This window comes from Solea senegalensis, linkage group LG20, assembly GCF_019176455.1.
Source record: "Solea senegalensis isolate Sse05_10M linkage group LG20, IFAPA_SoseM_1, whole genome shotgun sequence".
Lineage (NCBI taxonomy): Eukaryota > Metazoa > Chordata > Actinopteri > Pleuronectiformes > Soleidae > Solea > Solea senegalensis.
Window position 1 is genome coordinate 12,102,759 of NC_058039.1, and position 60,530 is coordinate 12,163,288.

General features: G+C 39.8%; 3 protein-coding genes across 4 annotated transcripts; all 3 read right to left on the reverse strand.

Moving 5' to 3' along the window:
• Positions 1-12,119: 12,119 nt before the first annotated feature.
• Positions 12,120-17,480, reverse strand: si:ch211-171h4.3 (serine/threonine-protein kinase SBK2). The gene is made up of 5 exons (XM_044052172.1): positions 17,344-17,480; positions 13,979-14,123; positions 13,681-13,883; positions 13,376-13,537; positions 12,120-13,010 (listed from the first exon to the last, which is right to left on the reverse strand). Exons 1-5 carry the CDS (start codon positions 17,347-17,349, stop codon positions 12,384-12,386), a joined length of 1,143 nt encoding a protein of 380 aa, XP_043908107.1. The 5' UTR covers positions 17,350-17,480; the 3' UTR covers positions 12,120-12,383.
• A 2,774-nt stretch (positions 17,481-20,254) lies between these two features.
• On the reverse strand, positions 20,255-22,473 carry LOC122786155 (the record flags this gene model as incomplete). The annotated part of the gene is made up of 4 exons (XM_044052214.1): positions 20,255-20,680; positions 21,147-21,314; positions 21,426-21,521; positions 22,267-22,473. Coding segments are annotated over 4 exons (642 nt in total), but the record flags the coding sequence as incomplete, so codon positions are not given.
• A 3,377-nt stretch (positions 22,474-25,850) lies between these two features.
• Positions 25,851-55,669, reverse strand: col11a2 (collagen, type XI, alpha 2). 2 transcript variants are annotated; one of them, XM_044052871.1, is made up of 63 exons: positions 55,613-55,669; positions 53,812-54,022; positions 53,511-53,673; positions 52,930-53,052; positions 46,630-46,749; positions 45,116-45,331; positions 43,959-44,012; positions 43,175-43,216; positions 42,901-42,963; positions 42,716-42,790; positions 42,396-42,482; positions 41,981-42,037; positions 41,768-41,821; positions 41,552-41,605; positions 41,245-41,298; positions 40,361-40,414; positions 40,213-40,266; positions 40,065-40,109; positions 39,338-39,391; positions 38,303-38,347; positions 38,145-38,198; positions 37,985-38,029; positions 37,294-37,347; positions 37,142-37,186; positions 36,902-36,955; positions 36,767-36,811; positions 36,189-36,242; positions 35,953-36,060; positions 35,541-35,594; positions 35,385-35,438; positions 35,206-35,250; positions 34,958-35,011; positions 34,694-34,738; positions 34,547-34,600; positions 34,404-34,457; positions 34,182-34,235; positions 33,861-34,058; positions 33,527-33,580; positions 33,269-33,376; positions 33,080-33,187; positions 32,947-33,000; positions 32,792-32,845; positions 32,595-32,702; positions 32,300-32,353; positions 32,156-32,209; positions 31,940-31,993; positions 31,791-31,844; positions 31,603-31,710; positions 31,448-31,501; positions 31,275-31,328; positions 31,137-31,190; positions 30,936-30,989; positions 30,608-30,715; positions 30,440-30,493; positions 30,136-30,297; positions 29,995-30,048; positions 29,819-29,854; positions 29,669-29,722; positions 29,299-29,584; positions 29,073-29,185; positions 28,749-28,817; positions 28,418-28,654; positions 25,851-28,175 (listed from the first exon to the last, which is right to left on the reverse strand). In XM_044052871.1, exons 2-63 carry the CDS (start codon positions 53,994-53,996, stop codon positions 28,029-28,031), a joined length of 5,016 nt encoding a protein of 1,671 aa, XP_043908806.1. In that variant the 5' UTR covers positions 53,997-54,022; positions 55,613-55,669; the 3' UTR covers positions 25,851-28,028. The 2 variants fall into 2 exon arrangements, with proteins under 2 accessions (XP_043908806.1, XP_043908807.1); XM_044052872.1 differs by lacking the exon at positions 46,630-46,749.
• Positions 55,670-60,530: the final 4,861 nt, after the last annotated feature.

Genomic DNA, 60,530 nt, shown 5'->3' on the forward strand with positions numbered 1-60,530 from the left:
TCACATGTGGATGTGCTATGTGATATGTAATACTTCTGAATTTTGAATCTGATTTGGGAAGACGTCGCCGGTAATCTGAACAGTGAATAGTCCTCTCATCAAAGGACGCGGCATCTGAAATCTGCACCGGTCACGTTGCACGACAGCCCTCCAAAGGCGGCTGACTGAAGCCCTCACGTCCTCTCCACGACTCCCACTAAATGAAGCTAAATGTTCGACTTCTATATCGATGAACATCCGTGGGCAGATGGTGAGCTGGCATCGTGCAGTTTGTGCTCACAGTGTCGGGACTGAGAAAACGAGCGCTTTGTGTTTAATCAATGTGGACCAACTTGGGAAGCTAAGTGTTGCTGGGAACTGCTGTGTCTCTTAGTAACAACGTTACCTCAGGCTGACGTTCAGCATAAGCATCCCCTCCACTCACAGATCCAGACACCTGCTTCTCCTCACAGTCCTCCCATTTCTATCTCCAGCTTCTCCTCCTCACTCACCCCACCTCCACCTCCTCCCATGTGCCTATTTCTGTCACCTTATTTAGAGTCATTGATAAGTCCCCTCGCTCTTGCCTCCATCCTCATCTCTGCCATGCTCTCTCCATGCCCCTGCAACACCCCCGCTGAGCTCAGGCGGTTAGTACAGTCTGCCTGTGCTCTCTCCTTATAAGGGCAAAATACATTGACAGAGGCAGCAGGGGGAGGTCTGTACCAGCACAGGCAGACAGGTAGAGGGACAGTGTCTCTGACAGGAGGAGAGAGTGAGATAGAGATGATGTAGAGACTGAGCAAGAATTAGGAAATAGTGAACAGGGAGGAGGAGGAGGGATGAAGATGGCCAGGGAGAGGAAGTGATGGAGATTGTGTGATAAGCATCGGAGCTTGTGGGCTTTTGAAAGCAAACGGCAACACCTATCAGTTGAGGGCTCATATTTTCTTGCCAATCAATGTTCAATCATGTGTGAAAGATGTATTTTATTTCATTGCAAAAGTCAATAAACCAACAATTTAAAGTCCCACTGTGTAAATGAATATAAAATGATTACTTAATTGAGTAAAGTGTACATTTTAGTTTGAGGCTAATATATTCATATCATCTATATAGACTGCCATTTTGCATCGCCATGCTTATACAATAGCATATAATTCAACCACTATAATAATATTACTAATAACTGTTTAGTTCATTTATAGTGTATGAGTGCTGCAACTGTTTCATTTACATTTTTACATTAAGAAAGGACATTGCAAGAGGGTTGGACATTTTTTATTCTGCAGCACTTTCTGCACTGAACATGCAGAAAGTGCTGTAATCAATATGTAATACTCTGTTTTCTCCGGCTTCCTCCCACAGTCCAAAAACATGCAACATGGGGACACTCTAGATTGACCCGTGAGAATGGTTGAATGGTTGTTTGTCTCTGTATCCAGGGTGTGCCCTGCCTATCGCCCTATGTCAGCTTAGATTGTCACAGCACCCCCCACGACCCTCCTGTGGAGGATAAAGCGGTAGAAAATGGATGGACGGATACATATACAGCGACAATGAAGTCATCCTAAATCTTGACTCTTGAATACAGCAGCCTTGCCATATAACACACTCCTTGTGCTGAGGAAGCTTTGCCTCTAGAACTTGCACTCTACTCTGCAGCCATTTTCCTCATTGCTTATAACATTTAAACTGCATAAATGTTGTCCTCAGTGCACGATATTCATTATCCACAAAGGTCCTGTCAGCAAATCCCAGAATATGAGACAGGAAAATGCTCAATAGAATATTGATGATACAGACTGAGACATCATTTAATCATCGACATAATTTTCCTCCTCCTCGTGATCGTGATTGCGGCAATGGTTTGTCATCATATTCACATGAATACATATTCCCCCAGTGGCAGTGCAGATGTTTGATCACATGATGTTTTACAGTCATTTCAGGTTAAGTGCTGCTATGCTCAAAGCCAGTAAAATATCCATCAATATCCAGAATGTAACCAAAAAAATAAATAAATTGTTGAATTCGTTGATATCAACAAGTGCCAATCGCCACCAGTGTTTGACCCTCCAGACGTTAACTAGTGTTTGATTTAACAAAAAAAAAACAAAAAAAAAAAACTAACTCACTTCCTGTCTTACCTTCCTTTGTGGGATTTGAAGTCACCCGGTTGCCAGGTTTGTGCGCAAGACCGCAAAAGTGAACACCCAGTGTTTTCCGTGTTTCAAAAAATGTTTTATCGTTAACTTCCTCAATATTGGAGGAAGTCAAGTCATTTTATGCAAGTCTAAGTCGAGTCTGAAGTCATGAATGTCAAGTCTGAGTCGAGCCATTTACAGTTAGTCAAGCAAAACTCAAGTCCTCACATTTGCGAGTTATGTTCCTGACAGAACTTCTACTGCCAGCAGAGTTCTCCAACAATTTAATGTTAGAATGCAGCAGAACAAGAGATACAGCCCAAGTAAAATCCAATTAACACCATGATGTCACTTGAACACATGCATTAAGCCACTTTCACTCTAAACCTAGTGGCTACACACTTGATCTCTGACCCCGGGTGAAGCCACATAAAAAAAAAAAAAACACCTTATCAGCAATCCTTGTGGTTGGTCTGTCCGGTGGTGTTGTCTTTCACCCCTGCGTCACCCGTGCATAAATCATTACATCATGAAAGCAGTGGAAACAAAACAACTGGTACTTTTGTGTATCCTTGGTACTCAGTGTCTATAGTAAAGTGGTTACTGTTGTGTGTCCTTGGTACTCAGTGTCTATAGTAAAGTGGTTACTGTTGTGTATCCTTGTACTCAGTGTCTATAGTAAAGTGGTTGCTGTTGTGTATCCTTGGTACCAGCGTCTATAGTGCGGTTACTGTTGTGTGTCCTTGGTACCAGTGTCTATATAGCAGCGGCCACGCCAACCAGCGCCCGCGGTGCGCGGCTACCGCTAAAAATCCCGGTACCGGCGGCCCAGTGCGCGGGTTGTTGTCGTAACCCGGTATCCCAGTGCCTGCAGCGGCGCCACGTCAAATCTGTACTCAGTGTTCATAGTGAAAGTACGAAGGTTGTGTATCCCTTCGGTACCAGCCCATGAGGGCGTTACTTCGTTGTGTATCCTTGGTACTCAGTGTCTATAGTAAAGTGGTTACTGTTGTGTGTCCTTGGTACTCAGTGTCTATAGTAAAGTGGTTACTGTTGTGTATCCTTGGTACTCAGTGTCTATAGTAAAGTGGTTACTGTTGTGTATCCTTGCTACCTTTAATCTCATCTCCAATCCAGTTGATGAAATAAAAACCTATTGCTGTACCAACTTGTAAAATGTAAGATTTGGTACAAAATATCCGTGGTGAAGGGTTAGACTATGCCAACAACCAGAAAGTAAAGGTGCATCACAGAAATTTCCACTAGTAAAAACCTCATTCAATCCGGGTTTCAATAAGTTCTTTAGATTTATTGCAACTGCCTTTAGAGCCGCAGATGATTCATTACAGTTGTTTGAACCCACCTGGGGAACAATGTGAACACATGTCCCCAAAAGGTATGTGTGTGTGTGCATGTGTGTTGGTTCAGCTGGAGCACTCCTCAGCGTCACACCTCCTGTGTCGCTGGAGGCCTGCGAGGACTGGGCAGGTGCTAATTGGGCCTGAAGCCTGTGAATTGGGATGTCTGCCAATGTGGTCCATGTGTGTTTACGTAGTGCGTTTGTACAGTACATCAGCGCCAACGCGGCCACACGCCTCCTTGTCGGTGTGGCGGTAAATAGACCCCTGGTTTTGTTGCAGATGGAGTTATGACGGCCCGTTGGGAACGATGCAGGAAGAGACTTAGAGATGCCGATCCATTTAGTCGCAGGTCCCTGAGCGGAGTAAAAGGCCGACGCAGCAGGGGAAGAGAGGAGAATTAAAGCAAGTAATACCCGGCTGCTAAGTGTGTCAGGATCTATGGAAGGAGGCAGGCAGGGAGTTGTTTAATGACACAGAGTCTGTGTGTGTTTGTATCAGTATGAAACATCTGCTCTTGTTAATCTCTACCAACCTGTAGGCAGTAGTTCAGTTACTGTGAGTAATTCCCCCATGGGGCCAAAACTGAAACCCACTGTGAAACCCACACAGAAGAAAACAGACCGGATGAATAAATAGGATCTTGATTCAGAGGGGGTTTGAAGATAAGCCTTTGCTCAACATCTCTCTCCTCAGGATTCTGTACATCACTGCGAAATATCGCCTCCCGTTTCTCCATCACGTCTCCTAGTGAGCGTTCCCTTTGAAGGAAATCAGGGAATAAAAACTGACAGGGGTGGATGAGTATAGAAATCTCTTACTGGTGTGCTGCTTATGTAAAGAGGTGTTGATACAACTCAAATGATTGAGCTTGCGGGATGAGGAAGTTGAGGGACCTGCAAGAATAAGGTCAAAGGTGAAGATTTACTGACAGAATGACAGCATGCGTGCATATGTACAGTATGTACACGGAATAATCTTTTCAGGAGAGTGCGGTGGGTTTCATTTAAAACATGCTGTGTTGCTTTTAGGCAAAGCAGATGTTCCCAACCTTGGGGTTAGGACCCTTTTAATGGGTCGCAACTGAGACGTCATGAGATGAATAACGGCGCAGAATGGCAAACACATTTCTGCAGCGTAAAATGATGCTTTTGTTTATAGTTGTTTTTTTTTCCCTGGAAGTTCTGTCATAGTTGACTTTTACAGTTAAGGTTACAGAATGAAACATTCCTATTAGTCCAGAGGTTAGAGCGTAACTTTTAATTTAACACAAAGATAGTGAATGTCTCAGAATATGGAGTGCAGAATCATCTAAGGGTTGTATTGTTTGTTTCTATATTTTATTTGTATTATTTACGATACAGCTGTGGTTGTTTTTAAAGTGCTTTATAAATACAGTTGGATTGGATTGGAAGTATCTACTGAAATTCTAAATTAAGATTATTTTGTTATTTATGAAAAATTGGAAAGTAACATATTGTAACACCCCAGAACTTGGACTGTCAATGTGACAAATCTGGCAAATCAGCATTCATTGTAGAGCCATAGCCTCTCATCTGTCTCTTCCCCCTTTTACTTTATTATTATTCATCATAATTACAATAATTAAATGTCAGTAATGTCAGACAAAAGAAGAGAGGAAAGAGAAAAAGGTGACAACTGTATACTTTCTAGAAATTATTTTTTTTTTTAACCATATATGTGCAAATCTATTATAAGGGCTCCAGAAACGGGCATGGACAGTGATAGACAAGAACAAGGGGAGTGAGAGGGGATGCCAGGATGTCTGCCCCCCCTAAAAACCCCATGATCTTCTAAGTTGGCCCGCTGTTCCATTTCTGTGTGGACCCACTTAAACATTATCTGTAGAAAACAGATCCCGGATTATTGTATATTCCCTGATCTATAGGACGAGCAGCTCCTCCCTCTGTCTTTCTTATATCCATCCCACCATGTATTATCCATATGTGTCTAGACTTGAGTCCCCCCCCCACCCCCGAGGCTGAGCTGATTAACAGTAATAGGGAACAACAATGCATGATAATGCGAATTATAATGGGCCAATAGAAGCAGCTTTTGACCACATGCTTCCATATGTGGCCAAAGCCATGGTGACGCTGTACATTTTCCCTGCAGGAACAGGCCAGACAAAGACAAAATCATGTCAAAGTCAGACTGTAGGTCAATCTAAGTGGAAAGGACATGTGAAGCCTGGAGGGGATGTATATGGCACGAGTCCACAGACCCTTTCATTCTTCTGCCTGAACCCCTGACTGTAAACGCACATCCACTGTTTCCCCCACCCTTGGCTAAAGATTCACAACCCTCATTTTGACCGGTCTTCTGGTTCTCTCCTTAGTTGGAGTTTTCACTGCCATTCCCACTGTCTCAAAACTGCCCGTAATCCTCCCTCTCTCTCTGTCGATGCACCCTCTGAGCCCCCTGACCTTTCCTCTGTTCCTAGCTTTGCCAATTTCTACCGCAGGTTCATTAGACATGACAGTTAGATGACAGCACCATTGACTCAATGAACTCATGTCTCGCTCTCCTGTTGAAGCAGCATTTTCTACACTGAAACATCTCTTCACGTCAACTCTGGTCCGGGTTCATCCTGAGCCATCTCTGCAGTTCATCGTGGAGGTAGACGTCTCCCACTCGGGTATTGATTTTATCATAGATTGGATTATCTATGAGTTACGCTGGTGTAGTAACTCTAGTTGTTACCAGTCCTTTGACAAAGTGATTCTGCAGCACAAACAGGTAAACCGTAGTAACTGTTGTAGTAACTGTTGTAGTGCTTCTCTGAAGATATTATATGTGTGAGGCAACACCGCCATCTACTGGATGATGAGCATTCCACACAGTCATACCCTGACGTCAACTAAGCAGCATACGTTCAATTAAGATGCACGATTAAACAATGAGGTGAATAGATTATCAAAACTGACTCTATACTATGCCACAGGGTATAAGAGAAACACACAATGAAATGTCAAACCTGCAGCAGCAATACAGATTCTAACAATGCTACTGTTAGTTATAAAGAAAGAACTAAAGGCACATAATAAGCAAACTAATATGATAAGTGTTCACTCACTCAATCAAGAGCTCTAGCACTCAACTGGCTGCTCTCACAAAGTCTGTGTGGAGTGTAACTGAGTGCAGGTGCAAAAAAGAACAGCTGGCACACACACGATGAGTCACCACTAGAGGGGGCTATTTTCACAATGATAATCATAATCAATGTTATTTATAAGAGCCTTTCAAAACTCACCTTACATCACAAACAATATACTAAGTTAAATCAAACAGCGCTAAGATATGAGCAGACAAGATCTAAGTATTATATATATTTAGAAAATGTAAATATACAAGACAGTGGGCAACTGTGATGGTCTGTAAGTTTTATTTCACGCATATTTATTGCAACCACACCACCATCATTGCAAAAAACACAAAGTCTCCCTTTAAACCAACAAGAATTCACACACAGTCACGTCCACGAGTCCTGCTGACGTCCACAAATCATCCCCTTGAGGGGACAGTTCGGGTTACAGCGCTCACTTCAAAGCAAAATAAGTGCCCTTGAGTGACTCTAACCTGTGACCTTTGAACCCTTTTGAACCCGTCTGCGGCTCCCTGGTGTTTTTTTTTTTCCACCAGCACCTGAATCTTCTTCACATCCGTGAAAGATTGTGAAACATCTTTTTAAAATGAAGAGATCATCAGCGGCAGCAGCTCAGTCTGAGCCAAAGCACCGTGAATTAACCGGCTTGTTAAAGGCAGACAGTTTGATTAACTGTATCACACATGAGACGCCTGTGTGTGTGTGTGTGTGTGTATGAGAGAGGACTATTCTGATCCAAACTCTCCTCTCCTGACATTTCACCTGATATGTTGCATCAGGACGATGTGTGAAGTCTGCCAAAGCAGCGAAACACTGTCTGTGAGTATGTGTGAGAGAGTGAGCGAAGAAAAGCCGCTGGTCGACGGAAGGACACGTCATAAATATGTCACACACAACTTTACCACAGTCATTCCTCCCTCCCACTGGACACAAATCAGCTACAACCCCAGTTTAAACTGGTTTTAAATGGGGTTTTTGTAGCGTAGCTCACATATATAAAGTGGACACTCAATGTGAGTAAGAATATATTGATATTGACATAGTTAGCATAGCCATAGACAGTTTATAATAAGTGGACATTATTATAAACATCCGAAGATGCATTTAGAGTCATAATATTTTATTTTATATTCAACAGCCACCAGGGGGCGACCTGCCTGGTTGCAAAATGATCACCGTTTGAATGGAAGTCTATGGGAAAATAAGCTTCTACTTCGCACTCGATTTATAACATTAGTCAACCGTTCTAAATGCAAGTAAGAAGATATCGAATAGCCACCAGGGGGCATCTCCACTGGTTGCAAAAATAGTTCCGTTTGAGTGAAAGTTAATGGGAAAAATAAGCCTTGGAAATACATTAGCATCTTCTTCATCTGCTTAATTTTTGGTAGCGATGAAACATTTGGCATCATCGGCAGAAGCACATTAGCCATTAATATTTTTTAGCTTAGATTGTATATAAGTGGCTATAATTCTTGCAGTTAGTTAGAATATAAGTTAGAATATATTGAGCAGCCACCAGGGGGCGACTGTCCTGGTTGCAAAATGAACACAGTTTCTATCTTTGACCTCAATCACTAGTTTCAGAATAAGACTTCTATATTTATATTATTAAAACAGTATGGACAAACCTTTTGAGATTTGATATTAACTAAAAGGATGATAACAAAGGTTTTCTAACACATTAAAATTTAAATTAAATATTTCATTTAGACCAAAGGCATCAGACCAAACATCTTAAAGTGTGAGGAGCAAACAGACAGCAGCAACTCTGTTTCCTCTCTTCTCTGCAGCTTCCAGTGAAATGAAAGGTGAACTTGTCTGTTTGGTTTATGAAGTGCTGATAAATGAGCTTTAACGGCAACAATAAACTAAGATTAGACTCAGTGACCTACAAGTCGTCCAGCCAGGAGTGTGTTGTCCATCTGGTCCAGACTGAGTAGCCAGACAGACAGACCGACCGACCACTGCCATTCATTCCTCAGCCATCGGTGAGGAACAGCAAAATACATTCATATGTAAGTTCTTCCAGGGCTTTTCCAAGATTCAAGATTCAGGGTTTATCGTTTTCTCCAACCCGTTCAGTTCCACACAAAGACACAATTAAGAACCCACTAAAAAGATTATCTATTAAAGTCAATTAAATTTATTTTAAAAATGGTTTGATTTATCACCATTTATTCAAACCAACAAAGACGACGACCACTGAGACGTCTTAAACCTTGAAGCAGATGCTACTCCTGACACTTTAACAGGCGTCCCATGTTCTTAATAAATTGGCTGGAGATTGCCAGTCACGCACAGGACATTGTGAACTCAGAGCTGAGAAAATGTGAATATGACAGTGTGGAGTGTATGTGCTCTTCTCATAAACATCGTAAACAAGCTTATTTATATACAGGGTCCAACATTTCCTATAGGCCTTTGAATGCAACAGGCAGAAATCAAAAGTGACCTGCCGGTGAAAATAGCTCTGACATCAGTACATACAGGCTGAGGAAATAAATCCCACAGTATTTGCTTTGTTTTTGTTTTCACCTCGACTTGTTATTTATGCCTTCTCCTGGTTTTTATTACACTGGGCAGCGGTTCAACATTCTACTGCCTCCGTGGCTCCTGCTCTGACTCTGACCTCCTCCTCTCTCTGTGTGAGTGCTGCTGACTTTCTCTTTTCCACACAAGTGTCAAAGATCAAATGTTTTCTGAAAGCAAATAAATCAAAACAGTAGCTGGAAGTGTCCGTTTTCTCAGCCAGGGAAAACATCCACGAGCCACAGTCTGGAGCGTTTTTAGAGATAGCTAGAGCACCAAGACTCACAGACTGGAGATCAAGAAGTCGCTTAAAACATTTTTGTACAATTCACTGGGTGTGTTTACATGTATGCTGAAAGTCTGATTTTAGTCAGGCTAACACAATAATTACGTTTTCTTAATGTCCTTATTATAGCCCGAATAAAATTGATCTTGTCTTAGTCGGACTAACATACCTGGATAATGTGATTCATAGTCCGATTACTACTGCATGTATATGTTTAGTCAGACGAGTCGGATTTGGCATTCTGTACATGCATCAACAGCAAGGCAACCACAAGAGCCATGCTCCATCTAATTTGTGTCACATTAAAATGTATAGCAGGTAAGAAACATGCAGAACCACAGTACCATCCATCGTCCAGCTCACCGTTCACCATTCACAAACATGAGTGACCTCATGTTTGTAAAGCCCTGGACCTGATCTGGACATTTACTTAAAATTCTCCAGAGGAGCAGAAGTTTACATGAGTTCACTTTCTGAGAAGAGAATCACAATGCAGCCCATGAATACCTGTTATTCCTGGTTTCTCTCTGATCAGACAACTATAAATCCTCTCTCTATTATTCACCTCATGTTTCATTGCATCTGTGCTGAAATGTTCAAGCTGATTGTATTTGCATTGCAGACCGTATTCAGTATGAGACTTGGCTGGACGGTGTGTCTGAAGGGTCAGAGCACATGCACCGTGCTGAAAGATTGTCGTGTCAAATTTAAGACCCTGGGTCTATTTTTGAAAACATCTGGGGAAGCTGTCCAGATGGTCATCACCGTGTGTGTGTGTGTGTGTGTGTGTGTGTGTGTGTGTGTCCCTGCATGTGTGTGGTCATCACGGAATGTGATCTATTTTTATTACCATATAATTTTACAGGGACATTATCACAGTATGGGCAAACTGTAAGGTCGGCAACATTTGAAAATCCATTTGAAAGAACAACAGTTATAATATTATGTATAATAAAATAAAACATAATTATGAGTTTAGACCAAAAATTAGACTTGTTATAATGTGATTTAACTTGATATGTGTCCTTTAATGGAAAGGATTTTGACATGCAAATTAAGGGAAAAAAACAAACACATTTGACCTCTAACCAGGTAGCCTTTGTGCTAAAAACATAGCCACATGTTACTTTCTGGGCACAGTTGTTTAGGTGATGCTAGGATTAGCAAAACAATTGAGAACAAGTATTACAACATTTTACAATAATGTGTGTTAGCTTCTTCAAAGTGATGGTTAGCTTCTGTTAGCTAGCTAGCCACAGCAGAAACCAGGAAATGGTTAGCAGCAATGTAATGTGGTAACAACCTCATTTGTGACATGTAATTAAGAAAGCACTTTAGTTGCAAAATTCCTCAACATCTAATTCTGGTGCTAATACTACAGGCAATCTACTTTAGTTGTGTGGTAACATACAATTTAATTTTTTAAGTCTGTGTTACAGCAGCAAACAACAGTGCTAAAACATACTATTACAGTCGGTAAAATCTACTAGCGGTTAGCTAGTTTGACAAATGTATTAATAAATGAGAATAAATGAGAATACACTTTAGTTGCGTGGTCAAATCAAATCAACTTTATTTCTAGAGCACATTTAAAAACAACCAGGGTTGACCTTGCTTTTCAAAGTAAAAGGCATAACAACATACAAAACATAAAAGTAAAATAATAAAATTGTAAAAATCTAGATAGAAGTGGGGTTGACTATCCTCATTCTGAAATGAAGTCCAAAGAGAAGAGATGGGTCTATAAAAGTGATTTATAAAGTTCAATGAGGGGATTTTTGGGGGTAGAGGGCCCAATGCACCTACATCCACTCCATCAGTGTGACCAAACACTATAACTTCAGGTTTATCTTCATTTAGATTAAGGACATTTAGAGTCATCCATGTTCTAATGTCATTAATCAGGGCTGGAGAGAGTCCCTGTGTCAGGAGGCTGTATTTTAGCAGCTAAAACACAACATGAAATGGTAAAATGTTCTAGTGGCTATTTATTTCACGTGCTAATCTTACAGAGAATGCACTTAAGTTGCATGGGAACGTAATATCTTATGATTCTGTGTCGCAGCAGCAAACACCAATGCTTACGTTACCTAAAATCTGCTAGTAAGTATTTTGACACATGCTTGTCTTTTTTACTCGTCATTCGCCATTTTGTTTTATCATCTGGAGCCAAGTCAGTGAACTCATTCGAGCCATTTAAAGTGGACATGTTTATGGCTGCAGTCTATAAACAGGTCATAGCCTACTATGACATATTATACTTTAAGGCGAGTTGACCTAAATATAGATGCAGTGAGCTAAGGAGCTCTCTCTTCCAAGGACATGATGCTGTTACAGCGCCAACATCCTGAAATGCTACTGCTGCACTATTATTTTTCAACGTGACGTGTTGGACATAATTATACTACAGTAAATATTTGCAATTAACGTAAGAAATGTTGTTAACTTAATTTATATTCGCAGCCAAATATTAATAAGGTCCTGACTGAAATGGCTTACAGTGTTTCACAGTGTAAATATTTCTGTCCCATGAACCATGTTTCACTCAAGGAAGATGAGGAGATTAAATGTTAGCTTATGTCACGTTATTTTTTTTAAATGAATAAGTAACATATTAATGTGGATGTGATTTGACAATGGAGAAACAGGACAGTAGCAACGCTTTGATTAAAACATCATTTAATTGAATATAGAAAATAATTTTAGACCAATTTTGATTACATAAAAAGTTAATTACAATAGTGTTTATTGGTCACGTTTGACCAACAGTTATTAAAGTTATTAAAAAAAATACAGCTCATATTCAACTTATACATATTCAAACCACAGAATGTTTTTTTTATTACTGATTCATTGTACACTTTATATTACCGTTTCTTATAACCCCACTGGGTTTTTGGTGTACTAAAATAAACTTAATACACAGTAAATTGTCAGAGTATTATGTATTATGCTTATCGCTCTCCTCTGCCTTCGTTTTCCTTTGTGTGTCTGATCCCTCCCTTCTCTGTCCTCTTCTTCTTCCTCTCCTCTTCCAGCCTCGCCCTCTCCTTCTCCATCATCCAGTCTCCTCCGAGGAAACTCAGCGCGTCCTCGGGTTGTCCCCGAACGTTGGGTCTGGGGTCAAGGAGCGACTGGAAGAAGGACCGGGCCAGTGGAGTGAAGCACGCAAACTGTGGTGCAATGTTAGGTCTGACTGCTCCAACTGAATCAATGGAATCCTGAGCGTTCTTTCTTTGTAGCTCTGTCCACATGTCCAGTTTGTCTTCATGGGCTTCCACTGCACTGTCAAACCACTCCCGATATTTGAGGTATGAGCGGCAGTCGCTGGCTGTTTCAGCCCAGGGGTGACTGCCAGTGAGCATGGCGTAGGTTAGGATTCCCAGCGCCCAGCTGTCAGTGCTCGGCTCCACTGACACCCAAACTCTGGGCTTCTTCTCCTCTTTGTCCTCCTTAACACCATTGTTCTCATCACTGATGCTGTTCCAGCTGTCCTCATTTCCACGAGCAATCTCAGCCTCAGGGGGGCAGTAGGGAGAACTGTACCAGACCTCTGGGACCCTGGTGCCTCTGGCCTTCACCTGGGATAAAAGAAATACTGAGTACCTGAGAATGTGTTTGCTCCATCTTCGTCTTTGTTTTTTTCTGTGTCAAAGACTGAGTAAGAAATCTCACACCACAGTTGACAGGTCAATGCGAAGACACACAAATGGGGCTTTTCCATGATACAGTTCTAGCTAAGGTTGGCAGAAAGTAAATTAGGAAGTTGGACGATAACAATTTCTAAAAATATGTGTGTGTTCCTTTATTCAAGCTTTTGGTCACACTTTGGTTACCAGAAATGGAGTTAGCTCTAGCATTAGCCACAGGCAAGTATTGTGGAGTGTACTGCGTAATGCAGGTAACATTAACAGTGATAGTTGAATAACTACGTTCTCATACTGACCATGCCGAAATCTCCCAGTTTCACCCAGCGGCAGGTGGAGTCGCACAGGAAGACGTTCTCTGGTTTGAGGTCTCTGTGGACAAAGCCAAGCGAGTGCAGATGGGACAATGCGCCACATAGCTGGGACACCACACGCTGGCAACAGTCCTCCTCCATACCGACCTGGACAGGACGTTAGCAGGGAGACAATGGTGGATGAAAGTTGGTGAATGTCAATCGCTCACTCTCTCAATCAACATTTCTTTTGCTAACGGACCTCAACAGAGAAAACCCCCATGAAGTTGTATCATGAAATAACGATGTACCTCAGGCAGGATGATGTCGTAGAGGTCGCCAAAGAGGCTTGCTTGCTGAGCAAAGACGAAGTGTGAAGGTGTGGAGTAGGCGATTCCCAAAGCTCTGGTGAGGGATGGGTGTGTACAGAACGACAGAGAGAAGTTATACTCCCTCAGGAAAGAGAAGAGAGAGGTGGACACCCGAGGGAAGAACTTCAGAGCCATCGGAGTACCTGCATGACACCACGAATTGAACGTGGTCAGTGGGTCTAACTTTGTTGTCATGAGCTTGTAACAAACAAACATCACGTCTCACTCTGTCCCTTACCTCTCGTCCTGTGTACGGCCAGCATGACTTTCCCATACGAGCCTTCACCCAGGAGCTTCAGGACCTTGAAGTGCTCAGATGTGTCCATTGCTGTCAGAGTCTGAGCCGTCAGGTGGCACATCTCGTCCAGAAGCTTTGTGGCACCCTGGAAACACAAGAAGCTCAATAATCCACCATATCACCATTCTTTTCTGAAGGCGGGAACAGCCAAACCTATTATATTTCAACAAGTTTGATTATAAAGAGCCAGTGCAGATCTGGCCTCCAGAAAACCTCCAGCAGTTTTCAGTCTGTTCAGTTTTCAGTCTGTTCCTGACCACGTTATGAGCTCTCCTTGATACTAAGTCACATTCTAAAACACAATTGACTGTTTTGTAACCAAAAACCAGATGGTTTTTTTTGATTCAGTAAATTAAGCAAACACCTTTGAAGGAGTGAGTTGAACATTTAAGATCAATAAAATCAAAATTTGACAGTTAAGAGAGAGAGAGAAAAAAGTATGAGGATAGGAATGAAGGAGGACTTAAAGAGAATAAGAAGACGAGTTGGGTGGAGAACTTTGAGCTTTGTTGAAGAACTGAGAACTGCAATTAAGAACTATATACTGTAATCAAGAACTTTGGACTGTGATCAACAACTTTGGACTGTGATCAAGAACTTTGGACTGTGATCAAACTCTTTGGACTGTGATCAAGAACTTCGGACAGTGATCAAGAACTTTGGACTGTGATCAAGAACTTCGGACAGTGATCAAGAACTTTGGACTATGATCAAGAACTTCGGACAGTGATCAAGGACTTCGGACTGTGATCAAGACCTTTGGACTGTGATCATCACTTTGAACCATCATAAAGACTAAGGAGACGAGACAGCAAGCAGTTGGGTGAAGAACTTTGAGGTAGGTTGTAGAACTTCAAAAGAACTTTGAACTACAATTAAGAATTTCTAAAACTGTGAGTTTGGGCGGGCTGTGAAGAGCCACATTACCCCTCCCTGTGTACATCCTGCCTGAAATAATTTTTATACTTAGAAGAAAACTTCGACAGGTTAATTGCTTGTTTTCTCTGTGGAGTTCCACACCATCGTTGTCATGATGACAGTTGTCATGGAGATACTACAACATTGATCCACAGGTATTATAAATATGTCTGTTCATAGCCTCATGAAATCCTCTCACACTCTCAGAGATGTGTGTTTTGTCTGCTGGGAGGTTAATGTTTCCAGCACAGCTGGTTCCCTCAGGCCCAAGTCGGGATTTGTTGTGTCTATACACAGGTCGACTCATTACACGGTCATTACAGAGTAACACGGCACCATGAATGTACTGAACATAGATACTGTGAATAAGTCAAGGGGTGTTTGTCCACACCTGCAGTCACAGACACAAAGTAGGAGGGTTTGTTTTTGAAGACAGATTAATGGAGATTTAGCTACAACTGAATCATTCAATCCAATTCAAAGATTTCTCAGCAGAACACTTATAGAGTCATATGCGTGACACCATATTTTCAAAGTCTAATCCTTCTTCACAATGTGTGAATGTATTTTTAGTGTTCTAAGTATTGAGCTATTCAGGTCTGGAATCATTTTAATGCCAAAGCCACAAAGTTTGAAATCACCGAGCTAATCGAGGATTACTTTGGAATCACAAACTGACCACACGAGGCAGCAGCTCCTGTGTCCCTTTGAGCTAAAATCACTTATTTTCTATATGGACTTTGGTGCAGATGAGTGAGTGGTTTACAAACTTAAGTTTCTAGACAAACTTAAGTTTCTCAGTATAGCAGTGTTTAGATCTTGTGTTGCCTGCCGACATTCCCACACTGCACACAGGAAGTTGAGCTTGTAAAGTGAATCTACAAAGGGGTTGGAATTTGACTGAAAAGAGAAATTCAGAAATGAATTGTACCGCTCGCCTGGCAGTTTCACGATGTAAACTCTTCTTACATCGTGCTCTGCTGCTGTATACACACAACACAATAAATGAAAGTTTTCTGTGCTTTAAAGAGCATCAGTAGCATCAGCAGTAGTTGCAGTAGTAGCATTTGCATCAGTGTGTGGAGGATCAGGGATTAGATTGTTATTCAGTAAACAGCATAACTGACGCGCTCAGAGTCGCTCAGGTTTAAATGAGTGTAAGAGGAGGCGACGTCTCTGCAGAACAACTGCTGCTACGATGGGCCGAATGCCCAGGCTGTATAATACAGAGACATGCAGTGTGTGTGTGTGTGTGTGTGTCAGGAATAAATGTCGTGATGATGTATTTTACATGGAAATCGATCTGTGCCCACGACAAACTTCAACATGATGACTGACAAGATGTTTGTCTGTGGATCAGTGTGTTTGTGTGTGTGTGTGTGTGTGTGTGACATGCACATGTCTGTCATCACTGACACACATATGGCAAAGAGGTCAACATTCAAAATGTCCCCATTTAATGACACTAACATACCTTTTTAAACTTATGTATACATTACAGTCTATGCTGTTACAAATCATTCTCTCTCTTTATATATAATATGATTGAACTGTTTCCATTATTATTTGCATTTTACTGTATGTCCTCATTTCTGTGATGTAAACTGTCCTTCATAAGTCAAGTTTATTATGCTTTATAAAAAGTATTATTCAGCCAAATGTATTGATAAAACTAACAAAAAATCAACAGAATATTATTAATAATTCTAGATATTTCCAATCAAACAATATCAACAAAAGAGGCCTATATTAATAAATTAAATTTGTATTTATTGAATATTAGGTTGTGGAATTATTTGTAATTAACAGCTATCTTGTTATTTATATTATTTTGAGTATTGTGAGCTAAATCAGTTAAAGTCTGATGATTCATACTCATGAGGCAACACAAGCTCATCAGGCAAAGCATGTGTAAATTAATTAAGATTGAGATTGAGAAATTGGGAATAATTGTTTGTTATCTATTATTTCATCATATATGTTATATTAATTGTGTTTATATTATGAAGAAATAATAACATGTGTCTAAAAATGTTTACATCAGCTTGTTGATGCTCTGCAGGGAATTTTAGTGCAAATCCACATGCAAAGATACCTAATAATAGGGAATCTCTCATGTTTTAAGTCCACACATTTCCACATACAACAAATGTATCTGCATGCACATTTTAGTTTAATTATGACATATCAATGAATGACATTAGTTTTTGTTTTTATTTTGCCTCCCGTAACCTTCACTGTCACTGTTAAAGGTGTATACATAGCTATTCAGAGCTTTAAGAAGACAAGAATCTATATGAGTAGATGTGACTGCATTGAAGTGACCCTTTAACTTGAGATCATGTCTGTGGTGTTGGTCTCTATAGTAGCTCTCGGCTCACACTTACTGTCATGTTGCAGCTGTGATCCAGTGGAGTGTCGCTGATCTTCGCTCAGAAATGTGTCCGACATAAATTCACGTCCTGCTTTTCATCTCAGTGGGTTTGTGTTTTCTTTCACCTGCTGCTCAGACTCAGACTCTCAGTCTGTGTGAGATCTGACGTGTCTTCCTACTGCTGCTGCTGCCGCTGCTACTGCTGCTGCTGCTGCTGCTGCTGCTGATGCAGTGTCGGGTGGTCATGCATTTGTATGTCTGTGTGTTCACTTCCCTTTCGTCACAATGTGGCTTCAGTTACATGATTAAACAACCATGTTAGGAAGATGTGAGGTGGAAAAAAAGAAAATGGTTGATAAACACTTCATCTGGTAACATTACATTTAGTCAAACTAAAATGATCAAGTAAACTTCTTGCTGTTTAAAAATGTCATGCCAGGTGTTTGACATTGGCAGCTACAGGCTTTGGGCTATTGTAGCTGGACAGTTTTGTTTACTTGAGATAACATGAGTAAACCAATGGTTCAGTGACCCCAGTTGAAGACTTTATGAAGCCTCAACTGACAATCTTGTCAAATGTATGCAACAACATCTTTAAATCCTTGAATAAATCAGTGTAAAGTGTTGGGTATATTAAAACACACATGCAAAATTCATGTTATTTTAGTAATTATGAAGGTGTAACATGAATATGGACGTGGTGGACGTCGTTCTCAGCTGCTAGCTGCCGTTGACTGACCACAGTCCGTGGATGTCAGGCTTTCCTCTGGAGGCAGCGAGCATCAGTTACATGTCAACATGTGTGTGTTACCACAGTTCAGGCACAGCGTTCACAGCTGAGCAAGCAGGAGACGTGTCATTCACGGCAGTTTAACTTTACGAGTGTTTGCATTTCAGCAGCACTTGTGGTGTTTACGTAGCACGGACATGTTTCTGTGAAGGAACTGACACTTAAGAGGATTTTATTTATTTAAAATGGAAGAAAAAAAAAAATCAATGAAATTCAGAGAGGTCAGACAATCTGACCAGAAGAATCAAAGACTGAAAACACACAAAAGGCAAATGCTTTTTTTCAGTGCAGACATTTTGACTTGTTACAGCAGCAAGTGACGTAAATGATTAAATGAATGATGGCCACATTCCATTCAACTGCTTCTGGTTCAGGTTCCTGCTAGTGCACTGGCTCAGCCTTCATTTATATTTAGTGTCACTGCATGGGTAAAACAAACAAATTACAGCCACTTAACTAAATCAATTTCTCCTCAAGTCTAATATCTTAAGAATATGTTCATGTCTTTATCTCATTGTTAGACAGGAACAGAAAGTTTGTAAGCCACTCACTCTCCCATACAAAACTCCTTAGAGAAGATCAATGATTTTAGCTTGCAGGGACACAAGACAGATGGTCTACTGCTGCCTCGTGTGGTCAGTGTGTGTCACTGAGGTAAATCTGAACAAAGGATTTCAATCAGAATTTTGCAAAATAACATGTTTAAACTTACTGATGGAGGCAGCAGTGGATCAAAAACCCCTGTGTACTGTGATGTTAAAATGGTTTGGGAGAGTGAAGAACACAAATTTCAGTTTCTGTTTGGAAAAGGCTGCCTAGTGACGTACAACAAATAGTTTGAAACATCTCACTTATTACTTACATGCATGTCTACTATGTTTTCACCAAATTGATAAAGAATAAAACTATTATCCAAAATCCTGTAACCAGTGGTAACTTTTGTCTAAATAAATAAATATCATTATTAATCAGCAGGAGAGAGTCACATCTGTTTTAATCTTCATTTTTATTATAACATTTATCATAAATCATGGTAAAAAACAAACATAAACATACAAAATATATAAATAGTACTGTAAATGTCACTACAGCCTGACAATACTTTAATATTAATATTATTATTAAATATTACATAACACAATGAGATGCCTGCATCTCACACTAATATATAAAATGTAAAAAAAGCTCATAAATAGCATCTAAATAAGTACAAAAAAAGGTTCCAGGATATTTTGTTGCCATTTAGCTCATGAGGAGACAAACATTTCGCAGGCGCTGAGCGTGTAAACAGTCGTAAACGTAAAAGGTGACGCTACAGTAACTTCAGCTTTGAGCTTTCATTTTCACGTTGAGACCAGAGCCGTGCTGCTAGCAGAGCCGGATTAAACAAATGGACTATACTAGGCAAACTGTATTTTTTGGGCCCCCCTCCATCGATGTTATTTATGAATTGAAATCTGAAACTTACCAAAGTTACTAATAAAAGTTAATTCACATTTTACATAGCGTAGTCTTTGGTTACGAGTTGGTTCTTTGTTTGCCAAAATAAGTCATGTGTCGTAAATTAAACAGTCTATCAGACTATTTTTTTTATTTTTATTACTGAATTTATACGTTACTACAAGGCTCTATTAAATGCTATTAAATTATTCTTATCTTATCCATTGCGAGTGTCATTGTTAAGGCAGTAGTACCAGTAAATCACCAATAGGTGTCAGCATTGCTATGTAAACAGAGCAAATAAGATAAATGTGGTAAGCTACTGCATTTTGCAGAAAATCTTAATTAAATGTGTTGATTAAATTGAATAGTTTAATAAGTAGTCAAATATACAAAGACCAATACAATTTGCAGTAAGTTTCTCTGGATGGTGTACTGTGCAGTGTTGTTTTTGGAAGCCATTCTAGATTTAGTCTTAGTTTTGGTCTTTTGGACTAAAACGCTTATTAGTTTTAGTCATGTTTCAGTCATTTCTATAGTGCAGTGTCAAACATAAGTTTGACATGAAATTTCCTCCACCGGTGGTGCGCCGCGACCGACTCTAGATCGGCTTGGAAGGGCTCAGGGCGAAGGTGGTTTACAGCGAACCCCGCCCGGACCTCGCCACAGACATGTGCACTCGCTGCGGCTTCTCCCGCCCGCCTGCCCCCAGCGCGACTGTCGATCGGAGCAGACTGTCCTCAGAACGCCCTGACAGCTGAAACGTTTTAGGTTATGATTGTCCCTCTGTCTGGGCCCCCTGCCAATCGGGCCCTAGGCACGTGCCTAGTTTGCCTTTGCGTTAATCCGGCTCTGGTTGCTAGCATTGCTATGCTAATGCCTTGCTGGGTAAAAATCGCAAAAGTTAACAGTGGTTTTCTTTTTTTGCTCTACAGTGACGTCAAAGGTCTTAACGTCGAGGGCAGCGCGAGAGTTTCTGGAGATGCCGTAAAAGTCTCCTGGACCAGTTACAGAAGACGTGAAGCCGCTCAGAAATCTCCACAGAGAACTGGAGCACGTCAAAGGTGGAGGCGGCAACAGGTAGGGAGGGAGGCGGAGCCTGAGTAGACGTTTCGTGCATCTGAGGACAACGAGGAGAAAGTCAGCGTTAAAACCAGCCGTCAAATTAACATGTTTACACTTTAACACATGAACCTGATTCACACACATTTACATGTAGAGTTTAACAATCTCTGAATTATTCATCATTACACCTCAATGGACACATTTGTTGCACATTTACAAAAGTATAAATCTCTTAAAATAGTTTATTTTATATGATAAGAAATTTCAGGCTAAGAGAAGATTTAAGGTATTTTTTTAACTGGTCAAAATTTAAAAAGAAAAATCATGAATATTTGTTTTACTGGTTTAATTAATCTGAAAATGAGTATACATATATAAGTATATATATATATATATATATATATATATATATATATATATATATATATATATATATATATATATATATATATATATGTATACATATATACATATGTATAAATAAACTTAAATAAGACACAATGAGATGAAATTGGTCTCACCTGATGTAAAGATGTGTGGATGAGAGTGGACAGCTGCAGCAGGTGAGCACTGGCGCCCTCAGCTGGCTGCGTGGGCAAACTGAAGTTGAATTGAGCAGTTATCAGCCAGTCAATGTGCAGCTTAAAAGACTGAGTGTAGACGTGAAGCTGAGAGAGAGACTCATTCACCTGTGAACAATTGCAGGAGACATTTCGGTTTAAAAAAATCTGAATTCAATTGATCGATTGATTGGTTGATTGATTGATTGGTTGATTGATTGATCCAGACAGACATGTTACCTTCCGTGAAGTGAAATGAGCAGCAGTTTGCTGAATGTGAGGAAGATCATCAAGTCTGTTGTCAACAGCAGCGAGGTTCAGAAGTTCATCATCTGACTGTTGAAAACATGACGGGAAAACAAAGGTTATTCAAGAAAATGTTGGAAAACTAGTCAACATTTTTCAATACTTTACATTCCTAAATCTGTCTTTGCTTGAGTAATAATGTAAAAAAACAACTAAAACTAAAACTTTTTCTGATCATTTGACCAGAATGAGAAGTATTAACCAAAACATAATCTGCATAATGTGTCCTCTTTCAATAAAACATGACTCTACTGCATGTAAATGTACGAATTAATCACTTTTATGTTTATATTTAAAATATATGACACAGTTTTTATGACATACTGAAGATCAACACCCAAATTACAGTCTTACTGCGGATTTAAATCATTAGAATATATTATTTATCACTCATTAATCAACAATGTAAACATTTATTCCATGATACACCCAGTTGTATGGATGTATAAGCAGTAGATTAATTTTAAATGTGTTTTGTCTTTAATGAAACAACCTTACAGTAAAAACTGAATTAAGTACAACATTAAAACACTTGACTTAGAATTAATTGTCCATATTAGTCAACTTTAGTTATATACTGTTTTATTTTAATGTACCTAATTGTGTACCCAATTGTTATAGTATGTATGTATAAGCATATACTGAAAAATACAGTTTTATTGTATTCAAATATTCAAAAACAAAAAGTTTATAAATAAATACTTCAGTAAAAATCAGAATCCAGCTCATGTAGACTGTGTGTGTGTGTGTGTGTGTGTGTGTAGTTAATTTTTACCAGGCCATGGAGATTTTTGGATAACATCATGATTCTGTCCACCTGAGGGATCATTGACCCCAAAAAACCACAGATAGAGGAACTGTGGGTGGGACGGGACGACGTGCGGACAAACAGCTCAGCCAAAAGCAGCAGGTGGAGAATAAATGGGGCGGAGTCATGAATCACTGCAAAGACAAGGAAAAAAAAATTAAAAAACAGTTTTTTTTTCGCATTTTACTTTTGTTTTTGTAGCTCTCGCAGAACAAAGACTGACATTGGTCAGCAAATTTTATTTTTAAGTGTTTTCATAAAAGTTAACCGTGAAACAAGTTACAGCAGCAGGTTGAAATAGTTTCAGAGACATGAACATCAGCCGCAGCTGCACTAACACACAGATAATCCCATCACAGGTGGAGACTACACACACACACACACACACACACACACACACCTGCTGTGTGTGAATCACAGAAACAAGATCTTGACCATGTGATATACGACAAGTTCAAACCCGAGGATGTGTCTGTGAGAAGTGTTTTAATTACACAAAACCAGCATCTACAGAGAGATTTAACCACAAAAAAAGTATTTCACTTATCTGCAATATCTGGATATGTATTTTCTATTTAGCAAAAAAAGAAGGAAATTGGTTGAAATCAAATTTTTTCGTCGTTGTCATTTATTACAGCAAAAAGAACATTTCAGTTTTACACCTTCATCAGGTGAATGGGTCTTTCATTCAATTAAAAGTAATAAACTAAATCTGTACATCTTTAAATAAAATATAAAACTACAGCTAAACTAAACTAAATATTTATGTACACGTCACTTTAATATTCATATCAGAATATATATAACACATGTTTTATGACATACTGTAGATCTGGATGTAAATGGAACTAAAGTTCCGTCAATCTCGGTCATCGAAAATCTCAATTTCACCAACAAAACACATCAAAATGTATACCTGCAGAGCTGGGAATCAATGTGTCATCTTTTAATGTGTCATGTAAATATTTTCGTATACATCACATATTTATATTTAAAATATTTTATGAGCTGCTCATTTATGAGATTGATATTTTCTAGAAGACTGTATGGATGTATAATAGGGATCTAAAATATAAAGTTGGAGATTTATTTAAATATATTTAATTTTAAATGAAAGAACACAATAAATGATAAGAATACGATCACCTTAGAATTTACTCTCATTTTTTTACGTGCTGCGGCGGAAGAAAAAGTATTGGTAGATCTCTCATACGCAACATTTTCACAAGCTTCAGTATCTTTGGTTGTAAATCTGTGACAAAATCCTTCAATTTAAACCAGGTTTGTGGGGGTTGAGATTAAAGATGAAAGGTTTGTGGTTCGATTGAAGGTTTAAACAGGTCAGACACTGATTTACTGTCAGCCGAATGTGTGTGTGGGCGACACATTTCTGTGGACGAAAGGTGAACACGGAGTTATTGAACCAGTTCACATAAGCAGCAACAGCAATATGAAGATGCTGGTTCAAGCATAAACGATCTATGGAAGTAAACATCTACAGAAGAGGATTAGGGGTACATGCATTTTCATTCAAGTCACATACTATAGTATAACATTTTTGACTAATTTTGGACAATATACTATAGTATGACATTTTTGGCTGATTTTAGACGACCTACAATAGTATGACATTTTTGAGTGATTTTGGACGACATACTATAGTATGACATTTTTTAGTAATTTTGGACGACATACTATAGTATGACTTTTTTGAGTGATTTTGGACGACATGCTCTAGTAAGAATGACATTTTTTAGTAATTTTGGACGACATACTATAGTATGACATTTTTTATTAATTTTGGACGACATACTATAGTATGACATTTTTTATTAATTTTGGACACCATACTATAGTATGACATTTTTGAGTGATTTTGGACGACATACTATAGTAAGACATTTTTGAGTGATTTTGGACGACATACTATAGTAAGACATTTTTGGCTGATTTTGGACGACATACTATAGTATGACATTTTTGACTAATTTTGGACAATATACTATAGTATGACATTTTTGGTCGATTTTGGACGACATACTATATTGTATGACTTTTTTGAGTTATGTGTATATTCCAATATGTATATATTTTTATATATATATATACATATATATATATACATGCTTTTTTTCTGGGTCTTTGTTCATGATTACTGTTGATTGCATTTCATGAATTGGACTGTGTACTTGTCCTGAACAAGTGTAAATATGTTTTAATAAATACCTCAGGAATGATGTTAAGGGTTTTTATTTATTCCCTTATATATTCCCCTTTTTAGGACCTGTAACTTTGTTTGAAGGGCAGTTGTCTTTTAATCTGGCAAATCCAGTTTTACAGAGCAGATCTTTTCTCGAGTTTAAAGTTGTTGTTGCTGTCACTACACTGTCAAAACTCCTTACTTTTCATGTTTTTTCCTGAGCCTTTTGCGTTTGGTTTGCAGGCCATTTATGATCTTATCTCACATTTAAAAACAAATTTTTTAAACATCTGTATTCATGCGACCACGGGCTGCTACAGAGGCTTTAAAATTATTTGATTTGCAGAGCTTTCCATATGGCATAAGTTGTTCCTTTTTTTAATAAAGAAAAAAAAAAGGAAGGGCACTTCACTTGCATGAACTAACCTTGAAGTAAGAGCTGGCAAATGGTTCTGTTTGTCTGAGGACTGATGGACTAGATTGACAGGTTTTGGATTTTGTTCTGACAAGTTCAGATTTTAAAGTAAAGAATTGAACTGGTCATAAGATCTTGTTTCACTTCAATTTTTTAAGACAAGTCAAGAAACATCACATTTTGCTGTTCTGTGCATGTTCTTTTGAAGAAGACTTAAAAATAGTGATTGAGATGATAAACTCCTTTGGAAAATATCCACTGATGTTATATAATTAGAAGCTCAGTCTCTCACAGGCTTACATACAAACCAGTTTCAGAACCTTCCACACTGGCCTCACTTTCCACCAGCGGTGGTTACAGCATTTTCTCTCCAATTGTAATCCACTGAAACAGCACCATCTAGTGGCAGTAAAGTAGTACTTAAGATGGCGGCTTGAAGAAATACAAGAGTCGGGCAGCTCTTTTCAGAAAGATTATATTACATAAACTTTTTTGATTACTTACACACAGTTTTAAACAGTTTTTTCTTTTTTCACTTTTTTGTGACACAAACAAAAGACGAGGTCACTCTCTGTGGAGAATCTCCAGGACACGTTTTTTTTTTATTATTTTGAGGTTTTGACCATCCCACCCCATTTTTCCCTATATTAAAAAAAGGAGCAAATAAAATAAACAAACAACAAAAAAGATTGACCCCTATGATATCACCCCATTGCCACTTTTTATTACAAACATCTTTTGATCGGTTTGAATCGTCCCCTCCCCCTCATGATCTGACATGGAATATTTAAAAAATCTGAGAGTTATGTGGCTGCGTGCATGTGTGTGTACTTATAAAATAATAAACTGAATTTGCTTTTCAAAGCCAGGTGAGACAGAGGAGCAAACAAAGGCCAAAGTCAAACAGTATCAACGACAAGGGAAGTGTGACAGAAATGGAGAGTCACCATTTAATCATTACAGTGGAGGCAAAATTTAAACAGCACAGTACAGTTGATGAAAACACTAAAAGAAGGGATATTACAATAAAATATGGCCACAGATTATTTGGTTTGGAAAGGGCGTGAACAGAAGCACCATAACTCAGGCTGGCAGTGAGTTCAACAGCTGTCAGCTGCAGGAAATAAATACAAATGAAACATACCACATTTGACCGGAAGATTTGGTGGTTCTTCTTTTTCCTCTTTAAATCTTTAAGCACCCTGTTTGTTTTAAATAAATACAATAGAATATCACTATTTCTGTACAAATGGAATGTAATGCACATTTTCCCCAGTAAAAAGCATTATGAAATTATGTTTATAAAAAAAAAAATAGTCTAAAGAAAATGGAGGACTAAGACATTTATGCTTTGGTATAATTAGCACCGTTCAGTAAAGCCTGCACTTTATTCACTGCTGCAAAAATAAAAAGAGAAAGAGGAAACTTTGACTGTGATTTTACATATTTAAACCCCCATGTTGACGACAATGATAATGATGATGATGTTTTGTACTGGGATGCAAAAACAATAATCAAAGAACCCTGAAAGTGACCCGGGAAGTGTGGTAGTGACCCATGATTGACAGACAATGAAGAATCAGGCACCGCTAACATGTTCAGCACAAAAATAATGGCTTTAAAATTCACTTATTTATGGTGAGGACACGTCTCCTGGCCCGACTCACTGCACGCAGCAGGTTTGCTTCGATGGAAAAAAAAACAATACAATTTCTGAGGCTGAGGAAAACTCGTCCAGTTTAAAGAAAAAAAATTGGAAGCACTTTAACCTCACTGAATCACATTACTATCAAAAATGAATCATCAGTTTTATTGACACTGCGAGGTGGCCATGAGGAGAAAACCAGTCAGATATCAGTTTCAACGAGCAGGACGCCGCTGAAATGGAAACAGGCAGAGTTTATTCTTTGGTCTTCTGATGTAACAACCTAAGAGATTTACAGAGGTGGCACTGAGGTTTGTTAACATCTAAGCTCTTGGGTCGTCAACTGTTTGATGTTGGTTCTTCATGAGACGTTTTGTCAGGTGAAAAGTTGATTAAAAAAAGCTCTCAATTCTCAGCAACTTTCTATCAGAATGATCCGCAAGGGGCTGGGTCATGATCAGAACATTTGATACAGCATTGATAACGTTATCTGGACTTCGATACCGATTCCTGAATGATACTTTTGATATCAATTTTATTAAATCTGTTTTAACAAAAAAAAAAAATTACATGGCACATTATGGTAAAATGATTTGTGTTTAAGCCATAAGATCTCAGTCAAACAACATGCTGCATGCTTATTGGCTCACAATCCCTGTTTAAATGAACACCACTGCTACCAAAATATTACAACACGTTTGTGATATTAGGTGATACAGAGAAAGTTCGATACCCAGTCCATTCCACTGAAGTATTGACAGCCCTATGAACGACTGAAAGAATAAACCACAACACAAAGCCACTGTTTGGAACATTGTGGAAGCAGACAGCACTTACAGGAGCCTCGAGCACCTTTGGTCATTAAGGAGTGAAACTGTCAATCAAGCTGCTCGCAGTGTGAAGGTGGAGTCACAGAAGAGGGGGAGGTAGAGCAGGTGAGATGAGTGGGGTCAAAGAAAGAGACACAGCGGGGAGGAGAGAGGAGTGAGAGGGGGATCAGAGGGAGACAGAGGGGTGGAGGTGATGAGACCTTCAGGCCTCGAGTTGCCAGCTTACTCTCTTTTCTCTCTCTTTGCTGCTGGTAGAGAAAAACACTTTCTCTGAAGAAAACTCCGGCTTTTTTCTTCCTTCCTCGCTGACGTGCCACCGAGCGTTGGTCTCTCTTTTTTCTCTTCCCAAGTTTTTTTTAGAATTATTATTTCTCTCCTCTTTGCTTTTATTTTGACGTCCATTAATTGTTGGGAGGATGTCACTTTTCCCAGGCACGTACTTGAGTGTGAGTGCTTTGTGTGTTTGTCTCACAACAGCATCTGTGTGTGTGTGTGTGTGTGTGTGTGTTTGTTCCATATCATTTACAAGATAATTTACAAATTACTGGGCATGTATGTTTATGATGTATAAGTGCATGTGTGTGCATGTTGTTTTCTGGATATGTATGCGTGTGTGTGTGTGTGTGCGTGTGTGTGTTTTTAGCCTTGGAAACAGACAGGTCCCACTTCAAAGCCAAACTGCTGGTTGCTCTCCCCAAAGTCTGACACCTTGATATCCAGCAGAGGGAGATGCTCCACCTGCGGCGTGTTGATCTCCAGGACTGTCCTGTCGAAGCCCTTTCGATACTGCAGAGAGAAAACAGAGAAAACAGACGCACGTCAGACAATGTTAAAAACCTTGCTATCAGTTTATCAATGACTGATTTCTGTTTTGATTTATTTTTTAAGCCACTAAATTGAGTCAAATCTGTGAGTTATAAATAGTCTGGTCCTCAGACTCTAAAGAGGAAGCAGAAGAGCAAGTTTCAATGATCCAGTTAAGAAGTAAAGCTATTTAAAAGAGGAAAAAAACAAACTACTATACTCACAGAGCAGCCGTCGACCAAGGCTTTAATGTAAGGGTTGGTCTCGTAGCTCAGCTCCTCCTCGTTGGCGCTCTGCAGGTGCAGCGCCCTGTTGTAGTTGTTCTTGGCACTTTGGTCGGCCCAGGCCACAGAGCGGTGGCAGTGGTAGGTGATTTTCTGGTGGGCCTGGATGCTTAGGAGACGCAGGAAGCCCAGTTGGACCACGCCCACTGGCTCGCCATTAGAGTCCACATAGGAGAACTGGGATGAGGAAGAGGAAAAAGGAGGAGATGACAGTGAGGACAGAATCTACTTCAACAGACAAATTAAAAGTTTCACACTCAGGTTTACTAACCTTGCTACCAGTTCTGAACTGACTGTACCAGGATCCTGGAGTCTCTTTGTCCCAGGAGCTCATCTTCACCTGCCATTGGACATGTCCACAACGTTTAGTTTGATATATTGATTTTTGAATAAACAAATAAATAAATAAATACAGCTCAAGTGAGAAAAAGGACAGTTTGGATCAAATGGTCTGAAGTGCTACAACACTCCAGTTTCAAATTGAACAAGTAATTTCTAAAAGGTGGGAAATAGACAAGACTGCAAACTATAATTATATACACTAACATGCTTCAAATCTTTTTGATAAACAGTGTTGCTGATTGTGTGGACTGACCGAGTTGATGTTCTTGCTGGGATACAGGCATGTCTCTGCTCCATTCGTGAAATTACAGAAGACCTTGAAGGAGTCTCTAGAGCAGCCCTGGTTGGGGTCAATCCAGTACTCTCCTGCAGAAGGTGACAAAGACATAAGGCAAGGTAAAAACGACAGGATAGAGACAGATGCAGGGATCATTACTCAGGGGTCATAAGCCGGTAAATGTCTCTTTTAAGCCTCTCACCGTCTTTGAGGTCTGGCTGACTGAGGTACAGGTCCTGGCAGGTGCGGGCAGGACTGTCCTGGGTGCCCAGAGGGAACCGCATGGTCTCAATCTCCTGGCGAAGTGAGTTGAGAGAGCCAAAGATCTCCTCCATGCCTTCGCTGCCCATCAGGAACTCGGTGCCAGTGGCATCAGACGCAGGCATGTCAGCATCGGACTCTGGGAGCAACTGGCTGGCGTCAATGGAGCGCTTGGACTTGGGACTCCTCTGGATTGGCAAGGGCTGAATGACTTCACCTGGTGGGCCCTGAGAAACAAATCCACATCAGCAATGAGGAGCAAAGAGTGAGAGAAATAGAATGTAATGGTAAATCCTTAATGAATCACTCACAGGAGGTCCAGGAGTTCCTTGAACACCCTTTTCTCCCTTCGGACCAGCTCCTCCCTAAACACACAAGAAAGAGGAGATTTGAAGTATGAGAGCATGAAATAAACATCAATGTGAACAATTTCACTCAAATCATGGTACAATTATACTCACAGAAGAACCTTTAGCTCCTTTGATACCTTGGGGACCCTGGAAACAACACAATGGCTTAATTTTACAATAGTGTTTCATTGTTTATTATTTACAACAAAACTCAGAAACATTAAAGAAGCAGAGGTGGAGGAAAGTGAAATGACATGTCAATGGGATTAAGCACTGAAAACACTCACAGGGAGACCAGGGGGACCAGCAGGGCCGAGTGGTCCGGTTCCTCCAGACATTCCCTGTAATCACATGTGAATCGTGACGTGAAAATTCACCAATATGAATGTGAATTATAGTGCCTGGGCTGTGATGGAGGTCAGGCTTACAGGCTCTCCTTTGGGTCCAGAGGATCCCTGAGGCCCGGATAGACCACGGTCTCCCTTCTCTCCCTGCTCTCCTGGGGGTCCGATAAGCCCGATAAGACCTGGGTGTCCCTTCTCTCCCTTGGCACCGGGGTCTCCACGCAGACCAGGCAAACCAGGAGGTCCCTGCAGAAGGAAAGAGGAATACATTTTCTTTCTAATAGTTAAAGACTTATTTCATGTTACAGTGGCGGGAGTAGGGATTTGATTTGATTTTTCTTTCTCTACCTTTCGCTCACACAAAAACACAATGGTTTTGTTCACTTACAAGAGGTCCAGGTGGTCCTTTCTGCCCAGCAAGTCCTGGAGATCCTTGCCCACCCTGAAACACAGACACCCTGGCAGGTGACTCTCTGATATGTCACACAAGTTATGCAGTCTAGTTGCTGCAAAAACAAATGCAAAAACAATTGAACAATCTAAAGGTTTTGCTGACCACTGGTCCTGGAAGTCCCCTGAGACCTTCTGTTCCTGGTTTTCCTGGTTGGCCCTGGGGGCCGACAGGGCCAGTTTTTCCTGGTGGGCCAACAGCTCCTGAGTCTCCCTGTAAATGATAGTGATGATAAGAAAACAAGACTGAGATAAGATAATCCACTTCTTATACAATAGTATATGTGATGTAGCAGAACTTAAGTTGAAGTAGAAGAAGAAGAATTAATGAAAATTATTACTAGAATTTCACCATCTCCAAGATCATTATTGTTTTAAAAATCAATATAGAACCACAGGGAGATAAATAAATGTACCACAAGGTCTGAACTCACCTTGGTTCCCTTCTCTCCCTGACGTCCCTCTGGTCCTCTTGTTCCAGCAGGACCCTAAAAAAAGGACATAAAACTCAAATTCCTTCAAATAATTATGGCAAAAACAAGAAGTAACACAGCACATTTGAGGCTGATCGGGGGACTTTTCTAAGGCTGTGCTGTTGATATGGAAGTGGCACCAAATAAAGACGGTGACCTTACCCTCTTTCCTGGGGGGCCAGGAGGTCCGTTCTCACCAGAAGGTCCAGGGGAGCCCTGCAGTAACAGTAACATAGAGAAGATTAAGGTGAGTGAGATGTGGGATAAAACTTTAATTATTCATTCTGTTTTTCAACGTACAGATTCTCCTGGTTCACCATCTTCTCCTCGCTCTCCCTTTGCACCATCTTGACCCTGATGAAAAGCAGGTCAAGATTAGTCACGACAGCTAGAGGATAACATGATAGGAATTATTTCTTACATATTATAGAATATCTTGAATGTGTTGTGATTAAATAGGAAATGATACTCACTCTGGGTCCAACCTCACCAGTGGGACCAGGATCACCAGGGAAACCAACAGGACCCTGATGTTAAAATAAAAGAGGAATAACGTGTTCATCCAGCAGAGGAGTGTAACCGTATTGATGTGTGTGTGTTTGCGAATGCTTCATTGTGGGTGTCATACCGGGTTTCCTTTGGGTCCGTCATCTCCTGGTCGACCTCGTCCACCGGCAGGTCCAGCAGTTCCAGGCTGTCCGGCTTCTCCCTTCTCTCCGCGTTCTCCGCGAGGACCCTGGTGGCAGGATAACATGTTAACACACGGGCGATACCGACCAATCAGCAAAGGCGCAGGCTCCTGTGTGAGACACTCACCTTCTTTCCAGGCTCTCCAACAATTCCAGGTGGTCCAGACTCACCAGGCTCTCCCTGTGAAACAAACAGTGCTCCTGTTAGTTATCGAGACAACTTTAAATAAATTCATTTTCTTTTTCTTTTAATTGATTTCAAGTTAATGTCCACACCTTCTCTCCAGCAGGTCCAGGATTACCCAAACCACCAGGAGGACCTTGAGTACCCTAAAAAAAATTCAGACAGAAAGATTCAATAATTCATGTTATAGTTACTCAAACCTGTCAAATTTGACTTCATATGATCCTGTAGATGTTACATTAGAGGAGTAAGAGTTGTATAACCGCACTTTGTTTAGATGTTAAAGAGAAAAGCTGTAAAAGACTCACATCAGCACCGTTGGGTCCGGCAGGTCCACGGGGGCCTGGAGGTCCAGGAGGTCCCTAGAAAAATAAAGAAGGTTGCACTTTCATCATCCTTTACAAGTTGTATTGTGGTACAGGAAGTCACTCAGTGTCATCAGGGAAACTCACCAGAGGTCCAACATCTCCCGTCTCTCCCTTCTCACCTGGCGGCCCTGGCAACCCCTGCAGGACAAAGGTGACAGTCACACGAAAAACTAGATTAGCTTAGCAATTTAGCAAAAGAGTGTAGCTGAAAACGTCACGATATTATTTGGCCCAGTCCTAGTGTCCACTCTAATTATTTAAACCCTGAACCCTCATGGATTTTGATGACATCCACTGCACTGTAAGAGTGGCTACTGGGACTGAGCCTTGATAAAGATTTGATAAAGATTTGAATCTCCCTCTTTAGTGCAGTTTTTACCTGCAGTCCAATCGGTCCTGGAGCTCCAGGGAATCCTCTGATTCCTTCGTCACCTTTAGCTCCAAAATGCCCTTGCTGGCCTCTGGGACCAAGCTCTCCATCAGCACCCTGCAGCAACGCCCCAAAATTAAGGTACAAGTTCAACCAACAATCAATGCAAACTGTTTTAATTGCAAGACGTTGTGGTTTAAACTTACAGCAGGACCAGGCTGACCGACGGGACCCATTGGCCCGGGTGGACCAGGAGGACCCTGTCAACAAATAAAAACAGTGAGAAAAATAAAAATGCAGCAGACTTGGTGTTCGAGAGACAAAGTCAGATCATTTCCATCAGAAACAAAATCTTGCTCACATGTTCTCCTTTTCCTCCCTTGGCGCCCTTCTGACCGTGTTCTCCGACCTCACCCTGCAATGTCAATGTGTAACATTACTACATTACAAAAATGATCGTCAGCTGCACTGACACATCATGGTGTGTCTCTGACCTTGTCTCCATCCTCTCCAGGTACTCCAGGTGATCCGGCGGGGCCAGGCAGACCCACGGGTCCCTGAACGCCATCACGACCTGCTGGGCCAAGCGGGCCTTTCTCTCCCTTCAAAGGAGAAACACAGATGAGAATCAGTAATTTGCCATATGAACAATCCAGAATATAGACCAGATCCTGAATACTCACAGGAACTCCCTTCTCTCCAGCGGGTCCTGGAGGCCCCTGAGGACCAGGTCTGCCAGGAGGTCCAACAGGTCCAGCAGTACCAGGTTGTCCCCTCTCACCAGAAGAGCCCTGGACAATCACATCAGGTAGTTGTTTGAAACTCACACTTTAAACAGTGACTTCACACTGATAAGTGAAAATGAAATTTTTGTGATGACAGTGAGGTTTATTAGAGCTGTTTCTCTGGTAAACACATTTTTAATATGATTTAACACGTACAGCAGGTCCAGGAGGTCCAGCAGGTCCTTCACTTCCCTTCAGCCCTCCACCTCCCTGGAAAAAAGAGAACAAAGGTGATTAATTAGTAGATTTTATGTTTGGTTTTCTGAACTACTTAGAAATAATTTGCTTAAAAACTTCAAAAGGAAACACACAGCAAACAGGTAGTAGTAGTGGTAGTGGTAGTGATCAATCATGGTGATTGATTAACACAATTCTAACAATTCGATGACAAATCTTGGATCAACTGGGCTGCTTTGCCTTGCAGTTAAAGATAAATAGTGCAGTTGATAATGTATACAGTGAACTGACACTATGTCCAGGTCATACTCACAGGAGTTCCAGGCAGTCCTCTCTCTCCAGGGAAGCCTCTCAAACCTGCGGGCCCATCTTTACCGGGGCCTCCAGGGGGACCAGGGTCTCCCTTGGTGCCCTCCTTCCCGGATGGACCAGAAAGGCCTTGCTCTCCAGGTGGACCTGGGGGTCCAGGGTGGCCACGCTCACCCATAGGTCCAGTCTCTCCTGATGGACCCTGGGTGTAGATATGGCAGAGATAAGCAGAGGAAAGAAGACATGCAAAAAAGATGAGAGTGTGTACAGAAAAGTTGAATCACAGATATAGTGTGTCATTAAGCACAAGGTTAAAGAAACTCACCTGAGGTCCGACAACTCCAGGAGGCCCAGGTGGACCCAACTTTCCTTGGAAACCCTGAAGGACATTAACTTAGTTCAGGGTTTTTACTCTGCAGTTAAGAGTTTGTCCTTGTTCACAGTATGTGCTTAGATGGAGATTAAATCCTTAAATTCTTATATCACTAACTGCTGATATAGTTATTTAATATCCCAATCAATTACAACGACCTCAAACCAAACTTACAACTTCTCCTCTCTGTCCTGGGTGTCCAGGCAGTCCATCCTTTCCTGGTGGTCCCTGTAAGGAAACCAATATTTAATCAATATGTGAAGGGGCAAATGAAGATGTTCAGACTGTAAGAATCTGGAATCTAAACACTTTCTTACGGGAGGTCCCTTTGGTCCGGGGAAACCGTTGGCTCCCTGAGGCCCAGGCAATCCCTGAAGACACACAAACAACATATCATATATTCAGAGGATATAATATAGATATTATGAGGTACACCAAGCTCTCTAAATAAACCATAACCTTACCCTCTCTCCAGGAGGACCAGAAGGACCATCACTGCCCGAAGTTCCCTGGCAAGAAACAAACAAAAAACACAGTCAATTAAAATTGGATACACAGACACAAAGATAAAAATATGTACTGTATGTGTGTACATAAATCAATGCAAATAGAAAGAGTTAATAAATGATATAAATAAATGAATAATAATAATTAAAGTACATAATGAATATGATATGATAAATGACTAGTAACTAACAATGACAGGGAACAATATGGTGAGGACAAACCTTGGCCCCTGATTTGCCGGTGGCACCCCGTGGTCCTCTCTGTCCTCTGGGGCCCTGGAGGTCACAGACAGTGAAGAAAGCAACACAATTGTAATGCTTCACATTTTAAACATACTGGATGATGAAAAAAACACATGGGAAACAGGACTACTTTTCAAAATCCATCTGAGTTTAACCGAGTAAGAAAGACCACAAAGACTTATACTACAGTACTATACTACTACTGATTAAAGAAAGTCAAATGGTACCGTTGGTCCTCTCTGGCCTCTAGGTCCTGATTTGCCTGCGAGACCCTAAAACATAAAAGAAATGATTAGAGGTTCAATCACATGAAGAGCACATTAGAATAAATAACTAGTAACTCACCAAAATCTATTTTTTATCAAAATCATCTGCAGCAAAAACCTCCACAGAACTATTCACTTACCCTTGTTCCCTTCTCGCCGTTTGAACCAGGGAATCCGGGGAATCCAAGAGAGCCCTGAAAAACAAAATCAACATCAGCATCTGTTTCCAAAGAAGATTGCAGATTAATCATGATGTCACCACGGTGAGAGACAGCTACTCTCTGTGTGTCTCTTACTTTTGGTCCTTGCCTTCCAGGATATCCAGGAAGTCCAGGAACACCAAGTTTACCCTGGAACCACATAATAACGTCATAATTCACAATAACTTTAATCAGTCACAGTCATTATAATTGTATATGTTTAATTATGAATACATGTTATGACATCAAAGATGGAAAACATAGTATAAAATAGACAGTTATTTTAAATATACTGTAGTATAATTCGAAAAATGTATCAGTGTCACATCTGTTGCCCCCAAGCGTACAAGCAACACAAGTGACGATGCCTTGCCTAATTATTTATCAAGAAGGTGTCCATCCCTTAACTTTTAAGGAAATGAGTTTCAGTCCAAAAGAAGATACTATATAATGCTCCTGAAAATCTAATTTTAATATCATACTGTGTTACAAACAGCCTCCACTGTACCTTCTCTCCAACTAATCCAATGGGTCCAATCTCGCCAGGGGGTCCAAATCGACCCTTTGGCCCCTCTGGTCCGTCCTCTCCTCTGGGACCTGGTACTCCAATCTCACCCTGTAAGTATCAGAATTAATCAATACGATGTACAAAGAATAATAATTACATTAAAAATGTAATCCGTTAATCAGGGACAACAGTCCATCATCTGTCCATTTTGTCACCAATCCATTTTTCCATCTTACCCTCTCTCCCTTGGCACCAAAATCTCCTTTAATACCAGGGAAACCATCTTCTCCCTACAAACACAAACACAAACAAGCAAGAAAAAAAAGAAGTATATATATGTATACTGCACATACATCGGAATCAGAATCAGAATACCTTATCAATCTCCACTGGGAAATTGGGAATTAAGAAACTGACATATGCAGCAAAATTGCATTGATTAAGAATGAATTCAGGGGGAAAATATTTAGACAAGGTCCCTGTTTTATCATATTCATATTAGCACAGTAAGTGCTGTAGTTGTTTATTTAAATCTTTTTGTTGGAGTGAGGGGTACAAATGATATATACTAATGAAATAACCTTAGAGCCTTTTATCCTCTTATCTCAAATACATTTAGTTTAACAGATTTGTATTCATGATAGCCCACTGAATTTGATGATAAACGATAACAGTAAGAAGGTGAACACTGTTCAGCAGATTTTTTAATTTTCTGATCAATACAGTCAATAAGGTCAAAATCATCTAATAACAATATACAGGTGCATCCTTATTTTTAAATATTACTTTGTAATATTTTTATTTAGTCACTTACCTTCTCTCCCTTGTGACCCTTCAGTCCACGGATTCCTTGAGTTCCCTGCAATCAAAGCATTAAATAATGACTTTGAACATGCAATAGGTAACTATCTCACAATGTGATGATTTCTGATAAATGAACCGTACTAACCTTGATGCCACGAGGACCAGGATAACCGATGGGTCCTTGAGGACCTGAGGGACCCTGGAGTAGGTCAAAGACAGAAGGACAAGTTGACAATCAATAAGTAAAATGTTGACAGTCATTTTTACATTGACAAATACTACCACAATGACATTTTTGAATTTACTGCACCATAGTTAAAACTCGCTGCTGCTATGAGTCAGGTTTTTTTGGTGAATGGGTGATGGGGTTATGAATTACACCCACCTGATTTCCTTTTGTGCCACCAGGCCCCTCCTTTCCTGGGTGACCCTGAAGAGAGAGAGGGTTTCAGGAGAAACATCCTGTACTGTTGGATTCATATCACTTCCATTTTAATGATGAAACAATAATAGAAAAACAGGATGAAACAAACATACGGGAGGGCCGTCAGCTCCTGGCATTCCAGGCAGACCTGGTTTTCCTGTGGGACCCTGAGAGAGAGGAGGATGTGGTGGTAATGATGAGTGATATAAATAAACACAACAAATCAAATAACGTCTTTATTTCCAATGTCTCATAAATTATATCTATTATCTATTTGAAGATGCAGCTGTCAGTAGAGTCTACTCCAGTCCACTGGGTGGTGCTATTCTACAGTAAAATCTAAGAACAACACCAGCACAGCACCAGGTACACACAGACAAATACAGACAAATGTGTTGCTTGTCTTGAGATTGAGTATAATGGCATGATTCTGATTCTGATGCATCAGTGATCAGATATGTAAGAATTCTTTATATTATTTAAGATCAAGTGAGTTGAAAATACGAACACTGCTTTTTTCCTTTAGATTTTATGTGACAGAAAGAAAGATTCTCAGCATTTCTTCACCTGCCATAATTACATGGTAATGTCTAGTAGAATATCACTGAATTTTAATTTATTCATCGAGCAGTGATTCTCCTTATCCCATTATGTAGTGAAATCCAAAATATTATTCAATTGTGAAGTTATACTGAGTCAAATTAAATCATCCAACTGCATCTGATCATAATTTACAAATCACTGGAATAAATACTACCAAATTAACTACTCTCTAACTATGCACTTCTTTAGCGACTTTCTTACTTTCTCTCCTGGTGGTCCTGTGGCTCCCTGAGGTCCTGACATTCCCTGCAAAACAGATAAACAAACACATTAAATAAACATCTGATACATGCTTATTGTATCACTGTCTCCTTTTGTCTTTGTACACAGGTTCCTATAATAAGTATGACCGGTGTCTCACCTGAGTTCCTGGAGTTCCCTGCTGACCTGGAGGTCCTGGTTCTCCTTGAGGACCCTTGATGAAGAGAGAATCGCTCATTATGTGGTGCCACTAATTATCTTCTGATACAGAGGTACAAGGTTATCATGGTGGATGTTGCAGGTTAAATTGACACTGACCAAGTTTCCTTTGGGACCGTGGGGCCCGTCATTTCCTCGTACACCCTGAGAAGAAAAAATCACAACAACACTGTCATGTCACACAGTCACCAGTACTAACAGAATGTCATTGAAGTGCAGACTTTTCTTTAAAGTAACAATAGTTATACATAATTCTATTCATACAGTACCAAGTGCTAAACAATGACAACATTTATAATTGATATAATAAAACAAGAGTGGAGATTCTGCAGACACTTAAACACCTTCAAAGGGCCAAAGATAATATATTATCTTTGGCCCTTTATATTATAATATAGATATTATTTTCCTCAGAGCTGTTGTTGTGTTGTGTGTTAATAAACATCCCTGTATGTAGATGAATGCAGTGTTTTGAACTTCTGGAAGACCCCGTTGCAACAGGCAAGAGAAAAATGTAATAAAAGCCATAAATAAAGCTAATCATTTTTACCATCATAATGACAAGTTTAAGCAAAAAAACCCAAAAACGTTTAAAGGAAAACTCAGGGGAGATTCCTACAACTGTTTTGTGAAAAAGACGTTTGATAAATCATTTCATTTCATTTCATAAATCAGTGACGTCTCTTGAATTGTGCTGCTTTGGGTTGAAAACTACAATTTTGTGATAAAAAAAGAGTAAATACTGCTCTGGAGTCATAACACACTTTAAGCTACAGTGTTTGATGCAGATGCAGATTTTGACGGGTAGGTAATAACACAATGGTGGAGTCTTTTTTTTTTTAACCAACTCTATTGCCATAAACATAATGCATGAATGTCAAAAGGACACTGTGGAGACGGTGACAGAGGTGTTGTTTTGAAGTAACCGTGGGAATGCTACATGTTTTTTTTTTAGATGACTGGACATTCCCATGTGTGCTCAGGTCACAGGCTGTTTCGGGAGGTGCTGCGGGCGTTCAGTGGTCACAGAGGGATTTTTTAAAAAAAAAAGAAGAAGAAAAAAGAAAAACTGATGCATAAACAGCAGCAGCGGCGGCAACAACAACAAAGTAGTTTCTGACTGTTTATACTCACAGGAGGTCCAGAGATTCCAGGAGGACCTTTGGGTCCGAGCAAACCACGAGGTCCCTAAACACAGGAAACATTAGTTATCAATAAAAGCTCATGTTGAAGAAGGTGGGGTCTAACATTAACCAGAATGTATAATTTAATTTTGTAAGACTAACTACCAATAGTACTATTAGGAAATATTATATATTATTATATATTATATATATTAAAATATATGGTTATTTTTCCATGATAGCATGACTGTGTCACGGATGGTAATAATAGTAAATAAAAAAAAACAACTTTCAAAAAATCTATATGCAAATATTTTCTGTTTTAGTGAGAGAAGTACAAAATATACAGTAAGTTAATGATGTAAAATGTAGACTGTTGCATGAAGATACTCTTACTTTTAATTCTAAAACTTTTAATTCTAAAACTTATAGTAAAAGGTTTGAGTGCTTCCTCCACCACTGGTGAACAAACAATAGTCATGAATGACTTATTCACACACTGGATTCTAATATAAAACTATAATCTAAATGTAGATAAACCGTAATGGGAGCTCAAAAGTCAGCAGCTATATATACTGTACATCTGTGGTCAAGTACCTGACTGCACGCATAATCACATAGTTTTACTGCTATGGTCAGAAACAACATCAGTGAAGGGAATGAAGGGATAGGGTTAGGCTTAAAAAAATAAAAATAAAATTCAGGATTAAAATTAGCTGAGTTATGGAAACACTCACTGGTTCACCTGGGAGACCCCTGGGTCCAATGTCTCCGTCGTCTCCCTGGAAAACACACCGAAAACAACACGTCAAGGACAAACGATGCTGATAATGAAAGTATATAAAGCAACATATTTCTGTATATTGTGTTCTCATAGCTTCATACCCTCTCTCCGTCCTCTCCTTGGGATCCTAGGGGTCCCATTGGTCCAGGGTCGCCCTGAAGAAATGAGGAACCAAAAAACTCTTTAGCACTAGAACTGTTTGCTGTGTGATGAAGAAGTGGTGGTAAGATCATCTTGGTGATGACTCACCCTGTGTCCTTTGTCTCCAGGCAAACCAGGTAGACCATCAAAACCACGATCACCCTGAGAGACACGCACAAACACACGGATATATAAGGTGCTATTGTATCATCACATAAACCTGATTCATTAAAGCAATCAGAAATCAGTTTAAAATATTAATTGTAAATGTTAAAGCTAACGCTCCTTTACATTGCCAACAACCTTCTCCCTATAAACCCAATCTGCCTGGTCAAAACTTACTTGCTGTTCCCAAGAATAATCACAAAACTGGAGGTAACTGAGTGCTAAATGCTGTTGCCGCCATATTCTGGAATTTTGTTACTTAATTTGTGATCCATTTCATTGTTTTATGAAACAGCTATTAATGTTCTTCATCACAATAGGCCTTTGGCTAACGTTTGTCTACATCTGTTTTCTTATGTGTTGTGTATCTGATTGACCGAAATCTGACGGGACTCATGACTGGCTGTCTGGAGATGTGCAGGAAGTTACGTGATAAATAGAGTTAGATTGGAGCTTGTTCCTCAAACAAGAAGAAAAAGACAGGGACATGAACATGAGTGTGAGTGTGTCTGTGTTTTGTTTTGAGAGGCTGGATATTGTTTAATGAACAAAGATGTCAAAAAGATATAAAATGCACAGAATCAATGTGAGAAGAAGATGACCAGGCAACTAAAACTAAAGTAATTTAACATAATGTGTAATGTCAATTCTTTGGTTAAAACAAAAAAAGAATCATTTAGGGATCAGTTTCTGGAATCAGTCCAGGTATCAATATTGATACTGTATCTTGAAATGCTAGTTAAAACAGCCCAAAAAAATGCCAACTACAGTGTGTACAAACATTTAATTCTTTATATGTAGAAAATCAGACTAACGCAAGCGTTTACCTTAGATCCAATCTCTCCAGGCATTCCTCTGGCACCATCAGCTCCAGCACGGCCCTGTTAGGATATGAGCAGAGGGAGAAAAAGCTCAAGCGCCCCTCTATTTGAAATACAGTTTTTGACAGGGTGTGCTTGAATGGCAAGAATTTGAAATGGATTCTAAGATAACATCTGAGTTGTCAACACCCTTCTTAAGACTTTCTGACAAAAGCCTTGTCATGAATATTTAAAAGGGGCAAAAATGTACTTGACCAGTAGGTGCCTCCTTTAAACAGGTACGCTTTGAGAAATCTCCTTTTTTTATACTCACTCTTCTTCCTGCTTTGCCTGGAGGTCCCATCAATCCCTGGGTTCCCCTGGGGCCCTGTCACATAAATCGATTAATCACAGTGATTAATGCCTGTCTCACTGCAGATATATACAGTAAAATGAGTGTGCTGCAAGTTCTGTAGTAGCATAAACAATACTTATGTAAAAGGGTGGGTTTTTAAAAATTATGTGACTCTGATTTCAGATAGTGTTTTACCTGAGGACCAGGGTCTCCACTTTCTCCCTTTAGACCAGTACTTCCAGGACTTCCCTGAAACAGACACCATCATTATCATCACCACCATCACTGAAACTACTCACCCTTACATTAGAAAACAAAAGAGATATAACCACAAAAGGACTAAGGAGAAAAACTGTGTGCAATACCAACAACAAACTTGATGTGAACAGGTGAGGACAGGTAACATACCAGGGGTCCAGGACGTCCGGTGAATCCCATTGGTCCAGGAGGTCCTTTCAGAGCCATCTATAGACAGCGACACCTCATAATCAGTTATCATGGAGGAACATGGTTGCTCACTTTTCGTAGATGTCTTTGGATGAGCACATATTGTAAATGTCTAAAAGCATTCTGCTGGGTTTGTCTCACATGGAGCCCATTTCTGTTTTGGTGAGTGTGACATTTTGTTGATGATGATAGTACTCTAGTCATTATATAGTCACTATACTTATGTAAAGAATTATATTTAAACTTTTCCATTTTGCACCACATTCTACGGTGTGCAGTTAGGTCACCAGCATATTTAGCAAATGTATGAAGACAACATCTGGAAAAAGGAATGTTTCCAACACAGTGGAAAGGATGATTCCAAGTGATGACTGACCCTGGCCTGAGACAAGATGGCTGCTGCCTGAGCTTCCTGTGCAGAAACAACAGGACCCTTATCTCCTCCACTCTGACCAAAACGGAACTGTGAAAAGAAACAGAAAAAGTCAATTCAGCGTAAAAACACAAAAAACTGCATCAAACCATTTTCAGTGCATATCAGAGCATTACTGAAAAGATTCCAGATTTTGTATTAAAATAATCACTATATATGTACGTATATATACTATATATATGTATACATATATATTATATATATGTATATATAGCTGTGACCCTGCCAAAATAAATCAAAACCAACTGTTCAGAGTCACTCACGGGCAACATGATTGAGCTTCCAGGAGGTCCAGGGATGCCATCAGCTCCAGGTAGACCAGGTTTACCAGAAGGTCCCTGAAACAAGGAAACAGATGTAATATTTGATTTTTTTTCATATTCAAAACATATGTGCTCTGATCAGAATTGTCTGCACACATTCAAACAAGTCACCCTCTCATACTCACTCTCTCGCCTGGGTCACCAACAGACCCGGGAGGTCCTGAAGAGCCAGGGGGGCCGGTGGGACCCTAAAAGAGGTCAGGGACTCAATATCAGGTGCAGTTCATTTGGTTTCATACGTTTTTTTTTCATAAGAACATTACACTCCACAAACAAAGTTAACCTAACGTAGAACTGGCAAAATGCAAATAACTCTAGTACTGTAAATAATCCAAAGCCAAATGAGGACAACAAACTAAAGAGCAATGATTCAGTAGTATGGAGCCAACATCTACTTACAGCAGGTCCCTCAGGTCCTGGAGGTCCTTCAATCAGCATACCCTGGAAAAAAGTCAACATGATGTTAAACATGCAATGCAGGAGGGAAACAGACAACACAATATTACGGTGTTAGTCCATTACTCAGATTTGTTTTTAGATTAAGTTAGTTTTACTGCTTTGTGAAGGACGAAAAACATTCTTGACAGCCCTGTTCCTCTCCAAGTTAAATAAAATTAAAAAAATTAGCACCTCCTAGAAATCTGACTGCATGTTTTGTGTCCAATCTAATACATTTCAACTTTGGATATGCTGTAATGGTGTTCTTATGTTTAAAATACAGCAAAATGTGTTAATCAAACTAATCAGTAAGGCTAGAATTGGCTAGTCAGAAAACCTAGCTAACAAGGAGCTAATGACAACATTAACCACTGATTTAGAAGTTGTTAATCTGTGTTCTGTGAAAACTCATGCACATAATTCAGGTGTGAATTCATTCCCAGTTCTGACTCACTGCAACTGGGATGTACTATGAGTTATTTTAGGTGATTGACAGTCTGACATTTATAAAAACCCTCATATACCCTGTGACTGGATTCTGTCCTGCATATTACTGTACATTTTGAATGATTAATTTTAATGCAGAAATGAACACAGCTAAATGATATTGAATCAAACACATATGAATGATCAGTGATTGCCTTTGATTTGGAAAATAAAGAAGGTCACCAGGAGGCTGCAGAGGTCACAGAACAAATCTACACCTACTCAGGTACAAACACCTTAAAGACAATAAGTAACTTACAGGCTCCAAGACAGCAGGGTCACCTTTCTCTCCTTTCTGGCCTCTGATGGCAGCCTGGGGAAAACACACATGTGGCCAACAACACAGCACAGTCAGTACAGAGGCATGTACACACTCCCACTGTACAACTACGATGACAGTCACAGTCACAGAATTGCACATGACAGACAACACACGCTTACAAAGACACTTAAATCTCCCACATTGTATCACACACTTGTAAAAAACAAAATTATAAAAATTAAAAACCTGTTGTCTTGTGATAAAAGCATGAGGTTTAGTTCACCATACTTTTGGTCGATTCATTTTTTTCTGCATGAATAAAGAAAATCATCGGAGCTCAGCAGCTCGAAATGAAGCTATATAGAGAGATAAGCGGTATCTACAATGATGCCGCTTATCTCTTACTTACAAGATGCAGCAAGCAGTGGCCTGGTGCGCTTCATAAAACCTCTGTATGCAGTGTAAGTAGCTTGCACCATGGCAATAACTCCTGTGTTATACAACATAAATAATAAAACCAATTTCAACCAAGCTGTACTTGAAAAGCATTCAAATAAAGCTTTCTCTGTGATTGATTGAGTTTGTCCGGAGTGAATTTGAAGCTATACTTGCATGGTGGCCAAGCTGAAGTAATTTACATCTTACAATGGTTGGTAAACTAAACCAAATCAAATAATTCATAAATCAAATTCATAAATCAATGAAACGAATACAACTGCATTAGTTAATTGCTTTGTTTCCTGAACCAAATGTCTTGTTTTTCCACAGACCGAAGATATTTTAAAATTTGTGTGTATTTTTTTTTTTTTGTAGAAGAATTAGAATATCATTTATTAAAGAAAAACACTTAAATTGCTAATGTTGGGGATTAATTAATCAATAATCGATTAACTGTTGCAGCCCAACTAAAAATTAGGTGGAATTGGCCAATGTATGTTTAAATTAGCCACCATGAGTAAGAAGGTGAACTGGTCCCGGAGCTTAAAAAGAATATTAAAAAGTGCAAAAAGTAATAAATATATTACTCTATTTAATGTTGATCTCAAAATATATTTAAAGGATGGCAAACTCAAACATTTTGAGTTGAGTGGAACTCAGAGTTGGTTGAAATTGATTGATTTATTTTTTTTGCCTCTAAAGCAAAAACAACTTACGCCTCCCTCATCTGTCACAGCGGACAGGGCAGGGCCCATGTGGGCATCGATCTCTCCAGTCTCCACTAATGGCTCACTGTAGTCCCTGTAGGAATAGTCGTATTCCTTGAGGCCCACGTCCCCGGTCACATACTCCTCAGTGAAGACCTCCTCGCCTGCACCGCCAGCCTTGGTGGCATCTACCTCCTCTCCCACTAAATGTGGCTCCACCTGGGGCTGTTTTGGGTATATCAAAGGCGCGATGGTATGGATGGAGGGTAAAGAGAGGATGAATCAAGGAAAGGGAGGAAGGAGGGAGGAGGGTGAAGTATGTATGAAGAGAAAGTGTTAGTAAAGTATAGAGAAATAGATATGGGGAGTGGAAGAGATATGTAGATAGAAGTGAGTCTTACCTTAGAAAAAATAAACAATGATATACGGACAAAAAACAAAAAGACATCTGACAAACTGAGGAGACTCCATTAGTCCCTTTTACTGTAATATCAGTAAAAGGTAAAGCAGTTCTATCCTCTGACTTCACATCTAATTCTTATAACCATCTTTAGTTGAGCTGATAATTGTCTGTGTTTCCATCAAAGTATATCACCATCAGCTTGTGCGTAATGACCTATAACTAAATAGTTTCTCCAAAAACTGCCAGTGCTGTAAAAATTGGGTTTTCAAAGCACACAGCCGACATGAAACACTTAGTGAAAACAAGCTGCTGCTATGATCTAAGCTATGCAAAGCAAAAACTATGTTATTGTCTAATTTACTTACCATGGTTAAGAATGATTGAATCCAGCGGAATTACACTGTGCAGTAATCGCTTATGGAAAAACAATAATACACGAAAACATGTGGATCAACCAATAATAAATAAATAATGGGTATATTGAGTATATACTGAAATGCACCATAAGGCCTGAGTGGCATACAATATATGTTATAACTCCATAGTAGTGGAAACAAAACCAGTCATCAAAGTCAGCTAATGTACTTTAAATGGTGATTATGACAATACATGTTATTGCCAAAATAAGTGAACTGTGAGTTGAATCAGAATTGTGAGAATCCAGTTCTTTATGCTCCAGTTCATTTATTTACATTGTTATTCTCAAATGACAGTGCATTACATTCACCTACAGCTGTTGCCGTGGTTAAAACTGTACATCAAATATTCCTATGTGAATTCCCCCCTTTTTCTGAAGATTTTTGTTCTTATGAACTGATCCAAACTCAGGATCTGGCCATACGAACAAAAGAGGAATCTTGTTGTTAGGAAAAAGGGGCACATAAAAATGTTTGACAGTGTTGTATATGCAGATGAATGTGGTGCATTCTCTTTTGATGGAGGGTTAATCTTGTCATGTGGCATCGGTGCCAACAAAACAGTGATGTGTGTTTAGAACAGAGACAGAACTAAGACTACTTGGTGAAAGTAAAGACTGGGCTCACCACCACATACATATTACTGTTGGTCTTCTCTGACTATGTCACCTGTGTCACTGCTCAGTGTGTCATTTTCTTTTTACCTGCACAGGGATCTCTTCATGCCCAATCACCTCACCCTCTGGCAGTGGGACCGTCTCCTCATAGTAATAATCAGTCTCTGTAGCGGTGTGGCCAGCCTCGGTATATTCAGTGTCTACATCCTGATTGGTCAAGTTGACAGGAAGTGGGGAGCAGGGAGGAAGTAAGCAGATTTGATTGGAAGAGCGTGGTTAGTTCAAAGTCTGCTTGTGGACAATGACGAGTTAAAAGAAGAAAATGGAACACATTGTAAAACTGTGGTTGCCAGACGCAGAAAGACATTGACTGGCAACTCACATTTTTAAAGTTGCAAAGATCCATTTTAGAAAAGAAATTTCAGTTACAGAATCTCTGAGACTATAAATCTCACTACCTTATGCAAGATTTAGGGAGTCGTTAAGATTACATACACATCACTGAGATTTCTTTTCTGTGTTGTTGAATCATTTTTTAAAAAGGCCAAGAATAATGGAAGGGTGAAGTTGGCTTTTATATAAGTCTCTATCCATCCCTTTAGGTATGATGTGAAGGTAAAACCATCACATCATGACATGATGTTTTGGGATGTCTAGTTTCACCCAAGACCAGAAAACAGACAAACAACCCGATTCAACAGCCTCACAGAACCTAATTCTGTTCATTCATTTAAAGGATCAGTATATACTGTTCCCAGAACCCATTAATGACCATGGACCCCATAAAATCACTGTCCCAGGCTGCACAATAAATGAAACTGAAGTTAATTATTAGTTTCTGTGAGGCTGATTTCTTTTCATATTTGAAGCATAAATACAACAGGGTGACAGGTGTCAGAGAGAAAACACAGGTACTTAAAAAAAAAGGAAAACAAAGAGAGAGACAATGACAGAGTGACAGGGGAGTGCTGTTGTTTCGCACATGTGTACAATGTGATAGTATTTGCATTTCTGTGCCATAGCAGTCCATGCTCATTCCTTTGACTGGTTCTTGCCCCAAAAAGAAAGATGGAGCACAATGGGAGTATGGAATTCTGGTTTGGAGATCCAGTTTCATCAGCTTGAAGTAGGAATGTGAAGTGAAATAAAGAACAGCAAAACTGTACAATTAGCCATGCTGCTGTATCATATCATATGGAGCAGTTGGAGTGATCATGAAGATCATATGATATATGAACAGAGGAGAAGTTGTCCAGCTTGGTATGAATCAGCCTCCATTCTGAAGACCAGATTGTCCACCATTGAGGAACTGCATCAAAAATGTGCACCACCAGCCACAGTTTGAAAGACCAAACTATAGTTTTCATCAAAAGATCCCCCTTCAAATTATTAATGAAATGAAATTAAAAACAATGACTTCTACACAAACATTGTTGCAGACCTTCGATGGTGGAAAGAGCTGGAAACCAGATGGAACTGATGGGACATACTGATCCGGACATTCTGACTCAAATATGAGCCCTCCTGATGTACCTGTTGATAACCGTTGGTCATTTTCTTCGCTGGGACGACGGTTCCACTCAGCACCGACTTGCCAAATGGTGGGAAGGGTTTGTGCTGGGATTTGACATTAATGTCCAACATCACCTTGGATTTCGTGGGTCTGGGTGGAGTGGGTCGGACAGGGGCAGGACTCGTGGCTGCCTTCTTAGTGATGGTAAACTTTTCGACCACATTCTTCACAGCTTTGCTTGTTGTGGATTTGACCAGAGGGACTTTTGTGACCACTGTTTTAACCTTCGCTGCTTGAGCTTTGGTAGCCACAGCCTTTGCCGCTTTTGTGGGTTCAGGTTTTGATGCCTTTGTGGGTTTAGGTGCTTTGGTAGCCCCTGCTTTGGCAGTTGCTTTGGTTGCACTGACCACAGTCTTTTCTATCTTTTCTACTTTGAAAACGGTCTCAGTCTTTGATTTAGGAGTGGTTTCAGTTTTTGCCTGATTTGCAGCACCATTACTAATGCCTTTCTTCTCTACCACAGAGATAACCTTTCCGTTGCCTTTGTCAGCTTTGCCGTTAACTTTAATCTCCCCATTAGCTTTCTTCTCAGCTGTGGCTTTTCCATTTCCATTTCCTTTAGTCTTAGACACAGCAGTTGCTTTTCCATTTCCATTGGCTTTCTTTTCTGCTGAGGATTTTCCAATACTAATAAGCTTCTTCTCAATGACAACCTTGGCATTGCCATTAACCTTGACCTGAGCTGTAGGTTTAGCTTCAGCTTTGCCATTGCCATTAGCTTTTCCATTGACATTAGCTTTAGTGGAAACGTTTGCTTTCTTCTCAGCAGCTGCTTTACCATTACCATTCTTAGCTGGGGCCTTGGATTTAGCTGCTGCAGTTGGTTTGATCTTCGACAAGAGGATCTCTACCGCAGTGGGCTTTGTTTTAGATAACTTAGCTGTGGTGGACTTTGAGGCTTTGGTAGGCATTGGCGGCTTGACCACAAGTTTGTACGATCCAGTCTTGGCCGGCCTAGGTGGAGTGGGTTTAGGTTTAACAGGTGTGGCTTTAGTGGGGGCCGCTTTTCCATTGAGTGGCTTCTTCTAATATCCATGATTATTGATCGGTTGACATGTTGTTTAGTATGTTAAAGTGCATATTGACAAAGACAGAGAGAGAGAGAGAGAGAGAGAGAGTGGAGGGAAACATAGATATACACAGAGGGGTTGGGAGGGGGATGAGAAGCACAAACAAGGGATGGACAGAAGGAGAGAGAAAGACAAGAGTGGATGTTTTGAGAAACAATGACATAAAGATGGCCAAGGCTTGGATGATTATCTGAGACTGTACAGGCATTACTGGATACAGCAAATGATTAATGTAGCTTTTACAAAAATACCACCAAAAATACTTGTGCAAGTATGATTCAAAACAAAATGTATACATATTTAAGATCACATAATTTGGAGTATTGCTGATCTCTCCAGTAATGCCATTCCCACTATTAAATGACAAAGCAGCATCTTTGTGCTAAGTAGAACTGGAGGCTGTGGTTTGGCAGAGGCACTGAGGGTGTGACTGGTCAGGTGAAGCTGGTGCTGAACTCACACACACACACACACACACACACACACACACTATACAGATGAACAAACACACAGTTTATAATGTAGTGATCGCTCCAAGTTCAAGACATGAGGGTGTTTGCAGTTATTGAGCCATGCATAAGAGAGGCCAGGCTTGTTTGCAAATGCAAGTTAGTCACATAAAATCACAAAGGGAATAATAACTGTTCTTGATAATAGTTACAATGCATACTGCATACAGTGAAAATACATGCAAACAAAAAACAGCACCCTTATAACCTAGTTTGAAGGGAAACAGACAAGTAATATAGATACAAAACATATAAGATCTAAATGAAGAGGAACTCACTAAGGAGACAGACTGTGTACATAAATGTATGTCACATATGCCATACAAAGGTCAGATGCACAACCATGAATGCATTTACCAACACAAAAACATGTGCATTGATATTCGCATGTTGACAGGAAAACTGGTGACGCATGCGGAGATGTTCTCCAAGACATTTAGGAAAACATGCAAGTAACAAAACACGACACATGCCCTGGTCAGAAAGTATCACAAATGTATCTGTAATGTATCTGTGGTTTTATGAAACCAAAAGTTTGGCTATCTGTTATAAATGACCATGCAGTGAGTGTGAGTGTTTGGTGAATTATGTTGTTTGGTGTTCGTGTGACTAAAAGTGTAAATTAAAACAAGATTTAAAAAAAGAAAAAAGAAAAAAAAGAGAGGCTAATTTGCACTTTATTAAATGTTTCCCATGCTCACCTGTATTTGCATATTCTCTGTACTCAATCCTCATTTTAATTATGATGTTGATATTAAAGCTGGAGTAGGGAGAATACTTTTGACGTTAGTGGTCAATAATTTCATAATAATCTGCTGTTGTAAGGTTAATCAGGTGAAGACTTATTGCTCCTGCACTCTGTTTTCAGTCATGACAGCAGACTTCAGGGTAATTCAGAGAGAGGACATTGGCTATTCCACTCAGTACCAGCACATACACATACTTTTGGTAGAAAACGTCCTATTTCTGATTTGACACAAAGTAAGAATAAATATTGGGAAACTGAGTTGAGAGGAATGTGGGAAGAACAATAAATGTGCATGTTTGTGTGTCACCACAGCTGCACCTACACCCACCCTAGTGCCCCCACTTGGCCACATCTGAACACACATACACACAGTGGACAACATGTAAATGACAAAAATCACAAGGAGCACAGTTAATCCTGTGTGACGGAGGTGTACGGTGGACCAATGTGGATTAAAGAAATGGTGATTAAAATGAGGGAGATATGGAGTGATGAGGGATGAGAGAGGAATATGTGGCTTTCACACAAATATTGGAAAAAATATGCAATGTAAATTTAGTTGACAATCAAATTTTATGTCTAAAGTGTAAATTAAGTTATTGCTGTGATACCTCTCTCTCTCTTTCTCTCTCATTCTCCATTCCTCCAAAAAAACCCAGCTCGTGTTTTCCCTTTCTCTTGCTCCCTCTTTACCTGCAGATTGGGGGCCCCAGGTTGGGGAGAGGGGGACGCAGAGGGGGAGGGAACGCCAGTTGTTTCCTCATAATAATAGGGGTATTCATGGTCATCCTGCTCCTCATCAAAGTACTGAGAGAGGTGGAGGGATGGAGGAATTGAAAGATAGGAAGGATGGAAGGAGTCATGGTTTGGCAGAGAGAAGAAGAGGCAGAGGGGGAATATTGAAAGGGGAGGGGAGGAGCGTGACAGAGGCCACAGGGGGATGAATTCAGGTCAAGAAGAGAAGGGGTGAATGTAGGGCAAAGCAGCAAGAGGGTGACAAAATGCAAATGTTTTATTTGTTTTCCATTCATTAGAAGGAGTCTGTGCTGCTGGTTAAAATGTGTTGTTATTTAAATGTTTAAATGTCTACACACAGACAACCTTGATGAATGAGAAAAGTAAGCATAAAGTAAAAGGATAAAGCTAATGAATAAAACCACAGCGATTTATATTCATTCAGAAAAGAATCAGCTCAACAGCATCAACATGACAGGGTTTGGGACGCAAAGTGATGGCTCTCTGTGCAGCACCTTGACAATTTGTATGGACTGAAAACTCTGACATGATCATTGAAACAGAGATCATGTACTTTGAATGAATGAATGAATGAATGCTGATGAGAATCACTCGCTGCTGTAACTGTTAGTGTTGCAACTTCCAAATGCCACTACTGAGAGAAAACGGGAACGAGTGAGAGCTTGCAAAGCTTATAATACACATAATGTGCATAAACCAGTCTCAGTAAGCAAAGAGGCTCTGCCTTCAGCCATCTTCATGCCAATATCTATTTATATTTCTCAATTTAAAACCAGAAAACCAATCAGAATTTATGAGTTTTATGCAATGAACAAATTCTCTTTCTTCCATCCTTGGGAAGAATCGGGTAGGACACTGATGTTGGCTTGTATCATCCGCTTTCCCCTACCTTTCTGTGGTCCATTGCAGGAGAGCAGAAAAAAACAACTAATCCACTGCTGTTTACAATTCAGGCTTATGTGATGGTAATTGAAATAATGTTTGTCTGTAAAAGTGTAGTTATAGGAGGATATTACCCGAGGGACACACAGACTGAGGCGGAAAGTGGATGGATACAAACTGTTGCTGATGATGGGGATGTTCGAGGAAGACAGAGAGGGAGAGCAGCACTTTGATGACTACAGATGACGTTTGTTAGGAAACTGAACCTGTGGACCTTCCTGTGATTAATGTGGCCTTTCATTGCCATTTTTTTAAAATACATAGAAATCATCCACATGTAAGTTACACTATCCTTGCTTGAATGAACCTTTTGGCATAATAATCTGAAGCAAACATGGCAATATAAAGGACCTTTATCCTCAAAGACAACTGTGACTATCCACAAAATCATTAAAAATAATTTTAAATTCAAAAGGTATTGTGATCATTTAAAGGACAGAAATCTATTCTGTAATGTCCATTCTCCATATATTTTCTTGATATCATGACCATTTAAAAACAACACAATTATTAGTCGTACAAATGTTTGCCAAAAGTGCCACAGAAAAGGAAAATAAAGTCCACTGATTCAGTTTGTGTCTGCTTTACTGGAGCTGCACATGAGTCTACAGCGGAGTTAGCATATGCCGACAGTCTGTAAATGATGCTACCCAGTGGTTTTGTAAGTGCTGTGAGAATTCTGTGTGTTAAACTGCAACATTTTAGTGAAAACTGATAATAAAGTTGTATTGTAACATATTGTATTTTGTACGTCTGTGTATGAACTCGTGTTGTGTTGAGGTTACTCACGTATGTGTTGGGGTCCTGAGCCTGGGTCTTGGGCAGAGGGGAGTCACAGTCTGGGCTGTAGTGTTCACAGAAGTCATAAGCAGCCTGGGGGTTGGAGGCGATCAGCAGTTGCTGGATATCTCCCTGTGAAAGAAACAACATCAGGTTGTTCTGGTGCTGAATTATTCTGGTGCTGAGTGGGAAATCATACATAACAGGGCTGATATTTTGAAGTGGCAGACATCTACAGCAGAGGCAGGAGCACCACAACAGGGTGGGCAGAGCATGCAACTGGCTGAGAGGTGATTATTACTTTTAGCTGTTTTTTTTTACCCTGTCCTTGTAGCTTTCTGCTTCATAATGTCAATGTACAAAAATCATGTGAACTATGAAGCACAGTCAAATAAGAATGCAAATGCAAGTGGCAGAAAAGAGAGGAATATAAGGTTGAATCTTTTTGATGCAGATCTCTTCAGGTCCCTTTTGTCTGGAGCCATCAAAGTTGCTTGAGACGCCGCTGAGCAGAAGGTATGAACACTTCAACTCTTCAGTTTTCACGCCACAGTTTGTCATGTGATTGTTCTGTTCTTCAAATTCCTCACCTGGAAAACCTCCTCATCAAGCAGACGGGCTCCGAACACTGTTATGCCGTTGGTGTCGACTACAGCGTTGTTGCCTCGGGCGAGAGGGCGAGTCATCTTCTTCTTGCAGTCGAGCAGCAGTGTCACGTTTTTCTTGGAAACAGAGATGGCGATGCGATGCCACCTAGAGACAGGGAGGAGGAAGCGAAGGCGAATAAATGTATAAAGTGACCACAGACCTCATTTAAAAATGTCAAAACAACCTTGACCCCAAAATGTTTTATCTCAACCAGTCACAAACTGGTTGTCGCTGGTTACTGACTTGCCATCAGCCAGGTTGACGCCTTTGAACAGTGGGTAGTCCTCGGGAGCTGGTTTGCCGTTCTGATCCTCGTACAGGAAAACAGGTGAGCGTCCCAGTTCAATGCCCAGCTGCTGGATGCCCTGCTCACTGTAGATGGAGAGGAGGAAGGCCTGCAGACCTGCCTGGGCCTTAACCAGAGCCATGACGGAGAAATTCTCTGGGAAACGACCTGTGGTGTGGATGAGGAGCGAGAGAGACAATCTCTGTCAGTTTCAGATAAAGGAGGAGGGTGCTTGCTCCAGAACATTTATTTATCAGTGGAAGCAAAAGATCGATGGTGAAGGTGAAGACAGGACATGTTAACAAGTGGTGGCAGGTGAAGGAGAACAAGTGACAAGTAAAAAAAGTCACTAGGTTTGAGTCACTGTGGTAAATCTGAATGAGGGATTACATCCACCATAGTCAAAAAATAAGCTGTGAATCAACATATCCTCTATGCCATGATGTAAAATCAGTGATTTTTGTCTGTGGACTTTGGTGTGGGGAGTGTGAGCTTTGCAAAACAACATAAACTTCAGTTTCCATTCAGAAAAGACTGTCTCACCCTGAAACAAGGCAGTGAACATACTGTATTATGGTGTCTATACAGTATATAAGACACCATATAGTGATGCAGGTGTAGATTTTACAAGGTTATTATTTTACTATTTTAACAGTCTTTTCCCTCACTGGTACAATTCAAACAAGTCACACTTCTGTAAAGTATTTAAAGTGAGAGATCAGTGTCAGGATTAAGTGATTATAGGATATCAGACTATAGTGTCCTGGGAAGCTGGTATACAGACACATAATAACAGGTGGGCACAGCTATAGAGGGAAGACTAACCTCAGAAAATGAGCTAAAAATCAGCTTTGACTTTTGAGGATTTCTTCTCAACCACATAAGTGCTATGTTCTCATTCCTCACCTCACTCCAGGGTGTCACACACAGTATCCTAAACTTAATTTGTTATGGCTCTCCCACAGTTTAACTCTGCTGCTGCTGCTGCTGCTGCTGCGCAACACACATAATTATGCTTTATATCCACAAGCTATCGAGCATAGCACCCACAAGCTTCACTTAACTCCAGAGAGCTCCGTTTAAAATACACCCAAACATAAACAGAAACCTGTAGTCATAATTATATGTTTCTGCACTATGGAATTAATCATAATCATTAGATATTAAGTAAGTTTATTAAGGCTGTTGATGCAATGTATGAACGTGTCCATTCTAAAAAACCTTTTTAAGTTACATCATAGCTTATAATGCCAGTGAAAATTAGCACAGCATGTAGCAGATAGTACTGTTGCTATGGATACAACTGCACAGTGCTAAGAGAATCCCAAAACTAATACTAAGAGAATCCCAAAACCAGAAATTCTGGTTTCACACACAATTTCACCAAAATAAAAGTCTTGGCTATGACCTACGTTAATAATTTGTCGGGAAAAATGAAATATGATCCTTGCAGGTTAATACTAAAGAGTTAAAAAATAATTGAATATGCTGTAGAATGAAGGATGTAAACATCCCACTGTTTGTTTTCCTTGTCCTTGTCATTTTAAATTATGAATCTAAAACATGATTGATGGCTCTAGGCCAAATGAACAAAACAAAACAAATTGGTCTCTTATCAGATCTGCAACAGTTATGAGTGCAATAACAAATCACTAGTTAGATTACACTTTATAATAACTTAAATAACTTAACTTAAATTAAAGAACAAATCCCTCCAAAAGCTAAATGAGCGGGATGTCAGGTCCAGTTGAAATGTACCTGAGAAGAGCTGCTTGGTGGGGGCAGAGATCTGGGCCTTCTTGGAGATGCGGTAAGCATGATCGGGGCTGCTGGAGCGGCGGGATGTGCAGAAGCCGGGGACTTTCTTCACGCCCTCAGGGAGAGACGGAACCTGAAGAGCCCGCAACACATCCACTGGGTCTGAAGAGACAGGAGGCAAGAGAGGAGATATTTATTCAAGTATGCACATTTCTACGCATTTAAATGATGGAAACCTGAGGTACAATATCTCAGTGTGAGTCCTGCTTTAATGAACAGAGTATTTTGCTCTGTGACAGTTTATATTTGTCAGAAGAAATGTGAAGCAAATAAGTAATTCATTGAACTGCAACAACCGATCATCTATGATCCTGAATATCAGTCATATTCAGTCATACTCTTTGTTGCTGCAATGACCAAACTTTACAAAATATTTACCTTAAATGTTCTCAGCACTGAAGTGACATGAAGCAGGTATGGATGATGTCCACAATGGCTACACTGTACATTTAGGTATGGTTTAAGAAAGCAGCACTGTGCCAGAGCGAGCGGGCGTCGGGCCAAGCCACATATGAGCTGCAACAGTGCAGGTACAGTAAGTCTCAGTTTGAATTGGAGCCCAGACAGTGGACGCTTTTCTGCTCACATTTATCAAGCTGCTGAAACAAGTGGCCGTTGACATGATAGCGCTGAGGTGGGCGAATGTTTGAAGGCACGCGATCATTTCACAGTTTAACCTGACACACACACACAAAAGCAGGAATCCAAACACACCGTATTTACACAGTATCTACAGATATGGACACTGCAACACAGGTCTCTCACATCACGCGTCTCGTTTCACGCACTCAGGTCAACCGTTGTGTTCCTCCTCCAGCCTCAGTCTGCTCTGAGGTTTCTTTATTCTCTAATTACTGGAGATGGATTCCCTCCATGTACTTTATTACGGAGACTTTTGATGATCAGGAGAGATGCCCAATGATGGAACCTCTGGAGTGAGTGATGAGCTTAGTTGAAAGATTATATTGTAGATAGCTCAGGATCCGAGGAGAACCAATAAGAAGTTATAGACGTGAAGAGCAGCGATACAACAGAGGAAGAGGATGAAAAAAAGAGTTCATAGTTCATATAATTTGCAGTTAACATCAAATGACATGGAAATTAAGTCAAATTAAAGTAAATTAAAGTAAAAAGTAAGTGCATTATAGAAACCTGTACAGGCTCATATAAAAAACACTCAAAAATCACAGACATTTTAAATGAAAAGAACAATTAGGGAGTAAAATATAGGAGTAAATTCTGTTTTTAAAACATTTGCTTCTAACATTTGGGTCAGGATTCATTTCACCACCAGAGCTTTTAAATAACATGAATCTAATTTGTACTGTCTGATTACAAGATTCCATTTTGGTAAATATGGTGGTTACAGAATGCAGCACACTGCAGTGGCAAAGGTCAAAGTTTAGGCTCAGTAAGTCTCTGTGCTGTTTTTAAAGTGACACACGTTGTGCTGAGTGAGATAATGGGTGGTTGCATGGTTCCACACAGCAACGAGGTTCTTGGTTTGAATCCCACTTTGACCGAGGGCCTCTCCGTGTGAAGTCTCACTGTCTGTGTGTGTCTGTGTGTGGGTTTACTCTGCATACTCCAGCTTCCTCCCACAGTCCAGAGACATGCAGATTGAGGTTAGGTTAATTAGAGACTCTCAACTGACTGAACGTGTGAATGTGAGTGTGTGAATGGTTGTGTGTCTCTGTTGTGTTGGTGCGGTGATGGACTGCTGACCAGTGCAGAGTGTATTCTGCCTCCTGCCTCTCATTGTTCACTGTCAATTCAGTAACATTTTTGTGAGTTTACTGCTATAACATCTTGTCATGTTATGCAAATGATTGTCTAATTCAAGCTGGATATGTTAAGTCAACCAGAGATGGTTCAAACATCTTGATGGGCCATCATCCTCGCCCAGTTTTCCAAAACTCACACATCCTCCCTCAGTCTTCCTGTGTTTGAGGTGCACCAGAGAGCTAAGTTTGCTGTTAACAGCCAATTAAATTCACTTAAATTCATTCCTGCTGTGGCACTTCTCATAATAAACTTGTGCATGACGGCAGTGATTCATAGCTCAGGTTACAAACTACAGCACTGATGAAAAGATTAAGACCCAGCCCTCCCTGGATGAGAACTACAAAGTGACACATTTGAAAGCTTCTCATTTAAACAGAAATGCTGTAATTCTGCCGAGCTCAGCATGTTTGAAAAGCACAGTAGAGCATGTAACTGCAGGGGAAATAACCAGAGTGGTGCAAGAGGGATATCTTTACCACTATTGATAAATATGTGACCAACTGTCTCATAAAAATGTTTCATCATAATGTAAACCAAGTGATCGGAGACAGAAGTGGACTTCTGCTGCTCTACACTCCGCTTCTGGCCTTGAGGACCTCTGGCCCAATAACAGAGCAGTTTCCTCCTATTGGCTGTTCTATTAGCATCGGCATAAAAATGTCCCCTCAGAGGAAATGTTGTTATTCTAATATTGGCAACAACTGCTTATGCTGCACCGTAAAATAAAAAAGGAAAAGGTGTCAGATTAAAACCCCCCCGCAATAAATCACTTCAATATGGGCGGAGCCTTTGTCACCTGTAGTATATGAAGGTGGGAGGGACTCTCCTTCAAATGAGACTGAACAATCAAACTTTTCTCAAGTGATCCTGCCTACTGCAGCTTTACATCTGATATTTATCACTGGATTGGATTGTGGTCCAAAATCGGTCAAAAAAGTCATAGTATAGTATGTCGTCAAAAATCGGTCAAAAAAGTCATAGTTTTGTATGTCGTCCAAAATCAATCAAAAAAGTCATAGTATAGTATGTCATCAAAAATAGGTCAAGAAAGTCATAGTATAGTAGGTGGTCAAAAATCGGTCAAAAAAGTCATAGTATTGTATGTCGTCAAAAATCGTTCAAAAAGGCATAGTATAGTATGGTCCAAAATAGGTCAAAAAGTCATAGTATAGTATGTGGTCCAAAATCGGTCAAAAAAGTCATAGTATAGTATGTAGTCAAAAATCGGTAAAAAAAGTCATAGTATAGTATGTCGTCCAAAATTGTTCAAAAAAGTCATAGTTTAGTATGTCGTCCAAAATCGGTCACAAAAGTCATAGTATAGTATGTCATCCAAAATCACCTAAAAACGTCATAGTATAGCATGTGGTCCAAAATTGGTCAAAAAAGTCATAGTATAGTATGTCATCCAAAATCAATCAAAAAAGTCATAGTATAGTATGTCGTCAAAAATAGGTCAAGAAAGTCATAGTATAGTAGGTCGTCCAAAATCGGTCAAAAAAGTCATAGTATAGTATGTCATCCAAAATCACCTTAAAACGTCATAGTATAGTATGTCGTCAAAAATCCTTCAAAAAGGCATAGTATAGTATGTCGTCAAAAATCGGTCAAAAAAGTCAAAGTATAGTATGTGGTCCAAAATCACCTAAAAACGCCATAGTATAGTATGTCGTATAAAATTGCCCATAATCAGTCAAAAAAGTCATAGTATAGTATGTCGTCCAAAATCACCTTAAAACTTCATAGTATAGTATGTGGTCCTAAATCGGTCAAAAAAGTCATAGTATAGTATGGGGTCCAAAATCGGTCAAAAAAGTCATAGTATAGTATGTCTTCAAAAATCGGTCAAAAAAGTCATAGTTTAGTATGTCGTCCAAAATCGGTAAAAAAAAGTCATAGTATTGTATGTCGTCAAAAATCGGTCAAAAAAGTCATAGTATAGTATGTCGTAAAAAATCGGTCTAAAAAGTCATAGTATAGTACGGGGTCCAAAATCACCTAAAAACGTCATAGTATAGTATGTTGTCCAAAATCGGTCAAAAAAGTCAAAGTATAGTATGTGGTCCAAAATCACCTAAAAACGTCATAGTATAGCACAGGGGTCGGGAACCTTTTTGACTCAGAGAGCCATGAAAGCAAAATATTTGCAAATTTATTTCAGTGAGAGCCATATAATATATTTTAAGACTGAATTTAACTAAATGTGAGTATAATAAGCCTCTGAATTTATTCTTTTAAATAATGTTGTTATAATACTCACCATTAATGCGACTTCTGGTTCTTGTGGACCCTTTTATTGGCAGAACAGCAAGACTTTCTTCGCGCAGTGTGTCACCAGCAGCATATCTTGCAATCCCACTGAACTGCGACAAATGACTTACGTCTGTTGACTCATCCAAAGCCAGGGAATAGAACGGTGCTGCATTTATGTCATTCACTTGCGTTTCCTCCACTTCCAAAATCGATGGATGGATTAAAACAAGTGATAATATTTTATGTTTTATCTGAAAAGCCGAAATGTGCGAGCCAGATGCAATCATCAAAAGAGCCACACCTGGCTCGCGAGCCATAGGTTCCCTACCCCTGGTATAGTATGTCGTCCAAAATCGATCGAAAAAGTCAGAGTATAGTATGTGGTCCAAAATCACCTAAAAACGTCATAGTATAGCATGTGGTCCAAAATTGGTCAAAAAAGTCATAGTATGTCGTCCAAAAAAGTCATAGTATAGTATGTCGTTGAAAATTGCCCAAAATCAGTCAAAAAAGTCATAGTATAGTATGTCGTCCAAAATCAGTCAAAAAAGTCATAGTATAGTATGTCGTCAAAAATAGGTCAAAAAAGTCATAGTATAGTATGTCGTCCAAAATCGGTCAAAAAAGTCATAGTATAGTATGTCATCCAAAATCAATCAAAAAAGTCATAGTATAGTATGTCGTCAAAAATAGGTCAAGAAAGTCATAGTATAGTAGGTCGTCCAAAATCGGTCAAAAAAGTCATAGTATAGTATGTCGTCCAAAATCGGTTTAAAAAAGTCATAGTATAGTATGTCGTCAAAAATCGGTCAAAAAAGTC

Bases quoted from the DNA above. Each gene is read 5' to 3' on its own strand.
- col11a2 (XM_044052871.1), bottom strand. From the start codon at position 53,996: ATGGCTCTGGTTAAGGCCCAGGCAGGTCTGCAGGCCTTCCTCCTCTCC. The intron at 41,299-41,551 runs GTGAGTATAAAA...ATATCCTAACAG, and splicing joins CAGGCAAAGCAGGAAGAAGA to GGCCGTGCTGGAGCTGATGG. The intron at 31,711-31,790 runs GTGAGTGTCTCA...TCCTGCCACCAG, and splicing joins TTGGAGAGCCTGGAAAGAAG to GGTCCTCGCGGAGAACGCGG.
- si:ch211-171h4.3 (XM_044052172.1), bottom strand. The intron at 13,884-13,978 runs GTAAGGGACAGA...GGTGTCATGCAG, and splicing joins GGCCGTACACAGGACGAGAG to GTACTCCGATGGCTCTGAAG. The intron at 13,011-13,375 runs GTCAGTATGAGA...CTTTTATCCCAG, and splicing joins AACTGGGAGATTTCGGCATG to GTGAAGGCCAGAGGCACCAG.